Below are 72,089 nucleotides of genomic sequence, written 5' to 3'. Positions count from 1 at the left end.
GCAACTTGTCAATTGAATGTTCAACACCAAGAAGGAAATTGGGGCTCAATGTTATGCACAGCATCTGTTGGGAGTTTGTCAGGGCAGATAGAATGCTATCAAAATGGTGAGAAGATGCCTGCATTGACTAGACCCGTTGAAACTAACACGTCTCTGAAACAGACTATATTGATTAAGTATTCCAGTGTCGTTTCCTGTTGCAGTGCCACTTTCCAATTACCGAAAGCAGTGTGCGAATGTAACGATTCTATAGTTGATCCCATTTACAACAGACATCTTAATGGCCGAGATGTGTGTCCTGCTACTTCGCCTTCAAAGATCCTGGAGCCTTCATCATCAATGGAACCAATTTTTAGCAGAAATATCATATCAACTGTTTCCGAGGTGCCAACGACAGAAAATACACCGACAAACGCTGTACATTCAAACAATAACATGGTACATGTTATATGGAGCTGTATAGTAACCGTGCTTGTTTTAATTATTTTGATTATAGTCGCATTATTTGGAAGGTTAATATATCTGCAAAATAAAGGGCAAAGTAATATCTGTTGTTTTGCCTCCTATACAGAAGTAAATCATGAAGAGACTGGAAACGTAAACGGTACAAATATTGAAACGACACAGCTACAGCTTACAGACCCTGGAGTCGATACAGAGACTCAAACGAGAATTAAAATCGAAGACACGAGAGTGATAATTGAGGAAACTCCTCTGTAATAATGGAAAAATATCCATATTTTTTCAAAGCTCAAATTCGAAATAGCATTTAAGAGATTGTAAATGTGTGGCATCATACGTGATTTAAAAAAGAATCATATTTGAACGTATTATAGAAATATCTATAATTTGATACATAATTGATGGCAACATGCGTAGAGCAAAGTAGAGATGGAACAAAGTCAAACTTAAGTTATTTCGCTATAGTTAAGAAACCTGTCCCAAAATGCATAGTAGAAAGAAGGAGAGGGGGAGGGGGAGGGGGAGAGGGAGGTGGAAGGGGGACAAGGTTGAAGGGGGAAGGGGAGAGGGGGATAAGTACAACTTGTTTGTAGAGAGGAGGAAAAGAAGGAAGAGGGTTTTGGAGTAGATTGTGTTTTAATAACATATATAATCATAATTTCTGTTTTGTATAATAACAGGTTGATAAATATGAAACTCTATTTTTTTTAAAAGTATTTAGTCTATTTCTGAAAAAAGCAATGTTTGTTCTAGTTTTGGGGATGAATTAACTATGTAGTGTGGTAATATTTTCCTATAGTGTGATTTTGATATATTTCAGTCTTATACATTGTGAAACTATGAACAAAGAATTATGTTGTATTTATGTTCGTTTATCAAATGATAACAAAGTTTTGTTATAATAACGTTGCAGTTTTGTATAAATTATGTTATATACGAACGAGACTTGGAGTTTTGTTGAAGAAAAAAAAAACACATTTGTATTGTAACAACTGTACTGTGCTTAATAAAATGAAAAATAAATAGATACATTAAAATCGTCTTAACGTATGGTTCATTATGAGTAGCAATATACCTCTAATATTCGCCATGGACTTTGGACAATCGGGTACAACACACTCTACTCGACTGATCAGCCAGTGATTCTTCACATTTTTGTAATAAAATTTTTTAAACAAATTAAACTTCATGTGTCAATGCCCTTACCCTCAATTTATTGTAATTATCTGTTGTGATAATTATTTCGTGTAAATAGTTGTGTACTGACTTACTCTATTCCAGAATGCTCCAAACTTATGAAAGCAGTTTCTTATGACTAGGACTTTAACACAACATAGCAATTTTCCATAAGCAAATTTTCTAGATCCAATTTTCTAGATTCCTTTTTTTTAAAGATTCAAATAATTAAATAATAGTTCATAAAGAAATAAAGCAGTAATTCAGTACTGTATTTTTACGGAAACGAAGCAATGACACAGTGTAACGAACTGTACTTGCACCAAAGACTAAAGGCTGTTAATTAATTACGGAGTAGTGTGTCCCGCGGGGAGTGTGTCTCGATAGCCCCGGTGACACTTGCCCGCATTTTGGTTTGCGCATAGTTTGCGCATAGACACATACTCTTGCGTGCCTATGCGGGAAGTATTCGTGGTAGCTTGCGGGAGGATGCGGGCCGTGCGTGAAATGCGTGACATAATTTTCAAATTGTTCAAAATTTTGGCACGACAATTTTGTTTGGCAACGTTCGTGAACACTTCGTGAACTATGCGCTGCCTAGTCGTGCCAGTGCGCGCCGTGACGTGTCCGATGGCCTAGTGGCACGCATGTTCACGACTAGTTAACGACTACTTTGCACACAATTTGCGCATTGGCTGCGCATACTTCCCGCGCAGTTCTCGCATGCCATGCGCATAGTCTACGAATGCGGGTCCTGGTGGTTACACATTGCGTGAACTATTCGTAAAGTAGACGTGACCCTGCGTGCCACTAATTGGCACGCATTGGCATGCCACAGAGCGGGGCAGTGCGGGACCAAAATGCGGGCAAGTGTCAACGAGGCAATATGCCTCGTTGACACTTGCCCGCATTTTGGTTTGCGTATAGTTTGCGCATAGACACATACTCTTGCGTGTCAATGCGGGAAGTATTCGTGGTAGCGTGCGGGAGAACGGGCCGTGCGTGAATTGCGTGGCAGGATTTGCAAAATGTTCAACATTTTGGCACGACAATTTTATTGGCAACGCTCGTGAACACTTCGTGAACTATGCGCACCCTATGCGCTACCTTGTCGTGCCAGTGCGCGCTGATGCGCGCCGATGCGTGTCCGTTGGCTATAGTCTCCAAGTGTGTCCATGCGCATAATCTACGAATGCGTGTCCTATTCGTAAAATAGACGTGACCCTACGTCCGACTGCGTGCCAATAATTGTCACGCCATAGAGCGGGGCAGTGCGGGACCAAAATGCGTGCCAGTGTCAACGAGGCATAATAAAAAAACACGCGCTTAAAAAGTATATTTATGTTTATATCATTGTAATTTCAAATGAATGGCAAACTTCACCATGGCAGTCATATAGCCCCGATCCCTTGTAAGCTCCTCTGTTATGGCTCGCCAATCAGGTGCAAATGTTTAATGGTATTTCATAAAATCCTAACAGTATTTATCGGTCACTTTTGGTACAGCAATTTCATTTCTCCAATGTAAGAGCCAATTAAATGAACTTTTGCCGTCAAATTGCACTTCAAGAAGATTACAATACATCAGATGATGGATGAACCACTTGTGAGTTATTAAGGTTGGGATATGAATATAAATCGTAACATCCAGAAAAAAATTGGGGTACAAACTCGTGTACTTTGGGTTTTTAGTCTGCGGGTATTCGTTTTAAATCCTTCCTGATAGGGAGTCTTATCAATTTTTTTAAATTTTTTATAGAGGGTACCTGACAAATAAACCGACGGAATATTCTGTTTTGAATTATTTAAAAAAAAAATGTTTATCTATAATAGTCATACTATTCCCTACGGATAAAGTTTTGTAATTAGGGTGTGATGTCGTTGTGTGGGATCTAGGGCTGATCTCAACGGCTAAGGTCAGAGTGACAGCGTCTCTGTCATTGACTTATATGGCCTTAATAATTTTTAGGGATCACATCTTAAGAGTAAAATGGGATGACTATTTCGGGAATGCTTGTGGTATATGTGATATTTTTGGAGACTGTTCCTTATGAAAGCTAGAGGACATGTCTAGAAGAAAGAAACAGGACAGTAAGTTAGATGTACTAACATATTTCCAATGATTAACTAAAGTTAAAAAAATGAGGATATTATATTTTCTGGGGGATTAACAATATTGTTTACAGGCTGTAAGGGACTGTTCAGATGATTAATGATAGTATATATCGTTATGTAGTTATGGAAGTCATAAATATTACGGCTGTAGGTACTTAACATCACTTCATGTCAGATGTAAAAAAAAAAAATATAGAGACTTTAAAGCTTTATCGACAGTTCACGATTGAACCGCATCCTTGTAAAGATCGAAATCGGCGATCATCCTGAAACATGGCTTCTTCCACGGGACTCGTCATTATGTTAATAATTTTATTTCAGTCATGGCTATTCTGCAGACTGGTATTGGCATTTCCACCATGTCAACAGGCTTCTGAAAAATTTATCATCGAACCAGCAGATATCACGACCTACCAAGACAAATCTGTCAATTTTACTTGCTCTATGCGCGAGAGCCCCTCAGATATCGAAAAGTATCTTGAATGGCGCATCAATCCCGATAATGAACAAGCACAGGAACACCAATATCGTGATGGAAGGAGTGGAACTACTACAATAACACTTACCATTGAGGCAACAGGAAGATCAGATTACTTTATAACGTGCAATATGATATTTGCTAGTTCTGTTGGTGAAAAACAGAATGGGCTATGCTTTGCAACAAGAAGGGCTACACTTACGGTTCACTATTTTCCTAAAAGAGGCGATTTACGATGTAGCCCCAATAAATCAACTGATCTTAGAATTGGAGACATCATTGATTTAAAGTGTAGTGTTACAAGATCCAAGCCTGCAGTTGATCTACGTTGGGACATTGGTGATCTGAATACAAAAATGATCCCTATAGTTAAAGATTTTGGTCGTGTAAGATACCTATCTTCTAAACTACCTATAAACCAAGAAATGCATCTAAAAGTGTTTACTTGTGTTGTTACGAGTAGAATTGCTTTCCCGAGTAAGACACTTAATTGCTCAATCGGGCCTTTAAAGGTACTGCAGCATCCACGCGTCAATATTTATCCAATGAGGATCAGTGTAAAGCAAGATCAGTACGTTGGTATACTGTGTGAGGCTTTTGCATATCCTCGCGTATTCGAGTACCTCTGGACATGCCAGCCTGGTCATGTACTCAACGGTTGTGATACAGTGAACCAGAATGCAAACTTGTCTTTGGCATGTCAAAAGTCGGAAGATGCATGTACAAACCAAACATATACAACTGTGTCATGTACAGCGTTTAATGTAGCTGGAAATGGGACAGGATCAATTAACCTAACAATAGAAAGGAAACCTGAAATTTCCAAACTGGCATACAGTGGAGAAACCTGGACGGAATGCGAAAGAGAACTGTTATTAAACATAACTGCAAATATACATAACAAGAACAAAGATTCTCCAATTGACGTAACAGTATTCTGCATGATCACAGGAGCAGACATTAGTTCAGAGATAAAGTGGTTCTTTGACGGGGCCTTTGTAAACTCAACGGACGATAGATTCATGTTGAATGAATTATGGAAATCCTTATATTCTTTACAGATTGTCAACCCCTCTCAAGAAGACAATAGAAAACAAGTTGCCTGTAAGGTCACAGCTTGTAATACCACCCAAACAGCTTCACTTATTCTCTCTGTTAGTATGTTTGATATTGACGAGATCCCTAGTAGCATGTCACCAGTATTACCACTATCTAGAACAACATCATCTAGAGCACCCCAGTCAAACCGACTGCCGATGTAGCACATGGTCACCATAGCAAGTGCGGGAGTTGTAGTCACTGTCATTATAACTGCATTGTTAGTAACAGTGATTTTCATGTGCGTGTATCGTAGGAGTGAAATAGTCACCAGTGGCACAAAGGCCACTACTGACCATGATGACCAAAATATCGATCTGTCAAGTTTAAGCAGCAATGACCCCTCTTGTAGCGATTCAAAATATGAAATACCTAATGTACTGGCTGTACCAAAAATCACGCCATTTAATACAAGTCGTGCTACAGACGCCATACCACATTATGATGACTACAGTATGGAACATACATACGCATCTGAAGAGGTTAATGAGACAGGTCTAAGCGCATCTTCGCAGAGTTCTTGGACTAGTGACAGCGATACGTATTGCATTGAGCCAGGATACGAGATGTCCATCAGAGGATCGCGAAAAAGAGATTCAAACGAAAAAGCAATGACTGAAACTGCATTTGTATCAGCTGCACCTATGCGAATGGTTTAGCAATATGGTCTTAACTCATGAAAGGAGTCTTTATATGCAGGATTGTCTAAATAATTGTAGAATAGATTTGAGAATCAGCAGGTTCCCAAAACTGGCAAAGAGAACTAAAAGAACGGCTTCAAGTCAGAGATGTCTGACATGCTTATAAAGAAAATCACCGTATAAGCAAAGACTTGTGTTTATTTATTGGCTTTTCATTCATCTATCTTTTTAAACGTCTAGATATGTATCGAATTAAAAAAAAAAATTGTTTACATGGTTTACGTTAGAGGAGTAGGTCCTCCAATGGAGCACATTCTGCTATAGTTCGGAGAACCTGCGTAAAATGAAGAATAAAATGTAAATACAAATGATTGCAAAGCCACTTTACGTACCGTACATTGGTACGAAATAAACACTTGGATATGGAAGGGATTATGGAAGATTTTATTCTAATGTGGTATAAATTATATCATTTGATAAAAAGACACAATCTCCGTTGAATTTAGATTGTAAATAATTGATAAATAAGGACCGTTGTAAGAAAAATTTAGACAAATGCAGAAAATAAAGAGGGGTGGCAAAAAAAATCAAACAATTGGTTCTGGAATGTGGGTTTACATCGATTCAGAACTCTAAACAAAACCGAAGGTGTGTAGAAAAGATCATAATATCTGTTAACAAAGATGTTAAAGACCTTTTTCTGGGTTGAAAGATAAATTACATTTTAGATTACACGATGTATATAAATAAATCCGAAGTTAGAACTCAGAATTTTAGATGAGCAAACTGACATTTAACGTATGCAAAATTTAAATTTAATGTAAGAACATTGTATGATATGTACAGGTATAAGATTTGTATAATTATGTAAAGGGCACAAATAAAAAATATGTTTCTCTCTTTAACATGTGTAACATAATTCGCAATTCGTTATCGCCATCGATCTATCTGACCCGTATACGAAATTGATTTTTTCATGTTATTTGTTTTTTTTATAAAAATCGTTAAAGTGTAACAGTCATGATATGTCTTAAGGAGTTGACAGGCTTGAATGTATTACTTTAATAGCACTGCTGTCTATAGTTCATAATGTGAATTTTAGTCATTTGTGAAGGTTCGTCATTCATGCTCATATCAAACGCATCAACGATTGTCGTCCCCCTCTTCAACACTTCTTTCATTTCACTCATGTTCCACTCTAGATCCCGTCTTTTCCTCTCTATGTTCCTCATGCTTTGCTTTTCTATTCCTCTGAACCTGTCTTTATATGTTTAACTTTATAAATATGTTGACGAATTAACGATTGTAGAAAGCCGAAAAGTAACATCTTAGTCTAAACTACAAAATGCAATCACTGATCTATACCAATGGTCCGCTAAAAATAATATGACATTGAATCCGTCCAAATGTTTCTCTATGATTATAAAATTTATGAAAAATTGTGTCGAACAAACTTCAATTTTCATTGGCGCCAACGAATTAATTTATGTTAATCAAGCCAAAGTCCCCGGAATAATTGTACGATCAAACGATGGTCTTTTATTAATATATAAAGGATACATTCGTTCGAATTTAGATTATTGGGTACCGGTTTTCAATGTTATTTTAACAAAAACTAATGTATCTACTTTAGAACGAATTCAGAAACGAGCTTGCAAACTCATTTAGGACGTCAGTACTACATATATGAAGCAGCATAGGAAACATGCAATCTACGTTCATTAGAAGCAATACATGAGCAGTTATGTATAGACTTTGCCAATGCTCTTGCCAAACACCCATAATTTAAATGGCCATCCAGAGGATTTGTTTATGTTGAGGACCGGGGTAAAATGCAATAAATTATTGAAAATTTATTGCATTTTCTGTTTTTTTTATTTATGGAAACTGCCCCCTACCCTAGCCCCCGCTGCGTACAGTCACGGTTCAGTGACAAAGCAATTACCTTGTAACTGTGAGGCCCCAGGATCAAAACCGTGTCGATGTGCTATATTAGTGCCCTTTTGTGGGGCATTAATTCTTATTACTGTCATTTATGATTTAAGGGCGTAGGTCCCCTATTTGATAAGCATAGTAGCATACACATGCTCTAGCAGTCACGCAAAACACACATATTCAATAAAATCTGAGAATGTTTACTATTATCTAGATCTATTATTTTTAAATTATTTGTAAAATAATTCCATAAATTGGAGTAAAACAAAAATATTCCAACTTTATGAGCGACAGTGTAGTAATAACAAAAAAAAAAAAAACAAAAAAAAAAAAAAAAAAAAAAAGATTTTAAAAAAATACAAGATATAAAATATTGCTAGCAAAAATGAATAAATGTTTACATCGAAACAAACAAAATGTATACAGATACGTGAGTTCAATTTACTGTAACATTGGTCAATTGTGATAAAATGCAATACAAATTCCATTCAGAAGGTTTAGTGAATATTAACAAAGTATTACAAAGTATTAAAATTGGAGTCTTGACAGTGTGCTAATCACAAGTGTGATATGAGTACAGTATAATGTATCAACATATTGCACATACAAACAATGGAATTCCTTAGGTATTATTGGTTACAGTAAGAAAGGCAGATAATTAAAGGATGTTGTACTGTAAAACATCATCAGAAGAGAAAGAGGTAGAGAGGAGGGGAAAGAGATAGAAAGTGACAGAGAGAAACAGAGAAAAACAGAGAGGGGGAAGAAGAGAGGAAGAGGCAGAGAGAGCAAAGAGAGAGAGAGAGAGACAGACATACAGACATAGAGCTGAGAGAGAGGGAATGGGAGTGAAATAAAAATAGAGAGGAAAGACCAGAACTGAAGAAGACAAAAGGAAATTTGAAAAGTAGCAAGTTCGAATAGAGAAAAGGGATGAGGAAGTTAAAGGAAGGACAAAAGTACATGCAATATCAAAATACGAATGAATAGAAGAACCCGCTATGCCAATCATCATGACAGTTAATATTGCACATAATTATATTGCTGAAATACATGACGTATAACATACTGATAATTACCTAAGCCTCAATTTATAGTTATCTAAAAGAAATGGAATTCCTTAGGTGTCACAGTAAGTAAGAATAACATATAATTATAGAATGTTGCACTGTACAACATCATCATGAGAGAAAGAGGTGGAGAGGAGGAGGGAGTGACATAAAGTGTGAGAGAGAAACAGAGGGGAGGTAGGAGAGACGAAGGGAGAAAGAGAAAGAGGCAGAGAGAGCAAAGAGAGAGAGAGAGAGAGAGACAGACAGACAGACAGACAGAGCTGAGAGAGAGGGGATGGGAGTGAAATAGAAATAGAGAGGAAAGACCAGAACTGAAGAAGAGAAAAGGAAATTTGAAAAATAGCAAGTTCAGATAGAGAAATAGGATGAGAGAGTGAGAGGCAGGATAAAAGTTCATGCAACATAAAAATATGAATGAATGGAAGAACCTGCTGTGCCAATCATCGTGGCAGTTAATATTGCACATAATTATATTATTGCTGAAATACATGACATACAACATACTGATAATTAACTAAGCCACTATTTATTATTATTCAAGGATCGAGTGAAAGATGGGATGGGGGAATTTCGGTACCTCGTAGTTCTCATCTTAGGCAAGGAAAAATCAAGTGCATTTCGCAGAATGCGGCTACAGTCATTGACTCTGCTCTCAGGCAGGAGATGTCGATGAACCTTTGATTGGAGAAGTGATTCTGCAAATCTTAGAGAAAGGGATGTGTGTCTCTCTTTAAAGAGAGGAGACACCAAGATGAGATTGCAGTTCATCATATTAAAGTTCTAGAATCAGGGTAGGTAATAATCCTGAGAGCTCTCCTCTCAACTCGCTCGATCCTTACAGAGTGGTTGTTTGTGATCCCTGATGTCCAAACAAGTGATGCAAATTCTAGCACTTCCCTGATGTACAACATGTAGATAGTAGCAAGATCCTTCGTGGTAACACCATTCCTCCGAAGCTTAGTCAAGAGATAAAGTCTTCTGGAAGCGTTAGAGATCAAACGGTTGACCTGCCCATCCCATTTGAGATCCCTAGGAGCTTACGGGATGAGACAGCTTCCAGTGTGGTAGAGTTGATGTCAAGAACGATGGGTGGCGAGGGCTTGCGAAGAAATGAAATCTGCATAGCTTTACACTTAGCAGCATTGATTGCACTATGTGAATGACTTTGAATAGTTTTTATCTCAATTTACTGCATTTCGGAATGTTTCCTGCCATCTCCTCTCATCTGTAATGATAAGGACCCCTTTGTCTATCTCTTTCCCTCTTTTCTCTCTTTCTCTCTCTTTCGTCCCCCTTTTCTCTTTGTCGTGCCCCTTCTCTCTCTCTCTCTCTCTTTCTTTCCTTCTCTCTTTCTCTCCTTCTCTCTCTCTTTCTTTCTCACTTTATCTCTTTCTCTCTCTTTCTCATCACTCCAACCCTCCCTCTCCCACACCTCTCCCTTTCTCTTTCTTTTTTAACAACAATTTTAATTTGATTAATGAATCTTCATGAAATGTCTATATGTTTGATGTCATATTTTGTGTTATTTCTATTTGAATTCCAATTGTACCATATCTTTGCGAAATGGATCGCAATTCAGCCATTGACTGCGATGATCTTTTTATATAAATCATTTCTATCTTCTATCTAATCATCTCCAATCGGCTCACATTTGTCTCTCATTCAATTAACCTGCCTCACTACACCAGAGGCTGGAATTGGAAACGATTCGTTTTAATCTTATTGAAGTTTCATTGAATTTTGTAATATGAGATTTTTACAAGATTTTGAACCTGATCAGATATTTAGTTATACATGTATTATTACTAAAGTACTGGACGTAGAATATATATATTTTCAAAATCACTTCGATAAAAGCATCACGTCTTAAATGAGAAAGGTGAAAAATGTTTACTCAGGCAAAAGAATGATGACAGTTAGTATCCTTCTGAGACTAGATGTGACCTAGTGATATCTTTTTTTCTTCATTTCTTCAGTGCCCTTTTAGGTCAAACATTATTTTCTCCCCCCCCCCCTTTTTTTTAAAAAGGGAATAAAAACTAGATTGTTTAATCTTGCATTATTTTCGCAATATCTTTTTAAACGATTAAATAAAATATTTAAAAAAATCTTTCTTTTTCACAACACAAGGGGCCCCACAAAACTTAACTGCTAATTTTATTTTTTAAAGATGACGTTTCTATTGCAAAATTATCAGGTACATAGGATTGAATTTTGTGCTGTAAATAAATTAACAGAAAGCCTATGTAAACATCGTGTATATCTTTTTTCCACATATTTTAATCAACCTATATTAGGTTACCTATAAATTAAATGTCATTTTTACCTGTTAAAGGTACTATGTCCCATTTGCAGGTCAAAAACATGAAAAAGGTTACATCCCGATGGCATTTGAAAGACAACAATTATTCAGAACTTCCCTCAAGACGAAACCGTTTGAAAATGGCATTTTGTGGGGGAAAAACCCATTAGTTGTCAAATATACATAAGTGATTGCAATTACATAAGTAAAAGTCCGATTTTCAGACCCTTGTACCGAATTGTCATACGTTTTGTACATATAATTACCAAGAAAAAAATGTCAGTCAGTCACTCAATAGTGTCTGACAGTGAAGTCTAGAAGGGAAACGGGTTTCCTTGCATCATTTGAATATTAGGACACTGCTAACGTTTTAGTTTCACAGATAGGACATATATGACATATTCATAATTCCTGCAAAGTTCTACAGAATTTGATGTAAGCTGCAAAAGGGTCATAGTATCTTTGAAGACAGGTTTACAGTCAAAGAAGACATCCAAATAATTTAGTTTTGTTCAATTTGTTTTAGGGATATTGTGTTGTTGATGTTTTTTAAAATGTATAATTTTAATAATTTGTCTTGGGATGACGAAAAGAAGGTATAGGTAGTCCATTACACATTGCGCCATTGACAGACAACTAAGAACCGTTAAAGAGATTACATTGTGAAAAAGTGTCAGAAAGCACCTGAGAATTGTTGATAGATGTGATGTATACTGGGGTTTTTGAAATAATCGAAAAGATCAAATAATTGACTCAGTTTTGCTTAAAATTGCATTCATTGCATATAAAAAGGTCTATATCGGACTCAAAGTTCATGTTGCGTCAAAATGTCAAACATATTAACTTATTCGTTATCATATCTCGAATAAGACGGCATTTAACGAGATCTCTCTTCCGGGGGAAATTTATTTCCATGATATCTCCACCCCCTAAAGAAAACGACTTTAAAAGAATGAGAAAGCTCACAAGTTATTTGTTTCATTTTTACCAGAACTTAAAAAAATTGTTGATAGTTCTAACACCCTGGAGATGATCTTAACGATCTCTGATAAATAAATAAAGACAAGTTCACGTCACTTAATCAATACAAAAAGCGTTTTATTGGCAATCATTTATCTGTGGGAATTGCGGTGGTGAGTGTTCCGAATCCCATTCAACGTTTAATAAATTTACTTTCACAAACTTATATGAACTTGATTTGGTTTCGAGGTACGTCAGCAACAATAACTAATGCCAATCTCTATGTGTTACCGGAAACGAAGAGAATATATCATTTGTCGGATGAGCAGGGGTCAAAACCCAGTTAAGTGAAGGGCCGAGAGACCGAATCGGGTCTGCTTCACCTTAAAGGTACTATGTCCCATTTTCAGTCAACATCAAATTCTGTAGAACTTTGCAGGAATTATTAACATGTCACGGGAAATGTAAACGTAAGCAGTGTCCTAATGTTCATATTAAGCAAGGAAACCTGTTTACTTTCTAGACTTTACTGTCAGACACTATTGAGTGACTGCCTGACTTCTTTTATTTCTTTGGTAATAACAAGTACGTAAAATGAACTCTAAAGGGTACATGAGCATTTGTCTACATCAATAACCTAGTTCTTGTAATGGCCAACATTAAACTGATTGAATCTTTGCGCAGCTTTAGTGATTGCAATCACTACAGTAGATTCGCCAACTAATTGTCGTTATTTTACCACTAATAGACATTTTCAAGCCCTTTCGTTTTAAAGGAAGTTCTCAATTAGTAATATCTTTCAAATGCCGACGGAATTTAACCGTATCATTTTTTGGTCTGCGAATGGGACAAAGTATACTTTTAAGAAAAATTCAAATGTTCAAAAGACCTTCATTTACAGTTTTTTCCAAACGTTTTTCTTTTCTATCGTGAACCGTCAGAAAATTAAATATTCTACGACAAGGCTAAATATTCGGCCTTCAGTCTCGCGGACTGGAGGTCAACGGAGGTGTCACCAACAGATCCATCAATATTATTGACTATGCCACGTTCCAGTAATTTTTGGGTATAAATTAAAACAGATTATTTCAACACCACATTGATAATATGTTGTGATCCTTTGATTCAATAAATCTACATGTAGAAAGAGTGAGATGATAAACCGGCAAATTGAACGAGGAGAGATATGGATCGAGATGGACATACTAGCCCATTTTCTTTCATAACTACACTTGACCTTTAACTCAGATGGCGGCCATTTTGGATTTGACCAATATGACCAGTATGATAGCTAGCCCCAAGGAGAAAAGATCATTATAATCAGTTTCTCTGACAACTAAAACCCCATAAATGTATTAACTTTTATTATACTAGCCCTTTTCCTTTTTGAAGTACACATTGTACTATTGACCTGTAACTATCAGATGACGGCCATTTTGGATTTGACCAATATGACCAGTATCATGATGACAGCCCCAAAGAGACACCAAATCGATGAAAGAACATCATAATCAGATTATCTGACCCCGAAAACTCCATAAATTTAAAAACTGTTATCATACTAGCCTATTTCCTTTCGAAACTACACTTGACCTGTAACTCAGATTGCGGCCATTTTGGATTTGACCAATATGACCAGTATGACAGCCCTATTAGAGACCTCAAATTAATGAAAGAACATAATGATCAGATTCTCTGATTCCCCAAACCTCATAAATATATATTAACTATTTATATACTGGCCCTTCTCCTTTAGAAACTACGCTTGACCTTTAACTTTGACAGATGGCGGCCATTTTTAATTTGCCAAATATGGCGGTCCCAGAGGGCGCCCTTCTTGGCGCTCGGCAGAAATCATAATAGTATGGTATAAGCTACCTCTGGGCCGAATTCGGTGCTTTTAGAAGAATCTGCACCAAAATATCCTTTACTGCCCCCACTATTAACGGTTTATGATTTATTATCAATTAATGAGGGGCGTTTTATTTACTTATAAACACGCAATCATGTCATTCTGCAAAACCGATAGTTTGTTTTTGAAAATCAGAGTGTTTTTATTATCCATAACTATAGGTTGACCGACATTACATGCATTGGGTACTCACCTTTGTATTGTTAACGACTGTATTTGTTTCAAACAAGGTAAACAGAATATCACAGTAAATATCGCTGTTATGATGCATTGTCTTCAACGCGATGTGCAACGAGTCACGGCGCCAAGATGAACATAAAATCTGTGCCTTCAAATTTGGCAAATTATTTCATCACACTATAATATCCCAAACCTTTATTGTTGGTGTACTTCTTATTAAAGTTCATGATTATATATACACATGATATAATATCCAATTCTGACCGATCTATAGGTATATACATATACATATAGTTGCACATCTCATTTCTTTGTTTGATTTTGCATGTGATGTTTAAAGCTGTTTTTAATTGTTTACCTGTTTATTTGGACGATTATTTATCTTCTATATTCGAAGACAGCAGATTTTTAATATATATTCACGCCTCCCCCATAAAGGGATTGGGTAACTTAGATTCTGAAACAAAATCCTGGATTTAGCTCTTGCTGCAATATTCAAGACCTTCAGGTCATTCAGGAACCCCATGACTTATACCAGCCGATCACCTGTCTGATTATCAAGATATTTATGATTAGAAATCGAAATCAAATTTTGCGTTTCATTAACGGTTTTCATAACATCATAACCTATTTGGGAAAACGATTATGGTATAACCGGTCACTCAAAGATTTTGTTACTTTTCTGAGGCACTTTATGGTAATTATTTAGCATAATGTTTTTTAAGGTTTCATTATTACACTACATCACAGACAATGATAACAAGTAGGGCCGTGCATCTCAGATTTAACATTGTTAAACGATGCCTTTAAAGTGATTTGTTTCCGATGGAAACTCCTATGTTTTGATAAATTCGTTTTAAATCTCAAAGTGGGCAAAGAAAAATGAAATAGAGAGGAAATAAACTGGCATTAAAAACGCTACCTATTCCATAATGTTTAGTGTTGAGATGATTTTTGTTTTATAAATTGAGGTGAAAGATATGATAAATCTACGTACCTGTTTTGGCAAACAGTCAGAGATCATGATGGAGTCACCAATTGCTCTTTTATGATACTGGTTATGATACAAACACCCACTTTGCAAATATTGTTTGCACGTTATATTTCCTATTTATCATCTTGCATACTTTATCATACATATTTTATGGTGCTTATCTATTGGCACTCAGTGACAGGAACTGATTAAATAGTAATAAATCTCTCACTGAACTGTTATTGTACAATTTGTCATATCTTCATTTGCTCATTTTACCATTCTCGTAAAGGCATAAAAAACACAGGGCAAACAACACTTGCACGCGATTCACCCATTTTGTAATTTGTAAATACTAATTCTTTTATTTCGGGAGTGAAGTTAAAATAATATTTCGTTTGTTTGTTTCCTTTTGAATTTAATGATGGGGCGGAGAAAACAACTAGACATGAACACAGGGAATTTCTCTACAGGGGTTCAACTTTTTTCTAGTGCTCATTTTTTATAAATCTAAGAAGTGTACAAACAAATGCTCCGCAAAAAACCACTTGCAAGCTATTCCTATATTATCATTTTATATACCTTCACTTCTACTCATGCTTTGACAATGAAGTTTTAAAATAATGATGAATTGCTGTTATCTATAAGCACGAGGCGATGCCAGCGAATTCAAGATTTGTTGAAAATGCCTTAAATTCACCAAACACTGAATACTATTTAAAAGTGACAGAACAATATAGGTGTGTAATAGTTTTGTCACATTGACTACTAAAGCCACTATGGTCTCGTATAGTTTATATAACTCCACGATGTGTATCATATTTATGTGCTTTAGACTTCTTTGGACATGTTAAATCAGGAGGATTTATGTCCCCTTGACAAGCTTTATTTGTATTTGTAATTATGTCCATTTTACTCCGCATATCTAACTTCTATGATAATTACAAAAACATATTGGGATTTTTAAATTTTCTATTAATATGGAGGTCTATTAGTTTGAATATTTAATTTATGATAGCACTCGCATGACATTTAATCCGATAATCGATATAACAATTATTATCATGTCAATGATATAACTCTGGTGTCATGGTGGACGATACTAGCATGTACAGACTAAAAAGCAAATATTATAAATAATATGTATAGGCCATATTCTTCCGATGCAGTTTGAGCTTTGTTTCGATATTTTATTTTGCGTATATCAGGCCAGAGAAATCTGTTTCCGCTTCACATACCCTCCTCTCTTCTGGATGTTCCCAAACTTTAGTTATTTGATCTCCTAGATATCAATAGTTGTGCAAACAACTAAATATTTTCCCATTCCATTTGTGTGCATTACTACATGTACATTTGTTAGATTTCTTGAATTTCCAACTAAATATTCTAGTCTCAGCAATTATAATTATTTGATTTCATAGAGCCGAAAAGGTAAAGCTTTAATTCAAGAAAGCTTGAAAGAAACGGGCGTGAGTAAATGGCAACTTGCTCTGGAGATGGCGCCATTGTACTTTAATTGCAACAATAACATTGAGTAACTATTACATTCCACTGCGCTCTGTCATGCTGGAAGTAGGCGGATTTCGAGGGCAAAATTAGCGTCAAATAGTTAAAGGATTTATAATTAATAATTACTTTTGTACGGATTTACTAAGAGCAGAAAGACAATACCAATATGTACTCTTGATAATGAATTCTTACGTTGATTAATTGTGCATGATAACTAGAAGGAAATCTATGATTACGTTGCCTTGAAAAATATTATGTTTCAAGAGTTCTAAAATTACCGAATATGCCACAGCTACAAACGATGATAACATTCTTTAGCCTGTGTAGTAAACAGTTTCCAGGTATACCTGAAATACGCTTTAACGGTCGTCCGCCATGCTATTTCCATGTTTTTCAGCTGAGGAAGAATATTTTTTAGGGATAGGCCTATCGTTTACTCGCCCAAATTCTGGTCGATTAAATTGCAATCTCCACCAACGCAACGCGATCTCTTCCTACTTGCTGCAAGCCGAAGAGGGCGTGTTCCCCTAATTAATACCAGAGCCATTTATTTGATAGGAGAGTTTGGCCAACCAGTTCTAGATGGGCTCAATATTGGCTAGATAAGAACAAATAAATATGTCAGATGTATTCCCTAATATCAAAATAATGTATAATAAGTACAGATGTGGCAGTCACATTATTGATAGTTCACGTGTGTGCTGTTTTGCTTTATTTTAATGTAAATTGATGTCATTATCAAATATTCTCTGCTCTTTTCATGCCACTTCTAAATGATTAAGCATAAAGGTTTTAACTGAACTCCATAACGAAGGTTATTTTAAGCATGACTGTTCTTAACATATTTGACTGTAAAATATTCAATTGAGAAAGTATCATTTTTACAATTATGCAAGATTTTGTTAAAAAGCCACCAGGAAATGTATTTCTTCAGTCTTTCTTGTTATCTTTCATTACAGACGATATGACCTCTCGGACCAAATCCAAGAACAAGGTTGCCCCATCACCAATTGTTGCCAAAACTATGAAAGAAAAACTGAAATACGAATATGAAGTTTATAGCTATTCAGTCAACAAGATTAATCGTTTAAACCTTAATGTATTTGACATACCATTATTACAATTTAACAGAAATAAACAACTACTGCACGTGCAGTAGTTAAAGCCCCTGATCAGGGGTTTCTCTGTTCGCGCAGGAAGGGCCATACTTGTTTACAACTAGACTATACGTGTTTACAACTGGACTTTACTTGTTTACAACTATACAATTGTGTAAACACGTACATTTCCTGCGTTCTAATTGGTTAAATCTATACTTCCAATCGATTGCTGTATAGTCGTATGGTTGTATAGTTGTATAGTCGTATAGTTATGGCACTTCGGCCCGCACGCTGGAAACTACACATGCGTTTGATGGATGCATAGCCGTACAATTGCAAGCGCGTACGCAGGGGGAGGGGGGGGGGGGGGGTTGAACCCTCTCTTTAACTTTTTTAATGTGTGTGTTTTGAAGGAACACACCCCCTCCATTTGGTTTAACAGAAATTGGTAATGGGTGACCCCAAAAGCCGACCTTACCCCCCCTAAAAAAAATTAAAAAATGATCGGCCAAATTTTCAATTTTTGAGACCTTCCCCCCAACAATTGTCCTCTTATACCGCTCCCCCCCCCCCCCCCCCCCCCCGCTTATTCAGCGGCCGGCTGAGTCGTTGCGAAATTTTCGGCGTGATTTTCAAATTGTAAACAAACAAAATCGGAAAAAAATATTCGCTGCCCCCGGCGTCAGTAGCACTCGCGATCGTCGATATCGTCCCTTCAGCCTAATCAAAATATTTTCCAGACATTGCTTTTTTCGTTGTCATTGAAGTTAAAGCATCATCGATACCTCTAGATTTTTGTTCTGGCAATTTCTGTTATTTGAAATGTGTTTATATGATAAAGAAATCATGTTCTGATTACGTAATGTGGTGCTGTCCTTATTGGCCATTTCACAAAGGTGACGCAGGCTCTACTGACACTGCCTCAGATTAAGCCTCACTAATTTTCAGGTGGGCTTTAGGTAATACAGACCACCTTATATTTTCGTTAAAATTGCCTCTATTATTTTTTTATTTTTAACATATAATCGTCATTTTCTTTCTGTCATGACATTCCACATTTCGTTTACAAACTATTTGATACCATGTTTATCTTTTATGACTATTAATAACAGAATGAGCGTCCGTTCAAAATGTCCGTGCGCGCGAGCTCATGTAATACGTAGCATATATGGGCAAAAACATGCTTATACAAAATCCATTATAGCTTTTTGAGATGCACCTGTTCCCCGGCCAATTTCTTTTTCATATTTTGATATGATATGAAACGTAGATACGATTGCATGTTTCATTTGGTCATTAAAAATATTCTGACATCATCATAATGGCCTTCGAACTCAAATGCGAATTTTCATGTTATGACATCAGCATATTTATGGAAAATAATTTGTATCTCTGTAAATCTTGATCGAATTTCTTCAAAAAATATGTTGTAGCTAAAAAAATTATCTACAAGTTTAGTTTTCATCATTTTTCATTTTGATAACGGCATCATAGTAAATATTTCGATTAATTAAAGGCTACACGTCAGAAACTTCTTAATTTGCATGTTATGCCTCAGGAAGGTCACATCCATGAATCTACATGACATTGTTTTTAGCAGTATCTCGCTTACTTTTGCTCTATTTTCTCTCAAATTTTAATTGGAACAGCCCACCTATACCCGTTCTAAACAAGTATTACATGTCTAGTTTTAAATCTTTGCAATCGTGTTAAAAACATACAAATAAATGTTTTACAAAGGAATAACTATTACGGCGAACAAAAGACTTTAAAAAATGTCGGCGAAATTTTTGTATGCAAACATTTATTTACTCATTAATAACAAAGAGTTAGACACATTTTTAAGAATAAAGTTAAATACAGAACGAATATAATATATTTTTTATTTGAACAATCATTTTTTGCATATAAATCGACACTTTTATTCAAGTTCAAACAAAATTCAATAAACCTGATTAATATTTCTTTCTTCAAACAAATAAGAACTTGTACAATAACTATCAGAGCACATGCCTCTTTATATCAAAGGAGATACAATAAAAATTGAGGCAAATGAAAGTGGATTAATATATAACAGCCAATTCGATTGTAAAACAGTGCAACACTAACGTCATATTTTCCTATTGATATTAAAATCAATACCAACAAAACCATAAATCGTAAATAAATTATCCGTATTACCTACAAAACCTCTGTTTATTGAAATAAATCTATTCCTGCAAACCATTTGTTTATCGCCAAAGCATGCATTTGTTATATCGTTATATTGAAAGAAACGAAAAGAGTTGAAAGCAAACCGAAATCATTTCATCAAACTGCACAAGTTGTAATTTAGCTCATAACAGCTGACACAACTGTTTATATGCATGCACTGCATTGTGATAATATATCCTATCATCTTATATACACTGATAAAATTGTAGCTATATGACATAAACGATAAGGGGAAGATTGAAAAATAATTCATGATACAAAGATTTAGAGTTTTGTAGTCCGTGCTCGTTTAGCCGAGTTTCTCTTCACTGCAACCTTAAACAGATGTGAGAATATATTTCACTTTAAATCTATCAAAATTAGTGAATTATATTGACAAATAATCATATATAATCAGGATAGATTTGAGCGAGGCTTATGGTAACACCACGTACATTTTTCGACAGAGTTAGTTGGCCCTGAAAAGGGCCCAGTCATGCTCTATTCCGACTTTACGATCGGTTGTACATATCGTCTTCAAACTTATATTTTATTTTATAGATTGTGTTGATTGTTGCATTGTTATTTCGATTCATAGCACCCTTGTACTTTGTGCTATATAGTACGATATGTCCATTAATATAATTTTAGTAAATGAAAAGAGTCAAACAAAATCACCGAAACCGTGAAGGTCCCCCATTCCGAATAGCAATACTCATGGGATATCACTACATAGATACATTGTAACAACTAACAAGAGTATAGCAACACTCAATATGGCAATGATAAAAGAACAAAACTCAAATTTTTAAATTAATCAATAAAGTACAAATTATTTCATATGTTATTTAAGGAAAATTATAAAGAGCCAAGCAATCAAAGCAACAACAACGAAAAATCAAATATGTCTTCGTATTGGACAATTATAACGTGGAACAAATAAGAATGATATGGACTCCGTCTTGGTAGCAAAATACAGGCTAGGGGTGTACAGTTATTTGACATAAATATTTTACGGTTGAATTATACAAAATTAAAATATACAAATATTCTTTGTGTTATATATTAGATAATTATTAAGGGGCGGAAATACAGATGGTTGGCAAGAATTGTAAAGTACAAACTATTCCTTTAGAGTGTACATTTGTAAACCAAGAATCATACAAAATCAAACAAATTATAGAAAAACCGGGGTGTAATGTACTAACAAGGCAAATAAATTGCAGAAGCTGTTTAATTGATGATAGTATAGTTTTAATTATAAGTTACTGTAAATAATCAAGTTAAGCTGGAGTATACCAGTATAATCATCTAAAATGATTGAGTTAATCGCTCATTTGTCATTTTGATATGTAGATACTAAGGCCCGAATTCACAAAGGAGGTTTAGATTTAACCCAGGCTAAATCGCGTCATAATACGTCATAACCCCGAGCTTTAGACCATGGGTCATTATTTTGGTATTCACAAAGGAAGTTTAGATTTAACCCAGGCTAAATCGCGTCATATTACGTCATAATTTTAACCTGCTCAGAAGGGTGGTTTAAACAGCGGGCTAAATCTAACCCACGGTTTAACCCACGGTTTAACGCGTCATATGACGTCATACCAGCGAGCTTTGGCTTTTTAGCGCCGACGAACGAACAAATTTTGTTGACAAATTTGTGGTAAAACAAAGTGAAGAGACCTTCACAAAGTTGCTGTTTTTTCATCTTTGATAGCCTACATTGTAAGTATTTTTAGTTATTCACAACATATTTGTACCATATTCTCAGTTCTGCTAAAATGGAAGCCCAATTGAACATGATTTATGTGCGCAAAAAGTGCACGAATAATAATCTTCATCGTAAGTTGCACAGCCTTTGCGAACATTGTCGCAGAACCTAACGCAGCTCGGACCCATGCGTGTGTATTTGTGTTGTGTTGTTTATGTAATCCTGCGAGGCAAGGCAATTTCGCAATAACTGCGAATGTGCCAGCTAACAATACGAAATTAGTTATAACATCACACAATTGTGTGATTTGGGAAGAAAAATATGTTAATCATGACATTTGAGACATTCCTGGCCTCGGTGGGGGGGGGGGGGTAGCGACAGTTCCATTTGTATTTTCTGCTCTGCTGATGCTGCTTCTCATCTGACTAACGTAACGGAGGAGAACGAAAAATGCCGAAATGAAAATGAAAATTCTTCCACGCTGATGGATTTTACTAGTCTAGTCTAGGCCTACTATATACAGAGGCCTGGTCTAGACCTAGATCTAGACTAGTCTCTAGTACTACCAGGCCTACACTGACACTCAGTACTGACTAAATAAGACCTGAGCTTGAGCTCGAAGTCGGTGGCAGTGAGACACGCAAACACGACGTGGGCCTAGGCTAGATGATAGATGTAGGCCTAGGGACGTAGGTCTAGATCTATCTAGATCTAGTCCTCAGTCTCAAGAAATTAGTCAAAGCACGCCAAACCATGGCATGAATTTATTAAAAGTATTTTGTAAATTATTTTAAAAGATGCAGATCTAGATCTAGAGGTCTAGAATCTAGACCTAACTTAGATCTAGTCTATTCTAGATTTAGAAATTGAAATGGAATAAAATATTTTTCAAAATAGACCTAGGGTCTAGACCTAGATCTAGTCTAGGTCTAGTCTAGGTCTAGTCTAGTACTCTAGACTTTCTAGATCTAGAACTAGTAGTAGACCTAGGCCGTAGGGTCTACCGGTATAGACCTCAGGCTCTAGATCTAGAATCTAGTCTATGTGGTCTAGATCTAGACCTTTCTAAACCTAGATCTACTTTTCATAAATTCATGCCAAGCCCGCGCCGATGGTTTGTTGTGTTGTGTCATGAGAAGTTGAGTGTTTGTGTGTCTCACCGTCACTGAGTTCGAGCACAAGTCTGAGCTGAATGAGAGGTACTTTGTCTTTAGGCCCATCTAGATCTAGATCTAGCTAGACTAGACTCTAGTACTGACTGTTGAATGTCTCTACACTCAACTCCTACAAATTTATACTAGATCTACATCATGATCATGACATGTCTAGGCCTAGAGTCTACATCAATACATTGTTGTACTTGAATTTTGAAGCAAGTTTAAAATCTGTGCAAGCAAATAGCCAATAAATCAATGTGTGTTTTTCCTAATCTACATGTAATCTTAGTCAAATTCAACCTTTCACATGGGACATCTAATGCTAATTTACATGTACATGTATCTAATTTCACATTTTATCAAGCATGAGTAGATTTTTAACAAAACACGACAGGAATTAGCCCCTACGTTCTTATGGAGGTTCAGTGACATCATCTTTCCTAATTACCCAATAGTATGAATCAATAGCACTCATTTCTTTAATGCAATCAAAGTATCGTTAATATTTTTTTTAGAGTTTGCAAAAGCTATTCAAAATCAGATTGTCTACAATACAAAGAATGCAAAACATGTAATATCATAGGATTTATTTGATAAACAATGAATGATATTTTTTTCATTTCATGTTCTAATTTTAATTCACTTTTTTTCTATTTTGTTGTGACAGAGACAGCATGGCTGAATATATTCACCATCTCCGCCAGCTTGATCGGAACAGAGAGTTGATAGGCAGACCTCAGAGAGGCCTTCGTGACCCATGAACCCTTTTGAAGTGTATGATGATGAGTCATTTCGGACCAGGTACTGGTTTTCCAAAGAGACAGCGCTCTACCTCATCAACTTGGTGGATGAAGAGCTGAGGAGGACGACAGACAGAAACGACCCAATACCTATACAGGTAGCGACAGCACTTTGATTATATGCTGTTGGTGATTTACCTTATTTAGTATTTAGTAAATTTCTATTTAATCTGGGCTGAGCGAAAAAGTAAAAGGGTAAAATTGCGGTTAACCTGTTTTGCGGGAGTTTTTTTCATAAACCGGGAGATTCTACATCAAAGCAGGAGGAAGGGCGTGGTGGCGTAAGACTCCCTCTAAATGCAAGAGGGTTGACAGCCCTGATTTAATAAAAAATCTATTCTACAATTTTAAGGACTTTAAACATTTCTCAGTTTGAGAATTTGGTCTGGCCATGTAACTTGTAAGAAATTGTACTAGTTGATATTTCACTAAAAGGATTTTTTTTTGTACAGGGTCATTCCAAAAGATGCATGGTGATGAGGCACAACTTTCACAGTCTTCTGTATGCAGAGTCATCAGAGACGTGTCAGAAGCGTTTGCAAGAAGAAGGAAACAATTCATGAAGTTCCCAACATCAAGAGAAGAAGTAGAAGCAACACAGCAGCAGTTCTACCAATACTGCAGTTTGCCAGGTTTTCTAGGTGCAATTGTTAGGATTCATGTCTACATCAGGAGTCCTGGTGGAGATCAAGCCCTGTATTTTATTAATAGGAAGAACATATACTCTATTAATGAAATGAAAATTTTCCCTTTTTTTGGAGATGCTCCCCATTTACTTTTAATCCAATTAATTAAATGACCGATATGGAATTGGTTCCCCCTTTAGTTTCTCTGAACGAAACGTACACCCATGCAGTACTGTGGTCTGAAACAATTAGACCGTATATCGAAATCTAATGGTTGATATAGTTCCTCCCAAAAACATTTTTGCAAAAGGTACCAACCACTTTGAAAGGGAAATCGTCATCATCTTCATCATCATCAACATCATCACTGAAATCGTTATTTGACTGCTTCATCACCATCACCACCGACAACATTGCTGTCATCATTATCATCACTGACATCATCATCGACTTCAACATTGTCTTCGTCAATAACCTTGAATACTTGTTTTGATTATCCATATTAAATCGTCAATATTTAAATATAAATTTCTCTTGTTTGATGGTGTGGTTTTTCTCGTGAAATCATTAAGTTAGGAGGTAAACGTTTTACAAGTGAATGACCTACTTTGTTTATCTTGTTTAATTATTAATATACCATTTGCTGTTATCTATTACTTATAATTACCCAGTACACACCATGAATTAAAATGGATTCGTTATGTTTCGCTAAATCCAAACACCCACAGAGAGAGAGCAAAAGATAAAGAGAGAGATGAAGAAAGAAGGAGAAAGGGTATGTGTGAGAGAGAGAGGTGGAGAAAAAAGAGAAAGAAAAGGGGTACGAGAGGGATTTAAAAAATGGAGTTCTAACGAAATAAAAAGATATTTGAGAGAGGTGGGGTGGAGAGCTGGTGAAAAAAGAGAGACAACGAACAAAAACAAGAAAGGTGAAAGAGTGAGAAGTAGAGACGAAATTTACAAAAAAGTTCTTTTCTTTTTGTTTAAATCACTATTCCCTTGAGAAATTCTATAAAGCAGAAAAATTAAGAAAAAAAATGAACGCCCCCCCCCTAAGAAAAGAATTAATACAGCAAATAAACAAATTCAGAAAAATTAATGCCCCCCCTAAGAAAACAATTAATGCCCCCTCCCCCCTAAGAAAAATTAAAAACAAAATTACCCCCACCCCCAGGAAAGCCCCACCCCCTAAGAAAACAATTAATGCCCCCTCCCCCTATGAAAATTAAGAACAAAATTAACCCCCCCCCCTCAAAAAAAAAACCCCATCTCCTAAGAAAACAATTGATGTCCCCTCCCCCCCCCCCCCCCGAATTAGGCCTAATAATTCTTTATCACATGTCAAGACTGCCTTGTTTTTGCTGTCCTCCTATTTTATATGACCAGTAAGCCCGGGTTTTTTTCTCAATACATCTATGCATTTTATGCATTAATGCCAGTATTTTCTATCAGATAGTATTTATCGTAACCTTTCGGCCCTTTCTTTCTACATCATCAACACATTCTGGACTAAACGTCATCGATCGCTTTCGCTGCCTCTACGGAGTCTACGCTATATATAACACGAGTCTACTCTTACTTCGGATTGATTAATTGCTAAACTAAAGTGTGACCTACGCTCTAAAATAATCATAACAATCAACGAAAATGTGATCATATAGCTCTAAAATGAACACTACATCATAGAACATTTTCACTCTGGTATAAGGGTCGTTTACAGAAGTTTTTTGTGGACTCTTCCACGAAAACTGTCGATGTTTAGTGTGTTGTGATGCCCAGCTGATCATAATTATGTCGGACGATTATAGGCCATAAATTAACAACGATAGTGAGGAATTATTGAGGTAATTTATGCGAAATTCGGTAATATTTTGAGGACATCTGTCAGAGAACTGTTTTAGTATGTGAATAGTGGTTTAAAGTCTTATCTCAACTTAGAATCGGTCGGTTTTCAGTCTCTACTTGTAGGCGAAGAGTAATAGCCCAAATACAACTGAATCTGGACTTAGCAGACGACGGTGAACTAGGTGGAGTAACCAAGTGTACTGAGCGCGCATGCTCAGTTCAATGCTTCAATTCTGCGCATGCTCAGTTTATTTTTTTGCTCTCTTAGGCATGCTTAAACCGTGGTTAAACCGTGGGTTAGATTTAGACCATGGGTTATCTAACCCACGCTTTGTGAATACCGAGCGAGGTTTAAACCGTGGGTTAGATTTAGCCTGGGCTAAATAACCCAGGGTTAGATTTAGCCTGGGTTAAATCTAAACCTCCTTTGTGAATTCGGGCCTAAGAGTGTAAATGAAAATGAGTAATCTGAAAAATCCCAAACACAACGTCTCCGTCTTTCTTTATTAAATGGAAAACGCATATGAATACAATTGATAGTTTTTAAAACATTTATGATGGGAACAGAGACAATAAATTTATTTATATAATTATCAGTGGCATATGCAGCATTTGGTAAAACGGCATATGCCCCCCCCCCCCCTTCGAAAGGAAACACATAACAAACATTTTAATCAAACTTAGAATAATACCAGAGGTGCATGCCTCATTTTGAAAAGTTTACAAGGAAGTGGGTACACTATAGAGAACCAACGGTATATCCAGAAATGTTGATAAATCAAAGGGTTTGGGAATAACTGGGTAGCACCATGAGACATGAGCGACGCACTACACGGAGTACTGATTGAGTCGCCCTTCAAACAGGGAGGGTACACGGGTCTATGGGTACTACACCAATAAACATGGACACACAAAAATGTATAAGTATGGTGCCACAATGATACAAATTATGTGCAGGAATCATCGTCGTCATCACCGTCAATAACATCATCATCTATCATCTTCGTCATCATCATTATCATCGTCGTCCTTATCATCTAAGAACCATCTACGGGGATGTCTCTATTTTAAGCGTTTGCGCCGGCGTGGCCGTGGCTATGACGCCGTCATCCGTGGCCGTGACGCCGTCATCCGTGGCCGTGACGCCGTCACCCGAGGCCGTGACGCCGCAGTAGGCCAGGCAGCCGGTACAGCACTTGTAGAAACAGTATAAAACCGCCATGATGTACCAGGCAGTGGTCACCCAGAATGCGAAGTAATAGAGCGTCGGGTGGCAGTAATCAGCAGCAGATCTGACCGTGGTGTTGGGCTTGTAGATCCGATAGATCCATACATTTCCTGGATGAAAGCAGTGGTGAAAATAGGAAAATAAAATCCACGTTACTCATTTGTATGTTTGTAGGAAGTTAATTTCTAACGACAAAGGCATGAAAGGAATAATGCAACAAAACGTCTTCCACGCAGGCATCTCAAAAGGAAAATGAGGAGCGCAGATGTGAAACTATTAAGAGCATCAAGGGAAGACTTAACGAAAAGGAGCGACCTTTTGAATGTGAGGGTTTTATCACTAAAGCTTTCCTTCAGCAAATCCATATTTTCTTAAAGTGTCTATAACATATGATAAAATCGATATTGATGTTGGGACTTTGCAGACGGATCCAGCATGGGGTCCCGATTTTTACGTGTTTGCAAGGTCTGCTCATTTTGTCGAAATAGCCTACCTTTGTCGGAAAATTTAAGACCATAAGAAAATACATTTTTCATAATAATAATAATAATTAATAATAATAATCTTTTAAATTCCACTCCAAATTTTATTAAGTTAAACCAAAAATGGAAATTCTCTTTGCCCAATTAATCGTGAGCCCGGCAGCCAAAGAGACATAAAACAATTTAATAACCACCGGCGATAAAATATGCGAAGCAGAATACTGCGATGAGATGGCTGATTCCACTCTCCACTTTGTTGCGTTTGAAGTCGGCCTGTTCTTCTTGAGGAAGTCTAGAGCGCTGAGTCCTCCACTTCAGATTGATCAAGGTCTTTACTATGTGCGCCGCCCCCATGGTGATCATATAGATAGGGATGAGTCTTTCTGCAGGGCAGTCGTCCAGATATACGGCTCCTGTGGTTGGTGAAATGAATGACATTGAACTGTTAGCAACGACGACTTTAAATTCTTTTGGTATATGTCAATTAGAACATCACACTTTCATCTGCTGCACATGGAACCACTTTGTCGGTCTCGTGGACCTGAATACTAATTTTAATGGTTGGCGAGACTGGCGAGCCCCAGATACCAATATATCGTTCTAGGGGAACTACTGACAATTTTTCTTAGGTTTCAAGAGACCGACATTGTCGGTCTCTTGGGCCGTCTAGCTCATTGCTCTCGGTCTCGTATGCGTCAGTCTATTGGGATGTTTTATTTCATATTCTGTCGTTTGTTTATATTGTTTGTTGTCAAGTTATATATTTATTTATAGCATGGCCGAATAAGAAATGTTTGTGCACTACGTGCGTCCGGAAGTATAAGCTTTTTTCTATCATTCAGAACAAATATAATTTATTAAAAGTTTAGTGTGAGACTATTTACCTATGCCTATATAGAGAACCTAAGTGTGACGGCTACTGGCCTAGTTGTCAAGATTGCTGGCTCCTAATAAGTTTGCGCTTACCAATAGTTTGCTGGCCACACCAGCCCCAAACACTGAATTTGCCCTGCTCCAGCGCTCGTATGGCAAGCCGTTTTTATCATTTAAACATATTTCTTGAATTACCATTGCTTTACAACATAAAATTATTTCTTGTAATCAAGAATTCGATTTATTGATATCACGAATTCATTCTTTTGATATCACGAATTCATTTCTTGATATCACGAATTCATTTTTTGAGGGGGGGGGGGCAGGGGGTGGTGGAACCCCCTTAAAAAATTTCGGTGTGTGTTTATTCGAGGAAAACTTCCCTTCAATGTTTTGTTAAAAAATAATTTTAAAAAATTGTGCTAATGGATGACCAAAGGTGACCCCCCCCCCCCCCCCAAGGGAACGAAATATCTATCGGCCAAATGTTCAAATTTTCGAGAAAAAAAAATGTGCTTTTACCTCCCCCCCCCCCCCCCCCCCCGCTTTTTCATCGGCTGGCTGAGTCGTTGCGAAATTTTCGGGGTGCGATTTTCAAATTTTAACCCCCTCCCCCTTCGAAAAAAAATCCTGCGTACGTGCCTGCCTCCAGGTGTACCTCCCCCCGCATATAAATCGAGCAAGGCTCCTGAAATTACTTGTCTTACGAATGGTAATATATTTTCTAGCTATGATATGTAATTGTGATAAAGGCCCAAATTGATAAAATCCGTCCAGGTCAGCGACCTTTAATTCAAACAGTGATTTTATTTATATATGCACTAGTGGCGTACACAGGATTTTTTTCAAGGGGGGGGGGGGGTCGGGGGTAGGGGGGGTTTAACATTTTGAAATTGGGCCAAATATTTCGCAACGGCTCAGCCACCCGCTCGCTGAATAAGCGGGGGGGGGGGTTAAGAAGACATATATATATTTTTGTTTTGGTCCCAATCTTTTTTTATTTTCTTATTAAAACAATAAAAATAAATAAATAAATCAAAAGGGGGTTTCTCTAGAAACATACATATACAAAACCCCACCATGCGTACGCGCCTGGCAACAATTGCTATTACACATTTCACAACGCAAATTGAACACGATTCGCGTGTTTAGACTCCCTCCCCCCCCCCCCCCCCCCCCCCGAGGCCACTCCGTGAAAAACCCAATCTTCAGACCCCTGATCTGAGAAACATGACCGGGAGAAAATTTACACCGCAGATATTCGTTCGACCAAGCAATTTGCTCAAAATCCGAGTAAACTTTCAATTTAATATAGCATTACACTGCATGTCCTTTGGGAATACAATTCTCCTGTAATTCATTAACACACTCACTGAATAATTTCAAACCCACTGTAAACAGCGATAAATCGGTATAACGAGGTTCTTGGTACCGTTAAAATTACCATGCTACAGCGCTGTGATACACATGTATGTCTGTAAAGAGCGCTATATAAATGCCAATATTATTATTATTATTATATATAATTAGGCTAACAACAAACAAGAACATATGGTTTAACGAGCTGGGACCGGAATGTTATTCTGCTTTTAACAACATTGTTACATATCATAACTCCTTTAATTGAGATTCCACTGTATCGTATATATTCAATTGCCTGACCTACAATCATTTAAAACAATCTCCATGCATTATTGCTTTCGTATCTGTGAGACAATGCAAGTATCGTTTCAATCATAACATATCTCTTAAATCGACAAAACCTTTATTACAGAATCGTATTGCTTTCAAGACAATAATGCCGATATAATTATCAAATTAACAACAAATGAAAACATATGGTTTAACGAGTTGGGACGGGGGGTTGGACCAGGAATGTTACTCCGCTATATTAACATTGTTATACATAAAATCTCCTTTAATTGAGACCCCACTGTATCGTATACATTCAATTGCTTGACCTACAATCATGTAAAACAATCTCTATGCATTATTGCATTTGTATCTGTGAGAAAAAACAAGTATCGTGACAATCAAAACTTATTTCTTAAACCAACAAAACCATTATTACAGAATCGCATTGCTTGCAAGACAACCTAATACTTCACAGGCGTCAGGCGGTGATATTGGGGATGGTGGGGGGGGGGGGTATTTTCGATTGTCCAAATCAACAGGTCTTCCCTCTACCAAAAGTCACGAGAGAATAACAGTTTTCACATGCACGTACACGCTCTCACAATCGCGTGTTATGCGTTTCGTGTGCAAAAGAGAGCGCATTCGGAAACGCGCAAAAAAAGCGCGCCTTGTCTAGAGGCGCCAAATTCATAACAATGTAAACAAGCTTATTGATGCGTCACATTAATCAGCAAAATCAACCAAGGATAGAGTTGCGTACCAGCCGATGAATAAATGTTTTTGAAAGCGTTTTTGTAACTCTTTAAAATTTCATATACTAAATGTGCAGATGTTATCATTCATATTTGTTTTCCAGAAATAGTTTACTTACCAATTGCGATCATTGAAATGGGAATGGTGAGAATTACTGCCATAAATAATGTCCAGATGACTGCCGAGATAGCTGTAAAAAAAATAAAATGTACGGAACATATTTTTAGAAAGAATCAATATATTATATATCCTATGATTATGGCAATTTTTTAAAATAAATTGGTATAGCTTAAATTACAATACAATAGGGGTATAAATGTTTAATTCATAATTATATTCATACATTATTAAACTTGAGATTCATTTGTGCCTAGCCATACTGTCATGAAACTATCTTGAATGAATTCCTTTTACATCAAACAACAAGGATCTAGGAGTTTCGTGGTATAAAACAAATGATGCATGTTTTCACTCGTTCATTATACGATCTATCCGCCCTCGTTGATGCTGTGTGTATCTATCGTACTCAGCCAAAGGGCTCCGTGCAATAGATACACACATCCTCAACTCGAGTGCGGATAGATTGTATAATGAACTCATGCGCGCATCATTTTGTATAATAACTATCTATTTATTTCCCCTTCCCCCTTTTTACGGCATAACCCTAAATAATTTTAAACAATCGAAGTAGGCAAAGCGGATTCTGCTATATACTTGTAAGACCTCTGCGACTATTCAAACGTATCTATTTGTAGGCGTTATTATTTAAAATATTTCGTATTCTAGCAGTAAAGTGATTGCTTGAAAATCACACCCCTCCCCGCGTTTAAAAAATAAAGTTGTAATGGCTCTTGGGTAGTTTGCAGAAACAAACTTTGTCAGTCGTTGCTTGCAGACTAGCTCTTGGGCAAGAGGGACTACCGAGACACTTCTAGGAGAGTCTTCACCTGTTCCAGACCATTTTAATTAAAGGGGGGATGTCTAACAAATTTCCATCAAGGAACCTCGTCACCCCCTCCCCGGCCCCTGTTGTTTGTATAGATTTCTGGATACACCACTGGTCCGGACCGTATGCCAGTCGGTAGACTTACATGTCCCGATCAGGATCCCGACCTGTTCCCAGATGTATTTGTCGAATGGCGGAATTTCATCTGGGGGATCTGAGTATTAAGAACAAAAAGAAAAGAAAATAATTCCCATTTATCATTATACATGTAATACACTTTACTAAGTTAATCATTTATCACTTCGTTAATAATTACAATTCTGAAGAATATGCAGCAATTGAGAGGTTTGACAGTGGAGGGGTGGGAGGGGGGGTCCAGGATTCTCTCCAGAGATGGTGGGCACAAGACAGTCGAGAACATCTCTGACAAGAAGAAAGTTTTAACACATTTTCAAGAGCTACAAACATTGACCTCGAATAGCTGGTATGAGGTACAGAATACGCAATAACATCTAAATTTGCGGCACAATAAGCAAGTAGGCAAACAGGCCTACACATTACCAGCCTTGGTTTTGCCGGGGAGTAATATAGAGCCTACTATTTGTGATTTAATTACTGTACGACGCTTTTTACCTATAGCTTTTTTATTATGCTCTTCTCATATTTGTAGATATTCATGTACACGAATTTTGTATACATTTTGTTAATTTTTTGGGAGAATAAAAGAGGAGTGGGATTTCACATCCGAGGATACTCGGTCACTAGCGAAATATTGTTGGCTGGGGGTTCTGGGTTCCATGACACATGCTCCGCCGACGATTGCTTCGCCGACATTTACTCCGCAAAACGCGACAATTGCTCCGCGACATTTGCTCCGCGACAGTTGCTACGCCGACAGTTGCTCCGCCGACATTTGCTCCGCCGACATTTGCTCCGCCGACATTTGCTCCGCCGACAGTTGCTACGCCGACAGTTGCTCCGCCGACATTTGCTCCGCCGACATTTGCTCCGCCGACAATTGCTCCGCCGACATTTGCTCCGCCGACAATTGCTCCGCCGACATTTGCTCCGCCGAAATTTGCTCCGCCGACAATTGCTCCGCAAAACGCGACAATTGCTCCGGTGACAAATGCTCCTCGAACGACAGTTGCTCCGCCGACAATTGCTCCGGTGACATTTGCTCCGCAGACAATTACTCCGCCGACATTTGCTCCGCTAAAAAAGTGCCCCATAAATACAAAGGCTACTACGACAATAATTGTTGCTCCCCCCCCCCCCCAAAAAAAAGTACCCCGCAAAAGACAATGCTCCGCCGACAATTAAATTGCTCTCGGATCCAAAAGTGCAGCCTCGTGGAAGACATGAATGCTCCTCTGGCAATTAGTGCAATAAATGCTCAGCCTTTTTTTTTTTGCTATTCCCCATAATGTTTGATTTAAAAATATACATCTCACCGACCTCAAACTTCTGCATTGATATAGTACACGAGGATCGAGCAAAAATACCAACACGGCTGACCCGACACAGCAACATATTTACCCGTGTCTTTTTTGCTTCCTGGACGAGAGGACTCCACCCAACGACCCCCCTTTCTTTCACCCCCACTCCTGCTTTCTCAGGCTCTTACCTTCCCCTCCTCTCTTTCACCCCCCCCCCCCCCCCCCGTTTCTTTTGTTTCCCTTTTCTCTTTTTTCCTTTTTTTTCCCTTTTCTTTCTTTTCTTTCTTTTCCTTTCTTTCCTCTCCTCCCTCTTTTTTTTCTTCTCTTTCTTTCTTCTCTTTTCTTTCCTTTCTTTTCCTTACTTTCTTTTCTTTTTCTTTTCTTTTTTCTTTTCTTTCCCTTGCCCTCTCTTTTTTTTCCCTCCCCCTTTTCTCTTTTTTTCCCGACGCCAGCGCAATTTTACCGATAATATCCTGAGAGGTGGGGGGGGGGGGGGGGGGGGGGGGTGTCGCACCCCCACACCTCCCCCCCCCCCTTAGCGACGCAGATGCAGATGGTTTACGTAGTAAGATGCATGTGCTTGCTTGCATTGAGGTCATTTCAGGTCTTACATATTGATGAGCTGTTTAAAATTAACTAGGAGGTATGCGCGTATTGGGGAATGTGGCTTGCTGCTCTACTTTTTAAAAAAAACTTCCCACGACATGTAATGAGTGTTCAGTGTACATCATATTGGACGTACAGTGATAGATGGAAAGTTATTTCAGTATATTCGAAATGGCTTCTAGGTAAGTCCTTTTTCCTCCCACATCCTTATCCTTTCTTCTTTCTCTTGCGTTCAGAAACATTGTATGAAGCGCATTATAAATGTAATGTTTTATCAGGTGGGCTGTATATAATACAGATCACCTTATGTTTTCGTTAGAATATTTTTCTTATTTCTAACCATTTTTTTGTTAGCACGATAACTTAAAAATGGCTCAATCAAATGCCTTGAAATTTGGCACACATATGTATAGGCATGAGGAAAGAGCACAATAAGGTTTTCAACCTTGACCTTGATTGATAACGTCATCCAGGCGCAATTTTGTGAAAATCAAAATATGATCATATCTTCATAACGAAAAGACATTTCTCATTCATATTTACCAGGATCAAGGTCAATATCAGTCCGGTCAATTTCACGTCAAAAAACGCGAGCGTACGCCATTATTAGCAAAAGAATTTCATAAAGAATCGCGGGCACGCGCATGCGCGCGCGTTTTCGTTTGTCACGGCCGAACGCTAAATAATTCACCCTTGATTTTTTGTTGACGCAGTATTTCTCATGTTTTCCCGAACAATTTGATACCATGTTTAACTCTTTATGACCATTAATAAGGGAATGAGCGTCCGTTTAAGATAAACGTCCGTGCGCGCGTGCTCATGTAATACATAGCATATATGGGCACAACATGCCTACACAAAACCCTTATGACTCTTTGGGATGGACGGGAACCCTCAATTTTTTTTCATATTCGGATAGAGTATGAGTCGGAGATGTGATTCCATGTCTCATTTGGCCATTAAGTATATCGTGTCATCATTATATTGACCTTGGAACTCATAATACGAATTTGCATATTATGACGTCAGCATATTTATGGAAAATTGATTGTATCTCTGTAAATATTGATTGATTCTCTTCTTAATGTTGATATCTTGTAGTTGAGGCAATTGTCTACAAGTTAACTGCATATTATTTTTCATTTTGATGACATCATCATAGCGAAAATTGCGATTAAAGGTAACTTGACAGATTTTCTTAATTTGCGTGTTAAGCCTGTGGAAGGTGCCAATTTAGTTCAAATCATGGATCTACATGACATTAATCTTTGAGCGCTATCTAGCTCATTTGTGCTCTATGTTCTCCCAAATTTTGGTATGTTATAGCTGAGACTATCGGCTATAAAAGTTGTGTCTTTTGTTTTTTTATCAGATGGTGGGATCATGTCGAAATTTTCAATTGAAAGTTAAATTCGCAAATTTTGTAGAACATTGTAGGAATTATGCATATGTCACGTTTGTCCTATTTGTGAAATATAAACGTTAGCAGTTTTCTAGTATTCAAATTAAACAAGGAAACCCCTTTACTTCCTATACTTTACTGTCAGACACTATTGAGTGACTGACCAATTTTTTTTCTTCTGGTAATAAAAGACATTATATGAGCTTAAAGGGTACATGAGCATTTGTCCACATCAATAACCCACTTCTTGTAATGGCCCAAAATAATCCGATCGAATCTATGCGCAGCACAATCTAGGTAAACATGACGGGTAGAGCATTTCATGGAAGAAGATGAAATTATGAAAATGCATTCTTCGTTATGTCAATTAGGGTCAAAGGTGTAACTGCTTATTGTATGGGGTTAATTGTCATATAGCGTCTCAATCTTCCATAGATCCATAATGGTCAATATACTACACAGTTGAAACTTTTCATATGGATAGAACTTAAAGGTAAAGACCAGTTATGGTCATGCGATTACATTGTGAAAGAAACGTTGTGGAATCGATCAGAAAAGGTTGATCATCTAGCATATAAGTATTGGTGTGTACTGCAAGGTTTTGGAATCATCAAAATGATAAGAAATTTGGCCCAGTCTTCGTAAAGTTACAAGCACTGTACACAGAAAGATGTATATGGGACTATACGCACACGTGCGCGACACGTGCGTTTATCTCTCACGGATCATGTAGATAAACTAATTTACCAAACATATCAATTAGTAGGCGGTTTCCCGGCAAAATTGTTATCATCATGTATTAGTAAAAACATATTCTTTCACATGATTGGTAATAAGAGCTTCCATTTCATTTTTTGAAACTGGGGCGTTTCAAATACTGGTTTTTACCTTTAATAGGAAGAGCATTTTAGAAGATAATATAAAATCGTGAAAATACATTCTTCATTATTTAAAACATTAGCATACGTATAACCTAAATTGTCAAAGTGACAAATTCAATTTATTATTATTCCCATTCATTATTCTGTCATTAATTAATAACTTAGAATTGTGACACTTTTAAGTAACTCAAAATCATCGTGACGTCATCCAGGCACTATTTTGTGGAAATCAACTTTTAATCATATCTTCATAACGAGTCATCAAAACTGAACCATATTTAAAACACATGAACTTCAGGTCAAGGTTCGGTTCGACATAACATCTCATCAAAATCCGCGGGCGTCTGAATTTTAAAATGCTCAAATTCACTTTTAAATCAAATCAGAGTATGTTCTAGGCCATTTAAAGAATTTCGAAAATATTATTCACGCGCGTTTTTGCGTGTAACGCCATTACACAACAAAGAAACGTAATTTTTTGTTCTGTCATGATATTTCATAACGGAATGCGCGTCCGTTTAAGATAAATTGCCGTGCGCACGAGTACATATAATACATTGCATATATAGGCAAAAACATGATTACACAAAATCCATCACAGCTCTTTGGGATGCACCTAGACCCCCGATTGTTCTTTTATTTTGATTATATGAGTCGGAGATATGATTTCATTTCTCATTCGGCCATTAAGTACATGTTAACGTCATCATAACGGCCTTGGAAGTCAAAATACGAATTTGCATATTATGACGTCAACATATTTACAGAAAATAATTGTATCTCTGCAAAAATTGATCAATTTTCTTCTAAATTTTGATACGTTGTAGCTAAGACAATTCTTCACAAGATTATTACCAATATTTATTCATTTTGAAGATGTCATTAGATTGTTTGCTTAATATGCGTCTTATGCCTATGGGAGGTGAATGATACTACATTCCAGTCTAGACTTGTTCATTATGTTGCATATGAAGTGCGTCGAAATATCAGTTCAATGATTGGTAGGCTCTGCAATCAGGCGAAAATTTGGGCTTGTTTTAAATTAATCATATAAGAATTGTCTATCGAATACCTGAAGGGGGCGCTATACCACTTTTAATCATTGTCATCGTCATTTAAAACAAATAAATCATCATCATCAATATCTTTATTATCATATTTATGAATATTATAATCAGATCATCATCGGCACACTTTCATGATACAAAAAGAGCATACGTATCACCTAATTCGTCAAAGTGACGAATTAAAGTCTAGTTATAATTGTTAATCATATCATTATTATCATCTGTATTATTAGCATATTCTACAATGGCAGTAGTATAGTATAGTCATGTAGAAGTAGGCCTTATAGTAGAGGTATCATTCTGATTCTTATTATCTTTTGCAATACGTCTAGACGATAAATTCACGACAATTTACAATTGTCATGAATCATTGTCTTTAAGCTTACCATTAAATGTATCTGGTTCGTATTTTGCTTAGGTATTTGGAACGTGTTGATTTAAATGGTAGAAATGAACTTGTGTCCTATTCATTCTTATCTTATTCATTTGCATTATGTTTTATTCATTCAAGTTCTAATGTTTCTGACTGTTTTCAAGACAATATCTTTTTTGTCGATCATAGTTCTATGTAGCTTGATATCTCACGGTAATTTTGAGAGAAAAGCAATGCAAGCAATAATTTCTGAATTGTGGCGACAATCGCGTTCGCCTTTGCTGTTCTTCAATAATATTTGACAAGCAGTATTAATTAATTTTTCAAGGACTCATGATAAATTCGTTTAACAGTTGATTACCCTCGGTTGATTCTTTTGTTCGGATTATTTGGCGGGGAAAATAGAAGTGAATGTATTATTATTCTTATTTGTTCATCGTCTCTACGATGCTCTTTGAATCAAAAACAGCTTTTAGTGTTAGGCTTCCTGAAAGAAATTTCAATTGTTGTTAAGAAATTTTTGGTTGCACTCTGTAGATTATGATGATGTGTTTGATCTTTTTGTCAATACAAGATCAAACACATGATGAAAATCTACTGGCTGCATGCAAATAAGTTCTTGACAACAATAACAAAATGTAAGCTAGTGCTATTCGGTGTGGCATACACATGGCAATCACATGGTAGATAAAATTATGATCATCAGAACCGGGTCAAATAAATTAAAGAGAACTGAATTTGAACCCGGGCCATAGGCTATCCCTTCTCGTTCTCTCTCCCTCTGACTCCATCTTCGTCGCCTTACTTTTCCCTCGTTTACCTCCCTGTGCATTTGTATGCCTCGATAATACAGAAAATAAACAATAAGATTCTTCTTCTTCCCCTCCTTCTTCCTAGTACATGTAGAAGGAGTAGTATTAGAAGAAGTATCACAATAATAATGACAACAATTATAATTATGGTTGGTGGTGTTACTAATGTTATTTTTGCAATTATCAGGTGGGCTGTATATCGTACAGACCACCTCATAATTTCGTTAGAATTGCATTTGTTTATTTATTTATTTATTATCAGGTGGGCTGTAGATCGTACAGACCACCTTATAATTTCGTTAGATTTGCCTTTATTATCAGGTGGGCTGTATCTTATACAGACCACCTTATAATTTCGTTAGAATTACCTTTATTTATTTATCAGGTGGGCTGTATATCGTACAGACCACCTTATAATTTCGTTAGAATTGCCTTTATTTATTTATCAGGTGGGCTGTATCTAATACAGACCATCTTATAATTTTGTTAAAATTGCCTTTATTATCAGGAGGAATATCAATTTTTCACTTTTTGCGTGTATTCTCTATGGGACATGACTTTTTTTAAAAACTGGATTCTACATTCCCGTCTTTCGCGAGCAATATATCAGTCGTTTTAGCTTCGTTTACGCTAAACTTCGAGTATGTTGTAGCTGAGACAATAAGCTATCTTAAATTTGCCCTTTATTTTGTCTCAAATTTTAGTTAGACCAGCCCACCTATACTTGTTCAAAACAAGTATTACAAATCTAGTTATTATTATTATCATCAACATTTATTCATTTCATTTCATCTACATAATTTCATGAAATGCATTCAGAAAATGAAGAACAAAAAGAAACGAAAATAACCCGTGAAAAAAAAATATTGTCGGCGAAGCATTTTTCGTAGTACTAGTAACATTTGTATTTTATGGGACACATTTTGGGCGGAGCAATTGTCGGCGGAGCAAATGTCACCGGAGCAATTGTCGCTTCAGGCGGAGCAAATGTCGGCGGAGCAACTGTTGGCGGAGCAATTGTCGGCGGAGCAAATGTCACCGGAGCAATTATCGCGTTTTGCGGAGCAATTGTCGGCGGAGCAATTGTCGGCGGAGCAAATATCGGCGGAGCAATTGTCGGCGGAGCAAATGTCGGCGGAGCAACTGTCGTTCGAAGAGCATTTTTCACCGGAGCAATTGTCGCGTTTTGCGGAGCAATTGTCGGCGGAGCAAATGTCGGCGGAGCAATTATCGGCGGAGCAATTGTCGGCGGAGCAAATTTGGCGGAGCAAATGTCGGCGGAGCATATGTCGGCGGATCAAATGTCGGCGGAGCAATTGTCGGCGGACCAAATGTCGCGGAGCAAATGTCGGCGGAGCAATTGTCGCGTTTTGCGGAGTAAATGTCGGCGGAGCAATCGTCGGCGGAGCATGTGTCGGCGGAGCAAATATCGGCGGAGCAATTGTCGGCGGAGCAAATGTCGGCGGAGCAACTGTCGTTCGAAGAGCATTTTTCACCGGAGCAATTGTCGCGTTTTGCGGAGCAATTGTCGGCGGAGCAAATGTCGGCGGAGTAATTATCGGCGGAGCAATTGTCGGCGGAGCAAATTTGGCGGAGCAAATGTCGGCGGAGCATATGTCGGCGGAGCAAATGTCGGCGGAGCAATTGTCGGCGGACCAAATGTCGCGGAGCAAATGTCGGCGGAGCAATTGTCGCGTTTTGCGGAGTAAATGTCGGCGGAGCAATTGTCGGCGGAGCAAATATCGGCGGAGCAATTGTCGGCGGAGCAAATGTCGGCGGAGCAACTGTCGTTCGAAGAGCATTTTTCACCGGAGCAATTGTCGCGTTTTGCGGAGCAATTGTCGGCGGAGCAAATGTCGGCGGAGCAATTATCGGCGGAGCAAATGTCGGCGGAGCAATTATCGGCGGAGCAATTGTCGGCGGAGCAAATTTGGCGGAGCAATTGTCGGCGGACCAACTGTCGCGGAGCAAATGTCGCGGAGCAATTGTCGCGTTTTGCGGAGTAAATGTCGGCGGAGCAATCGTCGGCGGAGCATGTGTCGGGTTACCTGGCTGGGGTGCGTGCGTGGAAACATGGTAGGTAGGGTCCTAAGTGCAGCTTATTCAACAAAGAACATGCTCTCTCTATCACGTCCTTTTACAATAAAGTAAAAGCTCTCTACTAAAATATCGATTTGTAGTTCATTATTGCACGAAACGCACGGGACATGCAAATGTTATAAATGCCAAACAGACTTACACTAAAAAAGGCAATGAATAGACCGGGTACAATAACATATTCAAAGTTATGGATGTTATTTTCCTGGGGACCTAGTGATGAGTTATTCCATTAACCTGTTATTAATGAATGAAGTACACTACTTGGAATCAGTCTGCATACATTACCTGTTGCTATATCGGACTAGCTTGTTATGTTTTCAAGAACAGCCTTTGTTTAAAAAGCATGCGTAGAATTGAAAATTATGTTTAGTGCATATCATCAGAATAACGTGCTGTATACTATTATACTGTTATGTCAAATATGCATGATTTATTTAGTATTTCATGTAACGTCGGTCATTGATTTATGCTGGTAAAATTGCTCATAATTGTGTTTTTAAAAGACCGAGTATGATACGGAAACAAATCCTTCATGTTCATAATATTATTATGGCTATGCGAAACGCAAGTAGCCGAGCAGATGTAAATATAATTATAGAAAGTGTTCTAAACAAGTAAAGCGAGCGAGTGCACAAAAAAAAGGGCAGGTATGTTTTTAGAAGATACTTTTAAAAATACAAATATAATAACTCGATAGCAGCCTAATGGGTGAGTTCAACAATTTTCGGCCCCAACCTTATCTCATAAGCCTTTATGTACTACATACAGTGTTATGCACTGCAGAATATATTTAAGATGGGGACAAACAGAGAAAAAAGAATATGCCTACATTACGGCACGCAGTCATATTGACATATCTTTGAGCCCCTCCCCCTCCCCGCAAGGGAAAATCGTTGGCTTTTATTTATTCAATTCTAAGTATGATAAATTATATTAACCGAACTAATTGATATCATTTGCATAGGGTAACGAATTAGAAACCCTTTACTAGTAATCCAAAACATCTGCAGAAAGTCTTCCTATTATTAAACGCAGCATAATGATTTCACTGTACGGAACAGTTCCTTGCCATTTGTCTACATATATACAAGATGAATATAAACAGATATATATATATAATCATATCATTATCTCCAGTTTCACGCCCACCATAATAATGACGAAAAATATATTTCCAGTGCGGTTAACCGCAATACACGTATACCCCGTCACCTTGTGATTTCAAGTCACGAGTATTGACACAAAATATCACGACCGATCATGAACGATAATAATGATAATTATCTTTAATTATAAACACATTAAACAACAAAATTATGGTTGTGTATTGTTGATTTGTACTAAAAAGGATGTAGTGTATACACACAAGCCGTTTTATGAGTAGAAAATACTGAAATGCAAGTTTCAAATTTATTTGTTTCACATTTCACATAACAGAATTCACATAATTGACAAGATTAGAAAATAATATGAAATATACTAAAAGTGTCACATTATAATTGTAACCAATTCTTTGAAAAGACGTCGAAATTAATTGTATTGAATAGTAAGTTATACAGGGTGAAATGTGAGGAACCTATTAAAAAGCTAAGCTTGTAGATTATAGGGTCCCGTAAATAAAGCTAACATTTGATTGAAGTGGTTGTAATGGTGAAGGACGTACAATAATTCATGAAAGTATCAACATTATAGGAGGCAGGCGAGGATCCGGGAGGGGGGGGGGGTTGGGTCCGGGCTCACTCCCCTCCCCCGTTTCAATACAAAAATAAAGATGCACTATATATTCATGAAACATAAATACATTTGAATCTATGGAAGGATAATCAAACAAGAGAATAAAACAATATATCTAGTGGAGCTGTGTCTTTCCAAACGTTGAAGAAAGAGAAGAAACAATACCTGGATGGCACTTTCATAAAAATGTCATTGTTTAATAAGTTGTCTAATAAATACCAAATAAATACAATCTGATATCTGTAATACAGTATATAGAATACTAAATGATAACTTTGTTGATTGCTGTACACGAAGATTTACACTGAAAAAATACAATTTATGGTTGATACAGTTTAATAAAAGTAATATAAGTTTTTAACCAACATAAGTAACCTTTTTTTCTCGTTTTTCCCTTTTCTTCCCTGTTTTATCTTCTTTCTTTTTTTCATCTTCCCTCTCTTTTTTCCTACTTCCTTTTCCTTTCTTTTTTCCGTGCGATATAAAACTTGAAAATTCATACCGAAAAAATAGTACGTTACATTTGAAGATCCAGGCTAGCTTATACCGTACATTATCTAAAACAGCTGGTAAGATTTTCTTTACAAAACAAAGATGCACTACATATTTATGAAACATGAATACATTTGAATCAGTTGAAGGAAAGTTAAATACATGAATGACACAATAAATCTTGTGGAGCTGTGTCTTTCCGAACGTTGAAGAGAGAAAAACAAAAATGTGTGGTTACATCAAGATTCCTGGATGGCATTTTAATCAAAATTTCAATATTAATTAATTTTTCTTATTAATTCAATATAAATTCGAATACAATATGATATCTGTTATAAAGTATAATATATAATACTGAATTATATCTTTGTTGATGAATGTACACAAGGATTAACAGTGAACAAATAAAATTTAGGGTTGATACTGTATAATAACACTAATATAAGTTATTAACCAACATAATTAACGTGTTTTCCCTTTCTATTCTTTCCCCCCTTTTCTTTCGTATATTGTCTTTTTTCTTTATTCTCATTATCTAAAACAGCTGGTAAGATTGTCTTTACAAAACAAAGATGCACCACATATTTATGAAACATGAATACATTTGAATCAGTTGTAGGAAAGTCAAATACATGAATGGCACAATAAATCTAGTGGAGCTATGGCTTTCTAACGTTGAAGAAAGAAAAGACAAAAATGCGTGGTACATCAAAATTCCTATACACAATAATTACAATATTAAATACATTTTTTCACTTTTATATGTAGGGTTTATTTTAATTTCAATTTTTCTTCTCTTCTCCATTTCTTTGTCCTCTTTCTTTCCTTCTTAAATATGTTCTTTTTCCTTCTCCTTTCTTTTCCCATGCGATAAAAAATGTGCCGATTCATGTTTAAAGAATAGTACGTCATACTGGAAGAACCAAGCTAAAGGATTGCACCTTAAATAGGAACATGCGTTATTTAGTTAGCAGGTAAATAATTCAAGTACACAAGGGAGTTAACAAAACAATAAAAAAAAATGTAACAGATGTTAAATGTATCAAGATTTTCCTCATGCAATAGATTTAGAAAATGGAATACTAAATAAGATTTTTAAAGGTTTTTTAAAATTTGTTTATCCAGTAGCTTTATTATATGGGGTTCGTTTGAATATTCTTTTGCAAATGACCAAAGATATTTGAATAATTATTGAATGTGGTTATAAGATATATCGCATGTTTAGGACCAACTTAAATGTATCGAAAATAATATCGCTAATGATATTCGTTTGTCTCGCAATGTATGGTCAACAAGGGATCTAAAAGATCACGACGTTTCGTGCACTGCTGGAACACTGCGTCAAGTGATGAAATAACATGTAAGCAAGCGTGTTTTATATTCTACGGGCGGACCGTCGGTCAAATATTTCGATCGATACTTAAATGTATGTTTTAGAATAACTTGGGCGTAATGCTTTTCTGTTTCTTTAAACAGGCGAAACAGACCATCCATATTGGAGAAAAACGGGACTTCTTTATGTATTACTTACCTTTTTTTTGTGCTGTTGCCATGTTTTGAGGCGACAAAAATACATAAGTTGTGTGGGAAACGTCCTTCTGTAGGTCTAGTTGTCCAAATCTAAAGGGAATTTATGCGAAATGAAGGAAAACAATGTTAGCATGGAAAAAATTAATTTTCACTTGAAAGTAGAGTAACCATTTTGCAGCCAACATCAAATTATTTAGAACTTTGCAGGAATTATGAATATGTCACGTTTGTCCTATTTGTGAAATGTAAACGTAAGCAGTGTCCTATTATTCAAATTATGCAAGGAAACCCGTTTACTTTCTAGACTTCACTGTCAGACACTATTGCGTAAGTAATTGTCTTTTTTGTGGTATTAACATACATAAAATGAGCAGTCTACATCAGTAACCCACTTCTTGTAATGGCCCAAATTAAACTTATTGAATCTTTGCGCAGCACAAAACGTACGACAATTTGGTACAAGGGTATGAAAATCAAATTTAATCAAAATTAATTTAATTAAACGACCGCGATCGCTAAATTCGATTTGAAAACAAATGGTTGTTATTTTCCCACAACAATACGTGTTAAAGCCCTTTTGTTTTGAGGGAAGTATTAAATTTGTATAATCTTTTAAATGCCGTTGGAATTTAACCTTTTCATTTGTTTAGCCTGCAAATGGAACATAGTACCTTTAAATATTATCCTTCTTACCATAGACATTTTCAAAGGAAAACATAGTAATCGAATTCTTTGTATTCTCTGTTTTTCTAAAGATTAATCGGCAAAAATAGAGGAATTGTAGAATAATATTTATACATAAAACCATAATCAGCCGGTATCTTTATACCCGACCAAGCTACCACACCGGGGTAGATGATATCGATAATTATCGTAAAAACAAGAATGAATATAATATGAAACAACGTAAGAACATGAAAATTAAATTTGAACTTATAATGTGATATGAAGGATTATGTAAAACATTGGTGACTACAGGGTCGCTTTGTGAATATTGGTCAATAAAATAATGAAACATGAAAACATAATTTCCCTCAGTATTTCCCGAGTACTGTTAAACGTCGATTCATTTAGTGTAGTCAATTAATTTGCAGTTATCATGAATCAAATCATTTTCCTTTTTCAATTGCGAATTCAATGGTAAACGAGACACAACAGACTTTAACTGATAGCAGTATTACAAATTGTGAGCCAGTTAAACAAAAATCAAGTCACCAACTATCGAAACGATGAGGGTTCCAATACAATAATTACAATTATCAACAGGTGTGTACACCGACCGAAGAACAGCTCAAGGATTCAGTGAACAGCGTGAACTTAAAAGTAACAATGCCATTCAGCCCCTTCGTACTCAATGCCGTGCCACGATCTATATCTAAAATGCCGAGCATCATTTGCATACTGAGTGAACCTTGTACAGGTAATGTATGTTTTTTCCGTATTCTCATAAATAATCCGCCCCAGATTATCACCACATTATGATCGTTGATATATTGTCCTTAGGTGGGCACTGTAAGGATAGGCTTACCTGAAAGAAAAATGAGCTTATAACCGATTGGCAAATAGGCAGTAAAATGGATTTTGCTTGTTTGTAAGATTTTTTGGTTTTTGTTGTATAAATACTCATTTTTAAATAAAGTGCACTTATACCGTCAAATTCTGGAAATGTTTAAATACTATAAAATGAATTCCCATATTACGATTCATTTTAATGTACATGTGCAATAGCAGTATCTATTTGCATTTGAATATTGCATTTTCCTGAAACCTATATGTGATAATACTGCCTAATCAGGGGCGGCACTAACATATTTAAAGGAAGGCGAAACAGTCTAAAAAACCTAATATCTCATAGCTTGCCATATGGATGCATGCACGCTATCGTTATAGTGCTTTATTCATGCGAGCAAACCACTGCTATGGTGCCATGTGCTTGCGTGCACACTTTTTGAGCAGCAGTATATTGTTCATGCTAATTGTAGTGTGCTGTGTGTTTGGCACGCGCTATTCATAGAACCATCGCGTTAATCAGATTATCTCAATATAAACATGGCACTGAGGGATTTGGGGCTTGGCACAATGGGGATTAGCCCTGTGGCATGATAAGAGATATTCCGTAGCAATATATGTTACCAACATTTATAGCAAGGACTGGGCTGGGGGTGCCTCGGCTCCCCCAACAGTCTCAATGACGAACAGGTTGAGCCAGCGTAGTAACAAGTTTTCAAATCTAGGTCAGTGTTATGCAAATTAGCTACATACCACGAAATGAACATATTAAACTAGTTGCCAACTTGTGTTTTTGCAAGTAATCTTTTTTTGAGGCTTTTTCTCGGAATTAGAAGTCTCATTGTCGTTATCGTTGTTGTTCGGGTCTGACCAATTATATTTGTGTAAAAACTGCCTGATCTGGAGAAACTTCTCGTCATTTCCTCTAGTAGCTCTTGGATTACGTTGAATGAATGATATCCAAATGGATATTTACTAAGCTATTCTTAATCTTATATAACATGGAAAGGTTATGATACTTCCCTCTCTCTCTCTCTCTTCACTTCCTTACTCTTTCTCTCTCTATCTCTCTCTCTCTTTCATTATTGTTGTTCTGGCCATCCCATTTCCTTTATGCATTGCTTTCACGTATATTTATTGTATGGACATTTTTGTTGTACTTATGATGAGGACGTCATCTCAAAGTGTGCCCATGGCGACCCATTTTTTTCTTCTATGTATGATTTTATGTGACCATTAATGCTAAAATATCATAATTTAATGACGTATATGGAAAATAAATGAACTAAAAACGCTAAGGCTTACTTGGATTCATCGGGCTATCGCGTCCGGTCAGGTGGTCGCATCACATGACCTTTCGTGAAACGTAAGCGGAAGATCACGCGACTTTTCTTAGATTTGCTGTAGGGTTTCCAGAAAAAGTTAGGTAAATTGGACCAGACCATTTGTAGCATGTAACATAACCAATGGGCACAGGCTTCAAAAACTGTTCTTGTGTCAAAGATATTGGTGTAACTTTGCAATGCTTCAAAATACACAGCTGGCGCGAACGGTATTCTATTGTCTATATTTTTTTCTTGTATTTTCCAGAATATGAGAAAATAATTGCGTCGGAATAGGCCTCGAAAGAAAGATTTTCAAGTATAATTTGACACCAACGCTTACATAGCACTGCACGTACTTGCACAATTCGAATCAGGAAACATAATCGATAACCCCGTGTTTGAGACTCTGTATCCCAGCAACGGGTTACCCTACGCATACAGCATTTTCACTTCCCAGTGTGGAGTTTATCCCTCCCTGTCATATATCAAAATCAAGCTGATTGGTCTAGAAAATTCGTCGGAAACCTTGAAAAAGTAAGAACATTCATCTTTTCCATCCAATCACATTTGGCGACACTCCGAGCTCATTAGCATAGTGAGAGTTACTGTGTGTGTAGGGTCATGAATTATTCATGAGACGTACCTGTGCGCGCTGAGCAAAGAAAGACACGCACAGATCCACTTTAGTGGGATTTCGGCCTGAAACTTTTCCATATGACGGATATGTCTCCATAATAAGTCGGGTAACGCGACATTTCGACCCGACGCGATGCCCGATGATTCGGAATAAGCCAACGCTAACGTGGCAAAGCAGTTCAACAGTCCTAGCCACAAAACGAGTGACTTGTAAGTGAGAATCGACATAGATGATTTCCGATCTGATGCGGCCAGGAAGGAAAGAGAGAAACGCCCTATCCACTATGTCGGTTGTCTCCAACCGATGAACGTATCTTTCTGCCCTTTTCCTATCATTTGATTTTGTCTCAAATTTGTTTTGTCTCCATTTATTTTTGTTCTCTTTTTCTCCCTATCTCTTTTTTTTCTTCCAGTTTTTGGTTGTCCCTCCCCACCCCCCTTTGTTTTCCTTGTCTCTCTTCCTCTCCTTTCTATGGTGGCTCCAAGGGACACGCAAACGCAAAAATGTGACGTATACCGGCCTATGCAACAAATTTTTCGTTTTTTACGTCCAAGAGGTAAAAAAAAAGTAAGGTATACCTATGCAACAATTTCTTTTGTCTTTTACGTTCAAAACGTGAAAATAAAAAATTGACGTCTACCTTTGTTCGTTATTTTTTTTTTTAATTCTGTACTCAATGGCCCTGAAGGGACACGCAGACGTGAAAATCGGCTGGAAAATCTAAATCCAATATTCATGTCTGCGTCTTCCAAACGGGAAACGCAGACGTGAAAAATTGACGTGAATTTTTATTTCAGTTATGCCTAGGTCACATATGCCGCGGCGGCCGTGTGGTCTAAAATATCTACTGCCAATAGCAATTATAGGACCATCGCAGCATTCCCACGGTCACATACGGTAGCAGCCACATATGTCAATGTAGCCGCACTGCGTATTCTGAATTTGTGGAGAAAGAAAATCTGCGACTGCCGTAAGGCCTTTGTAGTGATGACGCACGGTCGTCCCTGCGTCGGCTTTTTGACAAATACTACGGCAGACGCGAAGACATATCCACAATGTGCCCGCAAGGCGGCCGAAATGGGACCATATGGCGACCATTCGGCCAGACTGATGCTACCGCTTCACCCCTGGAGTATATAAAACGCAAGGCTACCGTACGCCCGACGTACGGTCGCCTATGAACCTCCCTACGTCATGGCTACGGCGTGTCTAGTTGCTACGACGAATCAAGAACTGAAAACAGTTATAACTCCGCGTTATTATCCCACGGCGACCCGTACGGCCTGTAAAGATTGGAATACGCTCTACGATGACCCAGAGGCCGCCACAAATATCTCTCGATTTCGGGGCGTACGACCGCCGTATCCTGGCCGTAGAGCAAACGTGACCTAGGCATAAGCTGAGCACCCGGAACAGCTTTATCTCGACAATATTGTACACCACTTCATTCTATTTGATGGACTAAGATTGGCATATACTAGAAGGCCTAGATACATCACGCTTTGACATTAGTAAACATATTTTGCCTGTACCAAGCAATTACATATTTTTGTGCATTGTTGTCGTTTGCCTCTCCCTCTCCTATCACAACTTTTTATTCTCTTTCTGTTTCTTTCTCTCTCTCTCTCTCTCTTTCTCTCTCTCTTCTCTCTCGATCTCTTCCTTCTTTCTCCCTCCTAATCTGTCTCTCCCCTCTTTATATCCCAATCTGTCTACCCTCTCCCTTTCTCGTATTCTCTCTCCCAATGTCCCTTTCTCTCTCTCTCCCTCCTATAGCGCTATCCCCTTTCTCCAAATCTGTCTCTCCCTTCTCTCTCCCAATCTGTTTCTCCCCCCCCCCCCTCTCTCTCTCTCTCTCTCTCTCTCCTCTTTTTCGTTTCTCTCTTCCAATCTGTCTCCCACCTCTCTCTCTCTCTCTCTCTCTCTCTCTTTCTGTACTATGTGTATTCGAAATTTCTTGGCATTTACCATAATACATGTAAATCCATTTCCAAGCATGCAAGTCATGACACAATGGAAACATTATTATTTTTAGTTGTTTTCACGAAATGTAAAGAATTGTTTTATAATTTATTAATGATTACTGTCTTCAATTGCTACTGAAATACATGCAAAGTTGCCTCACGAAATTACATACAAGTAGTTAATTATTTATAAACTTTTTTTCATGAAGATTATGATATACAGGTGTATTAATTATTATTACAAATGAACATATAACATATTTTTGTTTAAATATGAAATACCAGGTACATAGTGTACATCACATGGTCTTTAGTTATGTTACATTGAATGAATTGGTTTGAATACAAACAGAAAATAAAACATATCAAAAAAGGTTTTAGGAAAATCGGATAACTATTTAAAAAAATTATGAATTTTTAATGGCATGATAACCTGGGGAACACAATGAAAACCACTTCAAGTGGCGAATTGACAACTCGGTTATGAGCATGTAACGTCATTGGTGCATAAATAACTATTTTGGGGTATATGTTAATACTGTAGCGATTTAGCCAAAATGTCCTTTCCCCATTTTTTAGTACTTTAAACGAACATATTCGGTGTGTGGGACTCCTATTTCACAGTTTTACGGAAGATTTAATCTTTCAAACAGAGGTAGAATTACTCGTGTGAATCCTTACCTATGTCCTGGTAGGACAAGAATTACTTGTCTTGTTTCCTCAGTAAATTACCTTAAAATAGAACCCATTTAATTGGGATACTTCTACAATAAATAACTATTTCCTGAGTGTTTATTCATGAAAATGTACATGTACGATGTATTAAGATTTGAAAGATGTGTTTGTAAGAAGCGCATGGTCCCATGGTTGACCTAAAAAAGCTGACCTTACCCCCCCCCCCCCCCAACTGAGCAAAATGTCAAATTTTCAAATTTCGAGACCAAAAAAAAAAAAAAAATGTGTCCTCTTACCCCCCCCCCCCCCCCCCCCCCCCGCTTATTCAGCGGTCGGCTGAGTCGTTGCGATTTTTTTGGGACCAAAAAAAAAAAAAAAGTGACCTCTTACCCCCCCCCCCCCCCCCCCCCCCCCCCCCCCCCCCCCCCCTTATTCAGCGGCTGGCTGAGTCGTTGCGAAATTTTCGGCCCGATTTATAAATGTTAAACCCCCCCCCTTGAAAAAATCCTGCGTACGCGCCTGGCAACAACCAAGGTCTCCTCGTCTTTCTCTATTATACTTGTACTGTTATGATTATATTTTGTCACATGTGTTTTCTGGAAGACAAATCAACTTGATACTTGATACTAAATTAAGTAAAGAACTGCAGGTTGTCTTTGTCCTCTACAGATACATCAAACGAGGCATCTAAAGATAACCTAAGTCATACACTAAGTATCTACAGTATCTATTTACAAGTATAAAATAGCATGTTTAAATTGTACAAGTAACCTAAGAGTGAAACTTAAACTAAATCCTAATCTTAAACTTAATCTAAAAGATGCCTCATGTCTTATAAGGCTCTGGTGACATCAACTACGCTACGGAGGCCCAAAGCCTCACTTTCCGAAGGTTCATTATTGAAGACGGGTAATACCTATCAAATTTTCAAATTTCGAGACCAAAAAAAAAAAAAAAAGGCGCGTACACAGGGGGGGGTGTTTGGGGGGTTAAACCCCCCCTTTGGTAATTTTGTGTGTGTAAACCCCCCTAAATTTCTCTAAACCCCCCCCCCCCCCCCCTTTTGGATTTTTTTTTTTTTTTTTTTTTTTTATTATTAAAAAAAAAAAAAAAAAAAAGAAAATCCCATGGTTGACCTAAAAAAGCTGACCTTACCCCCCCCCCCAACTGAGCAAAATGTCAAATTTTCAAATTTCGAGACCAAAAAAGCTAGCTGGGTTGGTTATTGTTAAAGAGGTTGGTTATTGTTAAAGGGATTGGGTAACTTTGTCTCAGATGTTGATGTGTGTGATATACATGTACAGTTGTGGTACCTTTTAAATTGCCAAAGTCATGTTTAATAGCCAAGTTGGAAGTATTTGTGCTAGTGTCACCGGCAGTATTTGTGCCGGTGTGGTAGGCGATTTGTTCCGGGTTCCGCGGAACAAATCGGCGCGCCGATTTGTTCCTCGGAACGAATCTACTGGATCGACTCGTTCGCAGATACGTTCGAAAGCCGCCGTTCTTATCCGACATTGGCCGAACGTTTCTGCTTATATAATCGCGTATATTTTTATTACTTGTGTCGAATAAACATGGTAAAAATAAATTTTAGCTTTATCTTGATTCTGTGATGATCGAAGCCCGGTAATAGGTGGTTGACGTAACACGATATCATATAAAGCAGCATTCAAACCAAATTAGAAGGCCTGATTAGAAAACACCCCGACATCTGCTTTTACAGGCAAACTAGGCCTATGGCAAATGAACTGCCCTTTTTGCTAGACCACCCAGTCCCCGTGGCTTCGCGACGGCGCTGTTTGTGGTCAATCATTGGCCGCAATTATCAACATATTTGAACAACGGGAATCTGCATTTCTATACAAAGTTCTCAAATTGGCAATCGTTGGTGTAGCTAATTTGGAGAAGTTTGATTGGTTGCAAAGGCCGACCAGAATAGTTCATTTTGCTTTAGGGGTGTACCATGGCGTGTATTCAATAATACGTGAGCACGCACGCTCTCCGATGAGATTCGGAACGGATCGGCGGCTAAATATCCCGCCGATTTGTTCCACGGAATGAATCGCCTGGCCGGAACCGATCGCCTGTGACTAGCGGAACGAATCTACGAATCCGGAACAAATCGGCGGGTACATATCCAGGCGATCGGTTCCGGAGGAACCGATCGCCTGCACGGAACAAATCGCCTATGACACCGGCAGTATTTGAGCCGGCAGTATTTGAGCCGGCAGTATTTGTACTTTGATCAATTTGGCATGTTTATTTGTATGACCATAGACATGTAAGATGTATTCTTTGTTATTCATTAGTGGTTACATCTTAATATTTTAATAGGTATTACCCGTCTTCAATAATGAACCTTCGGAAAGTGAGGCTTTGGGCCTCCGTAGCGTAGTTGATGTCACCAGAGCCTTATAAGACATGAGGCATCTTTTAGATTAAGTTTAAGATTAGGATTTAGTTTAAGTTTCACTCTTAGGTTACTTGTACAATTTAAACATGCTATTTTATACTTGTAAATAGATACTGTAGATACTTAGTGTATGACTTAGGTTATCTTTAGATGCCTCGTTTGATGTATCTGTAGAGGACAAAGACAACCTGCAGTTCTTTACTTAATTTAGTATCAAGTATCAAGTTGATTTGTCTTCCAGAAAACACATGTGACAAAATATAATCATAACAGTACAAGTATAATAGAGAAAGACGAGGAGACCTTGGTTGTTGCCAGGCGCGTACGCAGGATTTTTTCAAGGGGGGGTTTTAACATTTATAAATCGGGCCGAAAATTTCGCAACGACTCAGCCAGCCGCTGAATAAGCGGGGGGGGGGGGGGGGGGGGGGGTAAGAGGTCACTTTTTTTTTTTTTTTTGGTCCCAAAAAAATCGCAACGACTCAGCCGACCGCTGAATAAGCGGGGGGGGGGGGGGGGGGGGGGGGGGGGGGGGGGGGGGGGGGGGGGGGGGGTAAGAGGACACATTTTTTTTTTTTTTTTGGTCTCGAAATTTGAAAATTGACATTTTGCTCAGTTGGGGGGGGGGTAAGGTCAGCTTTTTAGGTCAACCATGGGATTTTTTTTTTTTTTTTTTTTTTTTTAATAATAAAAAAAAATAAAAAAAAAAAAATCCAAAAGGGGGGGGGGGGGTTTTAGAGAAATTTAGGGGGGGTTTACACACACAAAATTACCAAAGGGGGGGTTTAACCCCCCCAAACACCCCCCCTGTGTACGCGCCTTTTTTTTTTTTTGGTCTCGAAATTTGAAAATTTGACATTTTGCTCAGTTGGGGGGGGGGGGGGTAAGGTCAGCTTTTTTAGGTCAACCATGGGATTTTTTTTTTTTTTTTTTTTTTTTTTAATAATAAAAAAAATAAAAAAAAAAAAAATCCAAAAGGGGGGGGGGGGGGTTTTAGAGAAATTTAGGGGGGGTTTACACACACAAAATTACCAAAGGGGGGTTTAACCCCCCAAACACCCCCCCTGTGTACGCGCCTTTTTTTTTTTTTTTGTCTCGAAATTTGAAAATTTGACATTTTGCTCAGTTGGGGGGGGGGGGGGTAAGGTCAGCTTTTTTAGGTCAACCATGGGATTTTTTTTTTTTTTTTTTTTTTTTAATAATAAAAAAAAAAAAAAAAAAAAAAAACCAAAAGGGGGGGGGGGGGGGGTTTTAGAGAAATTTAGGGGGGGTTTACACACACAAAATTACCAAAGGGGGGTTTAACCCCCCCAAACACCCCCCCTGTGTACGCGCCTGGTTGTTGCACAGCTTTTTGAGTTAAGGCCCCCTCACATGATGCGACAAAGATAACTGATTCATGAATACAACAACAGATAAGGAATATATAAAACTATTTACAAAATACTCTCAGAGAACAACTACCCAACGATGCATCGACCACAGCATGGACGACTTCAACAAGTATACCCGAAGATGCGCACATCCCCATCACACCGGGTGAGCTAACAAACTCACCGTGTGTGTGAACAAATGTATCATATGAGCAAAATCAACCCACCCATGGGAGGGCAAACTTATATAGAAAAACCCAAGCTGACACCAAATCGAGACATCAATGAGTTATTGCTCTCTGAGTGCAGAGGTCAATAACGACAAGTAGGAATATATGGGATATGTACAGATGGGAAAGAAGAAGAAAAAGAAAAGGGATAAAGCAGTGGCGGATCCAGGGGGGGGGCCGAAACGGCCGCGGCCCCCCCCCCCCCTATTGGCGGCGCAAAAAAAGGGGAAAAAAAAGAGGAAGAAAAGAAGAGAAAAAAGAAAGGAGAAGAGAAAGGAAAAAAGAAGAGAAAAGAGAAGAGAAAAAATAAAGAAAACCCCCCCCCCCCTCCCTCCAACTCCGGGGTCGGAGGGACCGAATTTGTGTTCCCTAAATTCCGAATAAGAGTTACTTTTCACGAAACAAAGTCCGTCCCGCAATACACAAAAATCCGGCCCGTACTGACTTTACACACCGGAGATGGAGGGGTGCTTTCAAAGAGAGGGAACACACATGTGCGTACCCTAGATAACACTGAGTGGGTGGGGGGGGGGGGGGGAGGTGGGGAAAAGAAAAGTCGGTGAGAAAGGGGGAAAGACAAGGAAATGGCGCTAAGTGACAGTAACGACAAATATGGAAAAACTGTAATTGGGAGATTTGGGGTCATTCCTGAAGGCTTGGCAAACGTTATTGCATAGAGGGAGGCCGGGCCGGCCGCATAAAATCTCGAGCCGCGGATTCAAAGTTAAACGTTAAGAACAGCCCCTGCGGTCATCACTCTTAGTGAGAAATTTAAAAAGGGCACAATATTTTGGATGTCTTTTAAATAGAAGTTATATACTCAACAGTCAAATTTTAAATTAACGATTGGGCCGCTTCACAACTCTTATTTTGCCCTTCATTTGAATTCAGCTCATATCGACTCGCTTGTGCTTGTATTTGAACTCATGTTGGTAGTAATCATGGACAGGGGCGGCAATCCTGGGCTCAATATGGGGACACGTCTCCCAGGAAATTTAGAAATATAGCTAGAAAGAAATATAGCGGAAATAACGTATATATTGGGCTTAGGGATTTTCTATAATGCATAATTTCAGCATTCGACATTGCAAAATCTCGCTTGGTCGCTACGCCCCGGCCCCGGCCCTCGCCCGATAACACAAAACTTTTGACGCTCCCGGCCGTGATTTATCCATGGTTGGTGTAATAGATCTTTTTTCCCTTTCATTTCTACTAACCTAATTGTGTGCAATCACAATCATGATTGTTTCATTTTCCCTTTAAAGCAGGCGCGTAGCCAGGGGCGGTAGGGGCAGTAAGATGACATGACGAGATGACAAGATGACGAAAAAAGAGCAGGGGCCGGGAACTCAATTCAGACAATGATTAAGAGTCGAGAATGGTACAAAGAATCGTCTCCTTTCCCTTATAATTAAATGAAACGTCAAAGCTTCCGCGCTTCGCGCGGGAGAGGGGGGGGGGAGGCGGGAACTCAATTCAGACAAGGATTAAGAGTCGAGAACGGTACAACGAATCGTCTTCTTTCTCTAATAATTTAATGAAACGTCAAAGCTTCCGCGCTTCGCGCGAGGGGTGAACTCAATTCAGACAAGGATAAAGAGTCGATGACGGTACAACGAATCATCTTCTTTCTCTAATTATTTAATGAAACATCAACGTTTCCGCGCTTCGCGTGGGAGGGGGAAAACTGAATTCAAACAAGGATTAAGAGACGAGAATGGTAAAACGATTCGTCTACTTCCTCTAATAATGTAATGAACCGTCAAAGCTTACGCGCTACGCGCGGGCAAAGAAAACTTAATTCAGACAAGGATTAAGAGTCGAGAATGGTACAAAGAATCGTCTCCTTTCCCTTATAATTTAATGAAACGTCAAAGCTTCCGCGCTTCGCGCGAGGGGTGAACTCAATTCAGACAAGGATAAAGAGTCGATGACGGTACAACGAATCATCTTCTTTCTCTAATTATTTAATGAAACATCAACGTTTCCGCGCTTCGCGTGGGAGGGGGAAAACTGAATTCAAACAAGGATTAAGAGACGAGAATGGTAAAACGATTCGTCTACTTCCTCTAATAATGTAATGAACCGTCAAAGCTTACGCGCTACGCGCGGGCAAAGAAAACTTAATTCAGACAAGGATTAAGAGTCGAGAATGGTACAAAGAATCGTCTCCTTTCCCTTATAATTTAATGAAACGTCAAAGCTTCCGCGCTTCGCGCGGGAGGGGGCGGGAGGGAACTCAATTCAGACAAGGATTGAGAGTCGAGAACGGTACAACGAATCGTCTTTTTTCTCTAATAATTCAATGAAACGTCAAAGCTTCCGCGCATGACGCGCAGGAGGGGGGGGGGGACTCAATTCAGACAAGGATAAAGAGTGGATGACGGTACAACGAATCATCTTCTTTCATTAAACTATGAAAGGCCAAAGCTTCCGTGCTTCGCGCGGGAGGGGAGGGGGTGAATTCAGTCAAGTAATAAGAGTCGAGAATGGTACAACAAATCTTCTTCTTTAATAATAAATGAAAGGGCAAAGCTTCCGCGCTTCGCGCGGGCGGGAGGAAACTGAATACAAACAAGGATTAAGAGTCGAGAACGGTTCAACGAATCGGCTTCTTTCTCTAATAATTTAATGAAACGTCGAAGCTTCCGTGCTTCGCGCGGGAGGGGGGGGTGAATTCAGTCAAGTAATAAGAGTCGAGAATGGTGCAACAATTCTTTCTCTAATAATTAATGAAAGGGCAAAGGTTCCGCGCTTCGCGCGGGCGGGAGGCAACTGAACACAGACAAGGATTAAGAGTCGAGAATGGTACAATGAATTGTCTTCTTTCTCTAATAATTTAATGCAAGGTCAAAGCTTCCACGCTTCGCGCGAGACGGGGGAAACTGCATTCAAACAAGGATTAAGAGTCGAGAATGTTTAATACAACGAATCGTCTTCTTTCTCTAATAATTTAATTAAACGTTAAGCTTCTGCGTTTTGCGCGGGAGGGAGAAAACTGAATTCAGAGAAGGATTAAGAGTCGAGAATGGAACAACGAATCATCTTCTTTCTCTAATAATTTCATTAAACTATAAATGGTCAAAGCTTCCGCGCTTTGCGCGTGAGGGGGAAAACTGAATTTAGACAAGGAATACGAGTCGAGAATGGTACAACAAATCGTCTTCTTTCTCTAATAATTAATGAAAGGTCAAAGCTTCCGCGATTCGCGCGTAATGGGGGGGGAGGGGGAGGGGGAGAGGGGGAGGGGACAGCGAGCTACCCGAATTTGAGTTTTTTTTTATATCTTTTCTCGTTTATTTTGGTGATAAATAACACTTTCACAAAATACATATTATGCTCAAATTGTTGCTCGCTCGCTTCGCTCACTAGCCGAATTGTGAAACCAGAAAATTACTTTTTCGGATAAGCGCTATAGCACCCCCCCCCCCCCCCGATGAAAATGTCAAAAATTGTACCGGTATGGTGCTTCTAATATGACCTTGAAAAAACGGTCGGCGCAATTTCCAAATTTCCGGCCCCCCCTATTGGAAAATCCTGGATCCGCGCCTGGATAAAGGGGTTATGTCAAATCAAGGAATAACGAAAAATAGATCGAGAGTAGAGTTAAATATGCTACAGTCCACACAAAAATAAAGCTTGATAACACATTCATGTGTCATCGACATACAATTAAGCATTTGTTATAGTAGTATCAAGTGAATTCCAGAACCTGGGGCCAGTGGACATTAGAGTATTCAGAGTGAATGTTGTTCTTGCATCTGGTAAATGGAGAGCAGAAGCCTGTCTAGTATTATAGCTGTGAATTTGACAATGCCTTTGCTCCTATATGTAAGTAGTTACTCTAAATATGTTGTGAATCACACACTCTCTCTCTCTCTCTCTCTCTGACCTTGGAATGTGTACGGTTAGAAACATTGAATATAAATTACTTAGAGTTTATTACAGTTAATAACAAGTTGTGACAATTATCGATAGTGGACGGTTAAGTGTAAGTTTAGCACTGAATTTACAGACAGCAAGGGATGAATCCCTAGACAAACTGGTTGTCTTAAGATTGAAGTACGTTTAAAACTGATTAGTTAATTCTGGAAGTTAGCGATAGGTATAGGAATTAGAAATTCGAGGCTATAACTTGTTGTAAAGACCTAAGGATTAAAAATCGCATGGTTATGCCGACAGAGTGAGCTACCATGTCGAGATTAGGGGTGGATAGACCCGTGAGGAAAACTCCCGTTGATCGGTGATTACGAATACTATATGTTGATTATGCTATAGGCAATAAGAAGAAAGGCAGTTCAGCATTTGGACTTGAACTTGGAACTGTCCGTCTTCAGGAGTGAAGACGGACAGTCAATCTGTCCGAAACGTCGAGTCTACTCTCCTGCTCCTGCTCTGCAACTCTACTCGCCGACTCAAGCCAGCTTCTCTCATCTACTCCACTCTCCAATTCAATCCAGTCTTCTACTCAAACCTCTCATCCTGTCTACAACTTTCTGGTTTACAGTCCTTTTCAGGACTATACTCACTTCCGAAAGATACTCTTCCTTCCAACCTCCACTTTCTCACCTTTCCATTTCACTTCTATTTCTATCCACTTTCCTTAGTCCTTCTAGGACTTTACACATGGTGTACCGTAAACATCTGTATATAATGTACATTTGAACTCTTATACTTAGTAATTGAATTGCATACATTTTCGAGTTGAATTACGTCGACGTTGAATTAGGCATGAAAGCCTAACTGTTAATTGAAATTTATTAATGAAGTGTAACTTGTTATTTGTTCACCTGAACAATTAGGCTGACAGATTCATTCTTACAGTAAAACATGTCTGGTTACACATTAGTTACAGTAGTTAAGTGTGAATGGTGATTGGTACTTTTACATCTTCTTTAGATAGCGCGATTGAGAACTTGAAGAACGAAATCATTGTCTGGTTTTATTCAGACACGTATCCATATCATTGTGCCTTTAGATTGCTCGCTACCTTATGGGAGGATTGTGATAGAGGACGTGAGAGAAAGTGCCCCAAGTTACAAGTGCGAATAATGTGTATGTCTGTGTGCGTGTACAGGAGAACGTGTGTGCCTGTCGCATGTTTGCAGTGCTGTGTGTTGTACAGATCTTTAGAGAATTCGAGTTGAACGAGTTTGATACAGATATTAGGATTAAATCATGCCTACAGAGAACACTGATAGAGAATAATTCAGTTCGAATGATGATGATTTAACTCACCTAAATGAAGAAATCGTATGTGCTATTTGTGGTGATGAACGGTGTGAAGATGAGCCAGTCTGCTCGTGGCATGAGTTGAATAGGCGCGAAAGTTTACGAGAGCCCAGGGTTCAGGTCAAAGGTTGACCCTTGAGTGCGTTGTGTTGATTTAAAGAGGCACGTATGAGCCAATGAGAAGGCTGTGATTGGTGAATAATTAAGCCATTTAATTATCGTTTGTTGTGTGATCCAGCAGGTCTGGTATTTATCTCTTTACAACAATATACAGTTGTAAAGAGAAGAGAATCTAGCGCTCTTAATAAAGACTAGATGGTGGCAGCTTACTATATGTTGAGATAGTTTACTTGATTTTGGTGGCAAAGTAAAAGGCAAAATCCACCCTCTTTCTCTCATATGGAATTACATCACCCACCCCTCTTCCTTTTTAAAACCCTTCTGTTCTTCCTTCCTCTTATCTTATCTCTTCTTTCTTTTCATCATCATCTTATTAACCCCCCCCCCCCCTATTTCGCCACAATACTAAAAAATGAAGAAAAAAATGATATTGATTCTCTGATTGTTTACACAATTTCATATATCATTTTGGAATTCAGAAATCCCAAACTAAACAACAACAAAAAATGCATGCAGTTCATCTGACTTAAGCCCTCTTTATAGTTACTATAAACAAATGTTGAATAAATTGAATATCACATGCAATAATTATAAAAAATGTTGTCCTTTTTCAAACAGTATTCGAGATCTAAACGGTAATGTCTATATACATCATAATTCCAGTACAATACAGGTAAATTGTCATCATGATTGAGAATGGGAAAACTAAACAAAACAGTTGAATTCAAATATGGTATAGTTCTACTTTCAGGTTTTCATACAGCTGGAAAAAGGAAAATCACAACACAAATGAATTCCTTAACATGATAATTTATCAAAGTGTCAGACATGGAATAAAATATAATTTTGTTTCTCTCACATTGAGTAGACAATAAATGCAAACGAATAAATATGTAAAAATGTATTGTTAAATGTACCAGCCATGATGAGTGATGGAGTTGTTGATGTGCTAGGAAGTCTAGTTTTGTCTTCACTGCTTCTAGGCTTTGGAGGCTTGCATTTCTCAACAGGCTACAAGGGACAAAGATGAAAATAGTTTGGAAAAAGAAATGGTTAATTCTCCTAAAATTCACAGATTTCATTAATCATTGTGCTTTAATGAAACAGCAATTATATTGGCATTTGTGTAGTAACTGAGGATACATGTTTTTATATTCCAGATAGATCTTCAAATATAAACAAAGATGTTCATTTATGTACAACATAAACCTGCAAACTACTTGGTATTCATAGAAGACTTTTTTTTGTCATGTTCTGTTCCCTTCTCATGAATATGCCAATATATACAGCATAATTCAGATGATCAAGGAAGAAGATAATGTTTGGAATAGCACCTCGGCGACTTCTGGTTCTCTGGCCAATGCGCCTAAACACTCTGCTTCAAAGTGGTTCGAGCACACGGTGGACTCCTGGCTTGGAGTCCACTTGGCCCTCCTCATCTTGACAAGCCATTCATTCAAAAGGACTAAACCAGCTTTGGGAAACCTGGAAATTAATAGAAAACAAAATAATGGAGGATGAGTGGGATTTCTGAGAATAAGGCTTCACTTCATTTGCCTTTGTCCTATATGTATGCATGATACCATAGGGGATGTGTGTCCAGACAATGATAACAAAAATTAACTGGTCAATTTTTGCTGTTTGATTTTACAAAATAAATAAAGACCCCATCAAGCATTTTTTTAATATTTGCAATTCATAATCTTGTTAACATCACAGCATAGTGACAGTTTGCATGAACCTGTCCAGATCAATTTCACAAAGCAAAGCATTCCAAAGGCGAAAGCCAAAGCTTCATGTCACTCGTCAGAAAAGTTTTCGAATCCAAATTCGAAGTTCATGTATAAACACATGATACCACATCGAATTCTGACCGATCAATAAGTATATTTCAATGGTTATACATAAAAGTGCTTATCCCATTCCTTTGTATGATTTACATGTGGTGTTTTAAGCTGTGTTTTAATTGTTTACCTTATAATTTGGACGATTGTTTATCTTCTTTTCTCGGAGACAGTAGATTGTAAATATATTCACCCCCTCATCCTTGAAATATTTATTGGTTACTGAATCATCATAGGTTATAACAATAATGTGACAATGTCTTTACATGAGTATAAAACATAAGTTAAATTACATTTCCACATTCAGTAAATCATAGATACATACGCTCGAAGAGGTGATGATACAGAAGGGCTACAGCCTAAGCGTGACAGCTTGATACGCTTGCAGCCCAGAAACATTTAAAATCATAACGATTGTAAAGTAAAGTAAATTACAGAACATAATTGGGGGAAAATAACAAAAAATAAACAGTGACTTGCAACCAAAAAAAAAAAATGGGATAGAGGGTGCATGGGAGGGGGATTTTCCTGCTATATCAAGGAAATGCTGACAAACATATATGATATCATGTGTTAATTTAAGAGATTTGTCAATATTTGCTCAATAAAATTGATTTCACACTTTTCTTAAAAGTATATACTGACTTCAAGTTACGGATGTCAACGGACAGTGAGTTCCAAATATCCGGACCAGAATGTCTTATAGATTTCATAGCGATTGTTGTTTTAGGATTACATAAATGGTATTTATTTGATTGTCTGGTTGGGTATGTATGAATATTTCTATTCAAACAAAACATTGGTGGGAAGTGGGAAGGTAGGGAATCATTATGTAGACGGAACATGAACAGTGCTTTTTGTAAAAAGTTAATATCAGCTACTTTCAGAGTTTTTAACCTCGCGAATAGCATCAGTGTGATCGCGATATCCAGCATTGGTACACACACGAATCGCTTTCTTTTGTAAAAGTAGCATTTTATCAGTATATACTTTTGAGTCTGCCCACAGTATATTGCAATAAGACATGTAAGGAAGAATCAAGGAATTGTATAGCATATATAGAATATTCAAAGGCACATAATGTTTTAACTTATACAGTAAACCAACAGTGCGTGACACTCTCTTTGAAACGTAATGTACATGATCACTCCATTTCAGATTTTCATTGATGATAGTTCCAAGAAATTTAGTATTTTGTTTTTTCTCCAAATATTCACCATCCAAGACTATTTCAGGTATAGGTTTATCAGTTGCATTTTTCCTGCTTTGAAAATGAATATAATTAGTTTTTTCAGATTCAGAGACAATTTGTTGCTCCTAAACCACAAAGACAGCTTAGGTAGCTCGGTGTTCAGAATTCTCTGAAGTGATCGAAAATCGGAATTGGAGCAAAACACATTAGTATCATCAGCAAATATAATATATTGTAATGATGTAGTTGAGTTCGAGATATCATTAACATACAGTAGAAACAATAAAGGACCGAGTATCGATCCTTGTGGGACACCACATTTCATAGGCAATAATGGTGAATCTACAGATTCGTAGCTTACATATTGCTTTCTACCTGACAAATAATCATTAAACCAGTCAAGAGCAACTCCTCTTACTCCGTAATAATGAAGTTTGCTTGATAGTACCTTGTGATCAAGAGTGTCAAATGCTTTGCTTAAGTCCATGAATACACCAATAACATGCTTTCGAGACGCCAAAGCATTCGAAACCTTATCATATAATTGTGCAAGGGCTAAATCGGTTGAGTGGTATTTCCTGAAACCATATTGATCCTGATTCAGTAAGTCATTTTCTGTTAGAAAACAATATAGCCTATTGTATATAAGTCTTTCCAATACTTTGGACAAACTCGAGAGAATAGAAACAGGGCGATAGTTTGAGACTTGGGAAGAGTCATCCTTTTTGTATATCGGAACAACCTTAGCAATCTTAAATGCTTCTGGAAATGTACCTGTCGTCAGAGAAAGATTAAAAATATGCACCAGTGGGGTTATTATATTTCCTATAACTTGTTTCAAAAGATATGTGCTTATCCCATCATGACCGTTAGCATAGCTTATTTTAAGAGAACGTGCAATATTCGAGATTTCAATCAAGTTTGTTGGTTTGAGAAATAATGACTTGTTGCAGGGAGTTTGAAGAAATTGTGAGAAGTCGACTCCGTTCGAAGCTATTGTATTGGCCTGATTGGGGCCAACCCCAACAAAGTAAGCATTGAAGCAATTTGCTATTTCTTTTGAATCAACCATTGTATTATTATCTTTGGTAATAGGACACTTTGATTTACTCTTTTGTTTTTTGAGGGCTTGATTGATCACATTCCACGTTGATGATGCATTTCCATTTGCATTTTCAAACTGCTTGGCAAAATACATTTGTCGAGACTGTCTAATAATGGTGGTTAGTTTGTTCCTATATGATTTGTAATTATTCAAGCTTTCCTCTCCTGGGTGTCGAAGACTATATTTATATAATCTATTCCGTTTTTTAATAGAGCAAAAGATACCTTTAGTTATCCATGGCTGCTTGATTCTATTTCTTGCCGATCTTTTTTTAGTCATTGGGATATGTTTATTTAAAAGAGAGGAGAACAAGTTCCAAAAAAGTGCATATGCCTTATTGGTGTCAGTACATGCGACCACGTCATTCCATGTTACTTTGAGTAGTTCGTCATTAAACATGGCTATTTTTTCAGCTGTGATTTTACGTATCATAGCTTGATTCTTTTCGTCCTCAGGATAATTGCGAACATGATTACAAATCAGGAAAATTGGAAGGTGGTCAGAGATTTCACTATACAAGAGGCCAGAGCCTATATAGTTATTGGTGACATTTGTAAAAATGTTATCTATCAATGTAGAAGAGTTATTTGCCAATCTGGTTGGTTTATCAATCATGGCATTGAATGAATTTGATCGTAACATATTATGAAAAGTATTATCTTCCTGCAAAAGATCAATATTAAAATCACCCATCAAGTAAACATCCTTATTTTCTAGATTGACCTTATGCAGCATCCTATCAAACTCATCCAAAAATAATTCAACATTTGTATGCGGAGGCCTATATATTGTACATATCAAGATGTTTTTCCTTTGAGCCATATTGATTTCAATGCATATCGAGTCAGTACCATCACTCTTCAAACTAAGGTCAGATCTAATTTTGTATGTTAACAAGTTTGAGATAAACATAGCAGCTCCACCACCCCTTCCGGTTTTTCTATCAGAACGTACAATCGAATAATTGACAATATTACATAAAGTAGATGGAGATGTATCATTAAGCCACGTTTCTGTGACTCCTATGACTGAAAACGGTTTGGTGAGGGCCGACAGCAGAATGTTCAGATATTCATAATTTTTAACAAGACTTCGTGCATTTGTATGTAATAAGCTAAAGGAATTAATTTCACTCTCAAATCTTGAATTAAATTCATGAGGAAGATAATATTTACAATCCACTTTGTCATCCAATGATTCATTCAATTCATCAATATTGAACATAATATATAGTTACATGAAACATCAAAGAATATATTGTCCATGACATAATAACAAAAATGTGTCTACAAAATGCATGATAGCAGGAAAAGGGGGTCGGGGAATGGGTGCAAGTCTTAAAAAATAAAATATAATTAAATACAAACATAATTGAAACTATATGTTAAGAGAAATTAATGTTAACAGTAGTAAAAGTAACTGCCAAAACACTCCTAAAAACATTAAAATGTGAAAATACAGCTAACACAAATCACATGAAGAATTTTAGTAGCAATGGAATAGAGGAGGTAAAATGAAGAAGAGAGCAAGAGCACACATGTGCTGATAACATGCAAGGAGCCATAACTCATTTCTGAGAAGTAAGCCATAAATCAAATAAAACAGAAAGTTGTGTCCTTGAGCCAGCTAGTGGGTGGTCAGTTAAAGTCGCACTATAGTAAAACTAAATTTAAGCAGAGAAATAAGGAACACCTCCATCACCCCTCCAAACTCCTGCATAAAAGCGTAGTTTAGTTCCCTTCATGAACAGATCTTGTACTTGTTTTTTGTACTTCTTCTTTTCTGTAAGGTCTGCCAGCGTCAGATCATCGACAATGTAGTATTTCTCCTTATTTAGGGCCTCCCTTGACTTCTTCATGATGTCGACCTTCTCACGTATTGACAATGTCTTGACCAAAAAGATAATAAAGCTGAGTTCTGGTCATGCGATTGCATTGTGAGAAAAACGGTGTGGAATCGATCAGAAAAGGTTGATCATCTTGCATATAAGTATTGGTGTGTGCTGCAGGGTTCTGGAATCATAAAAATGATAAGAAATTTGGCCCAGTATTGGTAAAGTTACAAACACTGTACACAGAAATATGTATATGGGACTACACGAACATGTGGTTTAAAAATCCGTCCCGATTTATGATGCTGTTGCATGCCATATTTAGAATACTAAGGTATTTGAAGAGCCATGTTTTTCAGGGAACATTTCCTATCTGATGTTCTTCCACACTTGTATAATAATAATGATAACGGTCACAAATTAGTTGTCATCTCTTTCAATAACTTAACTTTTTCTTTCAAGTGATATGTTTCGGGAGGAAACTTTTATTGTTTGAAAAATTCGTTTTAAATCTCTAGGTGGGAAAATGACAATGGAATAATAAGGAACTGAACTGACATCATAACGATATCTCTTCCAAAATGTTTAGTTTTGAGATGAAAAAGAAAATAATTATTGAGGTGAAAGATAAGATAATTTTTAGTACATGTTTTGGCAAACAATCAGAGATCATGAAGGAGTCATGAACTGTTATTATGATACTGGTGATGACACAAACGACCACTTTGCAAACATTCCTTGCACGCTATAACTCCTATTTATCATCTTTCATACTTATACGATGGGAGTGAAGTTCAAATAATAATGTATTGTTCCTATCTGTCGGCACTCAATGACAGGAATTGATAGAATATTAATACATCATACACTGAACTGTAATGTTCAGTTTGTCAAATCTTCCATTTCTCATTTTCCCATTCTCGTAAAGGCACCAATAAACCAGTTGGCAAACATCACTTGCATGCCACTCCCCCCCCCCCCCCCCCCCCCCCCCATTTTATTATCGTCATTACTAATTCTTTTATTCCGAGGGTGAAGTTAAAATAGTAATTCGTATGTTTCTGACCTTTGGAATTTAATAATGGGGTGGAGAAAACAATTTAACATGAACACAGTGAAGTTCTCTACAGCGATAGTTATTCTTGTTTGTCACATTTTTAATTGGGTTCAACTTTTTTCGAGTGCTCCTTTTATAAATCTAAGAAATGTACAAACAAATGCTCCGCATAAATCACTAGCACGCTATTCCTTCAATATCAGTTTATATAACAATGAAGTTTCGACAATGAAGTTTTTAAATAATGATGAATTGCTGTTATCTATAAGCAATCGGTGATGCCAGCGAATTCAAGATTTGTTGAAAATGCTTGAAACTCTGAATACTATTTAAAAGTGACAGAACAATATAGGTGTGTAATAGTTTTGTCACTTGACTACTAAACCCACTATGGTCTCGAATAGTTAATATAACTCCACGGTGTGTATCACATTTGTTTTCTTTAAACTTCTTTGGACACGTTAAATCAGGAGGATTTATGTCCCCCCGACAACTACGTCCATCTTACTCCGCATAATTAACTTCTATGAACATCTAAAAAAACATATTGGGATTTGTTTTATTTTCTATTAACATCGAGGTCATATTAGGTTTAACAAATTAATGTATGATAGCATTCGCATGGCGTTTATTCCGACGTTAATCGTCCTGATCATTATTATCAAGTCAATGATACTCTTCCGATGCAGTTTGAGCTTTGCTTCGTTATTTTATTTTGTGTATATCAGGCCAGAGAAAATCTGTTTCTGCTCCATAAACACTCCTCTCTTCTGATTATTCTCAAACTTTAGTTATTTGATCCCCCAGATATCAAAAGTTGTGCAAACAACTGAATATGTTTCCATTCCATTTGAGTGTAGTACTAAATTTTGTAGATTTCTTGAATTTCCATCTAAATATTCTAGTCTCAGCAATTACAATTCTTTGACTTTATAGAGCCGAAAAGGTAAAACTTTAATTCAAGAAAGCTTGACAAAAACGGGCGTTAAGTTAAGTAAATGGCATCTTGTTTTGTTTCATCATGCAGAAATATATTTGCAAGCCGACACGGACAAGGTAACGAGTTGAAGCTTCTTGAAGCATTCTGATTCTCAAATGGAGATGGCGCAATTATACCTTAATTGCAACAATAACATTGATTATTACTATTACCATGGACCAGCTATTTCATCCTCTGTTATGCTGGAAGTAGACGGATTTCGAGGGTGAAATTACCATCAAATAGTTAAAGGATTAATGATTAATAATAACTTTTTTACGGACTTACTACAGGAGAAAGACCCTACCAATATCTACTCATGATAATAAATTCTTAATTTTATTTAGTTGTGAATGATAACTAGAAGGAAATTCATGATGACGTTGCCTTGGAAAATATTACGTGTTAAGAGTTCTACAATTACTGAATATGGCACAGCTACACACGATGATAAAATCCTTAAGCCTGTGTAGTGAACAATTTACAGGTATACCTGAAATACGCTTTAACGGTCGTTCATCATGCTATTTTCATGTTTTTCAGCTGAGGAACTGTTTTTTTTCAGCTAAGGGAGAGTTTTTAAACAAGTTTCTAATCTGAATGTATACTCGCCCAGCTTCTGGTCGATTAAATAACTTGCTGCAAGCCGAAGAGGGCGTGTTCCCCTAATTTTGATTAAAGCCATTGATTTTAATAGGAGATCAAGTTTCGCCAACCGATTCGAGTTTGGCTAAATATCGGCGAAATAAGAAAAAATTAACATGTCAGATATACTTATAAAATCAAAATAGTGTATACATATGTAAAATTGTGGCAGTGATATCATTTAAATTTAATGTAAATACTGTATTGTCTTATTTGAATGTGAATAGATACATTATCAAAAGACATGATTCATAGAAAATTAGGAAAAATTTTGTACTTTTCTGAACACACATGCAGCTTAAATTTTTTAACACAAAGCACACCAAAATTAGATTATCAATGAGATTAATCAAAGTCCATAAAATGGGCTATTTTAGGCATGACTATCTTGACATAATGGCTTATGATTAAGGACCAGTAGGTTAAGCGTATGCAAAATTCTACTTGCTCAAAAGTATTTAAGTGGGAGAATGAATTGAATGTATCAAATGAGATGCTTTGCATATGCATTTTGCATGGCAGAAGCAAAGTCACACACACACATTAAATTTGATATGTGTGGCATGATTAATTGTGTTAGGGATGTTATTTGGATCTGCAAAGACCAAATTAATACCAAAATCCCAACCGTTTTATTCAAGCATCACATAAGCAACTTTGGCGCAAGTCGATTTTTGCATTCTCGCAAATAACGCCCCCTGTTCATCCAAGGGTGTACGCATTCTACACGAAAATTATAGTAAATGATTCTGGATAAAACACTATTTCATAACATGTATAATAATTTACTGTCCATAGATGATTTCTAATATAATAATTATTATTTGTCTAGGTGTAAACTATTTTGACTCACACTGTATTATAAACTGAGTGATGTTATTTTCTTTGTATAGATATATGGTCTTGTTAAGATGTGAAAGGATTGAAACGATTCACCAACACCCTTTGTAGACGGATATATCATCTGCCCTAGTAGAAGAAGGGCTTTCTACAGTGCTATGATACATCGATGACATGTAAGCTTCTAAATGTGTTTATGTACTTAATTATGCGAGCTTTATTAGAGTGTAGAAACCGCTCTTTACTTTAAAAGTATTTATTGTGTTCATGGGGTCAGAAAACATATCGGCTCCCCCTTTATATAATGCATTGTTATTGTAGACCGGGTTATCTATGTACGTTGTCAAGAAACACTGCGTCTATTAGAATACGAAGCGTGTTTCATTTAAAATGCAATTCAGAGCAATGGAAAAGTTATTGTACATTTTTGTAATTCGCATTAATTACATGTACCTTTTTTCATATAGGGCGAGATTCAATTTACCCCAAACTCAAATAACCGGGGTCGTGTGCCCCCTTAACCCTCCCCATCCTGGAGGAATGATATTCCAACGTAATTTAACACACATCACCATTATGTGTTTAAAGTAAACGCAAGTTTAAACGACATAATTATTCTTAACGATTATGCAAAAACAGACGGAACAATACTGACATATTGACACCATCAGGGTTTCCTCGACGCTTACGTTGCCAAATCTTTTATACTTAATTCACGTATCTTGCAATTTGATACCTTGTAAACTTTGTTTTAAGGCATGTGGCATGCCTTAAAAGGACGTCAAACGTAGCAGTCCACTATGTCGACGAACATTGCCTTATAAGGACGTCACACGTAGCACTCCACTATGTCGATGTGCAAATCTAAAAGTCCCTATTAAGTACTACTACTGCTATGTGGACCACATGAACGTGACGTTGGATATTCGGTCGAAATTACATATCATCTTTAACTTATGAATATTGTACCATCTAATTCAATGCACCTTTTCAAAATGTTTTAAACTTTCGTACTGCATGCTCATAAGCCAATATATTCTAAAAATTCTAAGCAGAGGCTGGGTTAAAACTTTCGTTTAAAATAGGATTAAAAAAGAAATATAATCCTAGTTCTAAGTAGGCCCTTGGCTGAGCTTAAATAAGTAGAATGCGATTCTTTAAGTCTTAAGATTCCCTTTTAAGAATTGCTACAATGGGCGTAGATGGCGCCACCTTAATTTTCGATTTCGTCAGATTGAAGGTTTATCCAAGCAGGTACAGTACACGCCGAAAATCTCCGCAACACGATTTACACGATTCAAAATTTACACGATTCGACTGCTCGCGGGAATCGTGTAACCATTTATTTTTACACGATTCGTTTTTTGCCAATGAAGCGAAATTTGAATCGTGTAAACGTGTAATCGTGTAAAATTACACGATTCCTCAATTCAGGTCGAATCGTGTAATCGTGTAATCTGCCCGCCGAAAATCTCCGCAACACGATTACACGATTCAAAATTTACACGATTCGATTGCTCGCTGGAATTGTGTTACAATTTATTTTCAGTGGTGATGGTGAGCAGGTTAAGGACGTCTAGTTCAGTAAAAGTAAGAAGTTACTTCTTGGTTGAACGAGGACAACGTGGACGATACGAGGGGATAGCGAAGATTACGCTTTCTTCCTCTTGTATATATTTTTAATTGCAGTGTCTTGTCTCTAGTTTTATTATAAAATGTTTGAAAGTTAAAAAAATCAGTCCACTTCCCGAAAAGCACTCTCGGATTTAATCCTCGGTGAGAAAAAAGAAAAAAGCGATGAACGACGAAGGAAGGGGGGAATCTTGTTATTCCTAAGTTGTAAATAAGTAAAAATGATTACAAAATGTAAAGGAGGGCTAACATAATTAAGTATGTTGTGATACTCTTACATTACAAGGCTGTACCAATTAGAATTACGATTCACCAGCTCATTCGTAATTACTATGAATATCGTTATACTTTTTTTTATTCAATCATTATCCATTTTACAAACCTGGTTTGTAAAAACGCGTCATATGACGCACGAAAACCAAGGTTTGTCGACAAACCTCCTTTGTGAATTCGGGCCTTAGACTTTGATCACTTATTGTTTTTTTAGCGTTCCTCATTTTCGTAAATTACCTTTTACAACATTGCATTATTCAGCTATATGTATAAAGAGCTACGGTCAAGGCTTAAGGGCACACTTCCTGTCACATACAAAAGAAGCTTACTCTGAATGTGGCCTGCCATTGACCCTCGCCGGGGACAAAGGCCGTTGCCCTAGCTACAGGCAGAGATCCTTACATAATACCTATTGTTCAGGGGGTTCCCCTTGAACATAGGATCCCCCTGAACAATAGGTATTACATGTACGTAAGTATGTAAGCCACTGGCTACAGAGGGTAGGGAACAGTTGCAAGCCGAGAATGAATAGAATAAGTGAATGGCCAACTGTCTTTGAGTTACGTTTAGCTAGCGGCACAGTGTCCCCCCACTTTTTCAAGTTCCCCCAAA

General features: G+C 37.4%; 1 protein-coding gene and 1 long non-coding RNA gene across 3 annotated transcripts; one reads left to right on the top strand and one right to left on the bottom strand.

The window, feature by feature from the left end:
* Positions 1 to 21,462: 21,462 nt before the first annotated feature.
* Positions 21,463 to 24,931, top strand: LOC115928237. 2 transcript variants are annotated; one of them, XR_004065965.1, is made up of 3 exons: positions 21,463 to 21,834; positions 23,645 to 23,875; positions 24,230 to 24,931. It is a non-coding gene; the product is annotated as an uncharacterized LOC115928237 (long non-coding RNA). The 2 variants fall into 2 exon arrangements; XR_004065966.1 differs by having other exon boundaries at positions 23,645 to 23,906.
* A 1,885-nt stretch (positions 24,932 to 26,816) lies between these two features.
* Positions 26,817 to 61,518, bottom strand: LOC115928192 (transmembrane protein 272-like). Its single transcript, XM_030995109.1, has 6 exons — positions 61,414 to 61,518; positions 60,997 to 61,090; positions 32,311 to 32,379; positions 31,338 to 31,409; positions 28,153 to 28,371; positions 26,817 to 27,586 (listed from the first exon to the last, which is right to left on the bottom strand). The coding sequence occupies exons 1-6, from the start codon at positions 61,516 to 61,518 to the stop codon at positions 27,297 to 27,299; spliced, it is 849 nt and encodes a 282-aa protein (XP_030850969.1). The 3' UTR covers positions 26,817 to 27,296.
* Between the last annotated feature and the right edge of the window lie 10,571 nt (positions 61,519 to 72,089).

Source organism: Strongylocentrotus purpuratus, unplaced genomic scaffold (assembly GCF_000002235.5).
Source record: "Strongylocentrotus purpuratus isolate Spur 01 unplaced genomic scaffold, Spur_5.0 spur5_scaffold_21, whole genome shotgun sequence".
Taxonomy (NCBI): domain Eukaryota; kingdom Metazoa; phylum Echinodermata; class Echinoidea; order Camarodonta; family Strongylocentrotidae; genus Strongylocentrotus; species Strongylocentrotus purpuratus.
This window is presented reverse-complemented; position numbering and strand designations above follow the sequence as displayed.

Coding starts and splice junctions, on each gene's coding strand:
- LOC115928192 (XM_030995109.1), bottom strand. CDS start 61,518: ATGAGGAGGGCCAAGTGGACTCCAAGCCAGGAGTCCACCGTGTGCTCG. Junction 32,380..60,996: donor TCCATCACTCATCATGGCTG/GTACATTTAACA, acceptor CTTAATACTCAG/ATCCCCCAGATGAAATTCCG. Junction 28,372..31,337: donor CATTTCAATGATCGCAATTG/GTAAGTAAACTA, acceptor CACCAACCACAG/GAGCCGTATATCTGGACGAC.